This window comes from Lissotriton helveticus, chromosome 11 (assembly GCF_964261635.1).
Source record: "Lissotriton helveticus chromosome 11, aLisHel1.1, whole genome shotgun sequence".
NCBI lineage: Eukaryota > Metazoa > Chordata > Amphibia > Caudata > Salamandridae > Lissotriton > Lissotriton helveticus.
Genome location: NC_136072.1, coordinates 103,911,350 through 103,983,438, shown reverse-complemented (window position 1 = coordinate 103,983,438; position 72,089 = coordinate 103,911,350).

Below are 72,089 nucleotides of genomic sequence, written 5' to 3'. Positions count from 1 at the left end.
AAAGTAGCTCTTCCAGAAATCCATCCAGTTAAGTCCTTTATGCAGCACAGCAAGCCTTCTGACAGAGGTTCATTTCAAGATCCAGAAGTGCCTGGTTTTAGGGGGGTCAGTGACCCAGTATTTACACCTAAAAAAGTGCCTTTGCTGTAAAAGGTGATTTCAACGGAACCCTCTGAAGTGTTCAAGAATCCCTTTCAACCCGAGGGGGCGTGGCCAGCAGCATGGAGGAGTAAGATGTGCTTCGGCTCGGCTCCCGGCGTGTTGCACTGATCCGACGATTATACATCTCCAAAGCTTCCTAAAACAACTCCAATTTGTACCCCGACTGGCACTGAGACCTCTGCCACCAACTAGCCGAGTCCACTGGCGGCCTCTTCGGACGTTGGAGAGAGAGAGCAGGCGACGCCGACGGTGGAGGTCCGGGATCTTGCCGTCACACAGATATACCCCTCGAGTGCCGGCTGGAGCCGGGGAGGAGTCGACGTTGAGACTGGAGTGGAGAGACCCCTGAGGACAGGCGCCTTGGAAAAGGAGCCCGAGCTGGTGGAGAGGACAGGCGGGCGGCCTTGCCGAAGAAGATAAGCGAGTTACTCCCGGTTCCGGAGGGGAGGGAACGCCCGGCCCTGGTCCTCGGGACCCCTGGGGGTCTTTCACCGAGCCGGCCGACACCCCGCCAACGTCACATCTGGTCGGACGGTAACCCTCCGACGGAGGACGAGAGGCCCGCCACGGCTCGAGAGCCCCGAGCACTATCGGACTCACCCTGCTATCCATGGAGCGCATGATGGGGAAAAATGACCGATCAGCCAGATCGGCCAGGCAGGAAACCAGTGCCATGGCAGGAAACACTAGTGCCATGCATCTTCCGGGCGATTAAAGAAGTGCGATTTCCCCTTGTACATAACTTTCAGCTTCGCCGGGAAAAGCAGCATATAGGAGATGTTGAGTGTTCGAAGCTTCGCCTTGACAGAGTCATAAGATCTCCTCTGTTTCTGCACATCCTGACTGTAATCAGGGAAGATCATGATATTCACATTCTCAAACCGGAGCAGTCCTGTCTTTCTCGCTTCTCTGAGAATGACGTCTCTGTCGGCGTAGTTCAGAAAGCGCGCAATGATCGGCCGAGGCCTCACTCCCACGGGCGGTTTCGCCAGCAGTGCCCTGTGGGCCCGCTCAATGATAAAGCAGTCAGAGAATCGGGCCTGTGGGAAGGTGGAACGGAACCAGTCCTGCAGGAAGGCCGCAGTATCCATTTTCTCAATTCCTTCCCTAAAGCCTACAAATCTGAGGTTGTTCCGTCAAGCCCTATTTTCGGTGTCGTCCACCCTCCATAGCAGTTGTCTATGAGACGCCTGTAGCTCCGCCATTTCCCTACGGAGAGTGGTGATCGAATTTTCCGTTCCGCTGATTCTGGCCTCTGCTGTCGTCACCCTTTCGGTGAGATTTCGGAAATCCTGGCGTAGCAGCAGCACCTCGGAGCCCACCTCGCCTATTTTAGTCTCAAGTGCCGCTCTGGAGTCCTTAATATCAGTCCTAGAGGCCTGGATCGCCTCCAGCAACATGGCCGTGTCCATGTGCGTCTCCGGGAGGCTCCGGGGCATCTCCCTTTGCGCCCTCGTCATGGCGTAGGTTTCGATGGTTTCCTGCCTGGCCGATCTGGATGATCGGTCATTTTTCCCCATCATGCGCTCCGTGGATAGCAGGGTGAGTCCGATAGTGCTCGGGGCTCTCGAGCCGTGGCGGGCCTCTCGTCCTCCGTCGGAGGGTTACCGTCCGACCAGATGTGACGTTGGCGGGGTGTCGGCCGGCTCGGTGAAAGACCCCCAGGGGTCCCGAGGACCAGGGCCGGGCGTTCCCTCCCCTCCGGAACCGGGAGTAACTCGCTTATCTTCTTCGGCAAGGCCGCCCGCCTGTCCTCTCCACCAGCTCGGGCTCCTTTTCCAAGGCGCCTGTCCTCAGGGGTCTCTCCACTCCAGTCTCAACGTCGACTCCTCCCCGGCTCCAGCCGGCACTCGAGGGGTATATCTGTGTGACGGCAAGATCCCGGACCTCCACCGTCGGCGTCGCCTGCTCTCTCTCTCCAACGTCCGAAGAGGCCGCCAGTGGACTCGGCTAGTTGGTGGCAGAGGTCTCAGTGCCAGTCGGGGTACAAATTGGAGTTGTTTTAGGAAGCTTTGGAGATGTATAATCGTCGGATCAGTGCAACACGCCGGGAGCCGAGCCGAAGCACATCTTACTCCTCCATGCTGCTGGCCACGCCCCCTCGGGTTGAAAGGGATTCTTGAACACTTCAGAGGGTTCCGTTGAAATCACCTTTTACAGCAAAGGCACTTTTTTAGGTGTAAATACTGGGTCACTGACCCCCCTAAAACCAGGCACTTCTGGATCTTGAAATGAACCTCTGTCAGAAGGCTTGCTGTGCTGCATAAAGGACTTAACTGGATGGATTTCTGGAAGAGCTACTTTTCTGCTTTTTGCCCTGCTGCCTGCTGCTCCCTGACTTTGCTTTCAATCCAAGTGATCTCCAAGGGCTTGCTGGCTTGCCTCCTGTTTTCTGAAGTCTCAGGGACACAAAATACTTTCTACAATTCTGCTGGTACTGCTGGTCTCTTCCTTCGGTGAGTCCTACCCTTGCCTGAGGTGCCCCCTCCAGGCTCCAGGCCCCCTCCAGGCTCTTGGCCTCAGAAATGGATTCTGCAGCTGTTTACATAAAAAACAAAGCATTGTATCAACTGAAAGCATGAGAAATTCTGCCACTTCTCCCTTTTATGCCAACACATCGGTTACACAGCCTTCGCGGCTCGATGATGACGCTCTGCGTGACTCAACAATTACATATTGCATATTGCATTCACTTAGATGGAGCTCATTTGCATGGCTCAACAGCGATGCAGTAGACTCTCGACGTCGACCAAAGCTCCAACCAAGGTATTTCTTCAGATGGACTTGTCTGGGTCTGCCTGTAGCCAGCCTGCTGTCAATCGCGGTCTGCATGAAATCTGGATTTGCACCGGTCCCTCGCGACCTCATGTAACCTTTTGACTGCAGGTGACTTCTACTCACTATTTTTGGTTTGATCTTTAAAAAAAATATCTCAACTTCTACTCGGATTTTTGTCGTTTTGTTCTAATTTTTCTCAGATGTTCTCTTTTTTCTAAACTTGTGTGAAGTCTTTTTGTGGTGCATTCATTGTGTTACTGTGTGAGTGTGTTGCACAAATACTTTACACATTGCCTCTTTAGATAAGCCTGACTGCTCTGTACCAGTCTACCAGAGGGTGAGCAAGGGTTATCTTTAATGTGTAACTAGCTTACCCTGACAAGAGTAGCGGTTCCTGCCTGGCCTGGGTACATACCTCAGCCAACCAGGAATCTAATTTCTAACAAGGGGATTGCTCATTCTCCTGACACACCCCTTCTTTCCTTTCCCTTCGGTCCCTCGCGCCCCCGCTCCCTCCCCACCTGCAAATCCCGCTGCTGCTGCCCCTGCAGACCCGCTCCCCACGCCCATTCGTTTCACCCCTGCCACCCGCCTCCCAGCTGCTCCTCCCTCCCACCTCCCCATATAATGGTGGCCGCTGCACGGTGAGGAGAGCGACCCTTGACCTTGCCTGGTAGGTCGCTCTCCCCCTGCTGCAGCTCCACCAGCTCTTGTGTGCCCCTGTGCTCGGTTCCACTGTGCCCAGTCTGCCTCTGCGCAAGTGTGCCCATTTTCCTATTTGGTGCCCATTTTCATTTTTCCTTTCCCTTCTGTCCCTCGCGCCCCCTCTCCCTCCACGCCCGCAGTTCCCGCCGCTGCTGCCCCTGCAGCCCCGACTTAGAGGCAGAGTGTAAGGTATTTATTCAGTACTCAAACAGTAATACAGTCAAAACACAACACAAGAAAAGTCCCAAAATAATATAAAAAAATGTATTTCATTTTAATAAACAAAATGACAGGAAAGTGGCAGAAATTCATACAGGGGAACTAGAGATATTAATTATGAATGTTTTAAGCAGACAAAGAACTTAAAGCACAAAGTGCTAATGATAACAAATAAACACAGTAGAACGGGACCTAGGTGCATTATGACACTCAATGGAGCGAGATATATATACACCATTGAGGTTTTACCTTCTGACTTTTGTCCTTTACACCCCAATACAGAGCAGGAGTACATTTCCAAAATCACCCAGGTACTCATGGAAGGCACTTACATACTCAAAGGGTGGCCCGCAGAGGCTAAGAGGAGGGTTCAATCCATTAGCATTAGCCAGTCAGCAGCTGGCTCTGTCTTTGCTTCCCCTTAATGAGGTGTGACAACTGCTCCAAGAAATAAAGTTATAACTAAGACCTTTTGACAGGAAAACCTGGGTATGAGGTATATAAGTCATCTCAGCCCATGCAGGGCAAGTGAGGAAGTTCCAGGGACTTCACTAACTTGAAAAGAACCAAAGGGGAGGCCTGGTCTTCACAATTAAAAATAAAGGGATACCTGGGAAAGAGAAACCTTTATTCTCCGGGCTTACTGTAGTCAACTTGGCAACAATAGCCCAATGGAAGCAGGAGCTGGTTCAAGCAAATATTTTGTGGAGTTGAGGAGGAGGGGACTGCTCACTTCCCTAGACACAATCCTGGCTGGCACACAAGCCACCTCAGAGGGCAGAAGGGTGATGCTATGTTGGATTTTACTCTGAATAGTGCCCTGTGGTCCACAGAAGCTCTTTTCTCATTGGTTATGGGTTTTCCAGGAGCCACCACCACCCACTGGCTAGTGAATCCTACAAAAGTGACACCTCACCAATCGCTCATCGGAACACATCTAGAACTGTGGAAGAAAGTCTGTGAGCTGTGGGGAGACCTGTAGGGCTCAACCTGCTCCCAATCGTACCCAGGACTGAGAAGTTGACTCCAAGGTAAGGACAAGCTGTAAGAGGACATTTTTCCCTGGTGTGCCTAGCAAAGCAGCGGCATCAGGATCCTGACTGAACCTTACTGTTGTCCTCTACCAGAGTGAGTCCTGGCCACTAAGTGCTTTCCCTGGGGTCCTGAAAGCCCTACAACTGACCCAGGGTAACTGCTCCACAAAGTTGTAAAAGTAGGGACTTAGAAAATCTTTGGACTTTCAGCACCTCCAGAGCATCAGTAGGACCTTGCAGCAAAGGTAAACAAGTTTGAGTGGTCTTCATCAGATCCAGCTTCCAGGTTTGCCGTCGCTAGAGTGTTTTGAGCTGCAAAAAACAGACCAGCAGAACGCCATTTCTGTATTCGCTTTTTAAGTTTTTATTAAATGAAGGCTAGTTCCCTAAAGGAAACCTGGCTATATTTTAAAGTGGTTAAAAACGTTTTTAGTAGTTTGTTTGGGAGTAGACAGTGGTGGACCACTGCGTACTCCCCGATATTTTTATTTATTCTCACAAAATAGAAAGAGTCCCAAGTTGACCCCTTACCTTTTGTAAAACCTTCAACGCTATATTGGGAGTCAGTAAAATGTAAATGCTCAAATGGATCTCGGTCACAAAATGTCAAAACATACCATAATGAATCGCTATTTGTAAGAGACGCCCTAAATACGCCCCTTCCCAAATAGAGATTGTTATGCCCTTCTAAATCAATTTTGCGAGTCAATAGCCTGTTAGTGAATCGCAAAATGAGATAAGTACTTTCTAAAAAGCCCAGGGCCGTTTCTACCATTAGGCAGGACTAGGCAGCCGCCTAGGGCGGCAAAAGGGCTAGGGCGGCAAAAGGGGGGATTTTTTTTTAAATTTGAAGGCAGTGAGTGCAAGCGCACCTGCTTGTACATCCATGCTGCGCAGTGCACCCTAGCATAGTGGTGTGTGGAGCGGCCGGTGGTACCAGTGTACAGACAGATTCTCACTCTGCTCTCTGCTAGTCGCAACTTTCTCCCAATGTTCACCCATAATCTGCTGCTCGCTCCTCTCACTGCTCCCCACAGTTTCACGCACTCGCAGCCCTCGCCCCCCCTCCACCTCCACCAGAAGCGCCTGCATCCACTATTCCGCTGCGTCCCCCACTTAACATGGCGCCGCCATGGCCTTCCATTCCTGTGACCCACATGACCTGCCCTGCTTTTCTCTGACCCGGCAGTCCACGAGGCGACAGGCCTACCACCCCAGCCCTTCCTGCCACGGAGCTCCTTTCCCCTCGGAGGCCGAGAAGAATTGCAGTGACAGAGGGAGCGGGAAGGGGTACTGAAATGGGCAGTAGAAGCCTAGCTGTTAATTGTGCAGTGGGGGAAGTGGCACCGAGACACAGTAGGGTCCAAATATAGCTCCTTTTTTACTCCACAGGGGATGTTTTCCTTGCTCACAGTAGGGCCCTTGGCACCCTTGCTAAGGCACTCGTAGACAGGAGGGGGGGGTGTGGGGTCTAAATGAGCGGACTAGGGCAGCAGCAAGTGGAGAATGGTTTGCAGGTGCATGTGGGAGAGGAAGAGGGGCTCGAGGTGGTGGCAGACGGGAAAGGGGGTGAGAGAGCTGAGGAGAAAGACGAGAAATCAGGAACTGCTAAAGAGGGATGAGTGGAAGAGAGCAGACCACGCAAGAACCAGGGACACATCTGGTGTATTAGGGAAGCAAGGAAGGGCAATGCAACACAAAAGAAGCAGGGTGTGAGCAGGAACCACTGAAGGGAGGGATGGCACACACAGAAGCAGGGAGAGGAGAAGCTAGAGGGGGGTGGCAGGCAAGAAAGAAAGGGTGAGCAGGACCTGCTGAATGGAGGGCGGGGGTGCTAAAGGAAGGGACACAAGTGAGTATCCAGAAAATTAAAAGACCCCTCACTTGTAACTTACCTCTAATCACACCAAGGTCGCAAAGCCTGCAAATCCAACCCTGCTTAAAAGAGATCCTTTCAGCTTTTCATCTTCCTTCGGAGGGTTAATCCATTCCCCCTCCCTTCTACTCAGCCATCCACCCCTTCACCTTTCCATACGCTAACCTCTTGCCCCATTTAACCATATTGTTTCCATCCATCCATCTGTCATTGCATGTGTGCATCCGTCCTTTCACACATCCGCCCTCTTTCCTGATAGTCCCTAACGCTGGTATTTTTACTTGCAGGAAGAAGAGTCCCCCAAACGACCTATTCACTTTTAAGTAGGGACCAGTTCGCCATTCCATGGGGTCAGTGCTGCCTCTGCTTAAGCTGCTGGAGTGGGGGGTTCCCAATGCCACCTGGGGCACAGCTGAGTGAAGCAGTGAGTTCTGCAGAAAGGAGTATATTAGAGAAGCGGGGGGAGGGGTAAGTGTTGAATTAAGGCAAAAGGTGAGGACCACTGATATCAGGAAGTGATGAAAGGTGACGAGGAGGCATGGGTTAAAAAAGGGGGAATATTGGGTACTCTAAGTTCAGTGGAGATAAAAGACACCAAGAGCAGAGATGAAAGAGGCGATGAGGGAATCATTGAGGGAGAAGGTGGTATGATAGGAAGTATCAGGAGTGCAGGGCCTGTGAACAGATGCGAGCTGGTGAAACAGGAAGGACTGGACTTTTTGAATAGGGCCAGGGCAGGGCGGGGGGCAGGGGTGGTTAGAACAACACGGAATGGTGGAGGGAGTGGGACAATTGAGAACTGCAGAGAGAGTAGGGGGGAGAGGCAGAGGAGAAATGCAAGGGAACGAGAAACACTGGAACAATAGGTGATAGACTCAGGGAGAGTTAATGTACCAGTGGAGGGGTAAGAGGTGCAGAGTAGGAAGCTCTAAAGGGAGGGCTCGATATGAACTTCAGAAGAGAGAGATGCGGAGTGATAGTAGTAAACGGGAGGGGGCGGCATTTTTCAATTCTCGCCTGGGGCGGCAAAACACCTAGAAACGGCCCTGAAAAAGCCACTCAGTTGTTGCAGACCATGAGATTCAATTAATCGAAGGGTTTGCGACTGCTTAATGACTTCGTACATCTGACCCTTTATGGGGAACATCTGTATGATTAGCTATGCAAACATGCATTGTGACGCTTTAATAAAAACACTATTATAGAAAAATGGGGTAACCCAAAGTAGTCAAAAGGACCTGGGTATATGTCGTTATAGAAAACAAATGGTCCTAGACTAGCGTTTATATTATTTCACAAGCAAAACAAAACTCGAGGGGTATATATATTTATATATACCAATCATAACATGATGTGGCACCAACAATATAGATATATAAGGAGAATCGTTTAAATCATAAAGCCACTAAGATAAAATCTAGTGGCTTTATGATTTAAACGATTCTCCTTATATATATATTGTTGGTGCCACATCATGTTATGATTGGTATATATATATACCCCTCGAGTTTTGTTTTGCTTGTGAATTAATATAAACGCTAGTCTAGGACCATTTGTTTTCTTTAATAAAAACACTGGCAGACCCTATAATTGTTTTTATTAAACCTATACGGTGCAGGGTTGCACAGAGGACAATGCCACGCGCACTGTGCGCCTGCATTCCAAACCAGCTAATTAGTAATGACCAGGCACGTGTTCTTTACACATTATCCTTCAAAACTTTAATTATCTCATTGTAGAAAATAGGGGGCAGAGTTACAAGCCCCTTGCACCACCAGTTCATCACTTTTCGTGACGCACTGGCGGCGCATTTCACTGCCCCATATTTACAAGGACAGGAAAAGCCACCCTGCGTGACTATTCCTGTCCTTGTAGATACGGCCCCTTTACACACAATACTTTGCGTGAAAGGGGCGTTTCATGGGTGTTGCTGTGGGTGTTCCCCCTGCAAAACCCATGGAAACTGACACATTTCCAGATTTACGAGGAATCGTAAACCTGGAAATGAGTTAGAATGCTACGCCTCCCTAGGGGTGGCGTAGCGAGGCATAATGAGGAGAAATGTTATCCTTTCTCCTTGTCTTTTTCTCTTTCAATGCATGCTGCATTCTACAGCACGCATTGAAAGAGGAACATGTCTGTAGTGATTGTTTTTGTGCAGGAAGGTATCCCTTCCTGCACAAAAACAATCTCTCCATGACGCAGGCACCCTTGCACCACGGTGCAAGGGTGCCTGCGCTGGGGCATGGCAGCTGTTGCTAGATCATGGGAGAGCACAGGAATGCAACATATTATTGTAAATATGTTGCTTCCTGTGCTTTGAAAGTACTGCAGTGTGGCGCAGCCAAAGTGCTTGCGGTGCCGTGCTGCTGCACTTTGTAGTAGATCTGCCCCTAGGTTTTACTACCCATTGCACTGTTAATGGTAGATTAAGCGATTATTGACGATACCTACATTACGTAAAACTATTGATGGCATGTTTTTCCGGTCGCAGTTTTAACATTACATTGTCTCAGATTTATTATATATGTGATCCATAGCCGTGCAATGCGAAATAGCCGTAAATGCCACGTGGACGTGATTTAACACGCTGGGCATGGTTTTTTTTATTTACCCTACAGAAATTAAAAGAGGCAGGACAACCCATCAGAATTTAGATGTGTAACTTGCACAGATCTCTGCATCACACTCAGGTGAGCCTTCCTGCCCGCCATAACAGTAAAGTTTAAAATTGAGGACAGTGAATTACGCGCAAGGTGCCATGCGTTTTTCAGCACTGACTCAAGATGGCAGCCAGCGGAATTCCAGGCGCGTGCTCTCGGCCGTTCCATCGCCCTCTGCAGTGGGCTCGTGCGCCATAATCACCAGGTTAGGCGCCAAATCATCTTTGCCGCCTCGCCTGTCATCTGCCGCGGGTCCGAGGAGTGCAATTGATTCCACGCGCCGGTGCCGAGGAAGCCCCGTCAAACCATGCTTTATGAACGTTTAACATGATTTACTCGCAATGCATTGTACGCAATGCATTTTGCAGGGGGTGACACTAGGCACTTTGTCATTTTATCCATAAAAAATGGGCTCCCTGCCCTAAAATCCGCAAAAGCGCGTCTTTTTATTTCCAAAATCACATGCCAGTTTAAACAGTTTATCTTAAATCCTGCAGCTGGCATTTAAGTGTGTCCAGTTAACTCACAAAGAGGTGCATTTTAATGCAAAGTTACTTTTGACACCCGCATTCAAACGACAAAGAGTGGGGCACTTTAATGCTCCTGTTTCCAGTCGCAAGTAGTTGCAGCCAGTGCTCCAACTACATACCACAGGAGATGAAAAAAGTGTTATTGTAAAATAACGAGGGCCGGTGCCCAAAGTTCTGCTCTGGAGGTGCTTTTAATAACTGTCGCGCTCACTACCAAGGCTGCTTAGACTTGAATTCATCTAAGGTTTCTCGAAACCACTACCAGACCCTGCTACCCCTTTATCTCAATCTTACAGGATCCTGCTTTCTCCCTTTGAGCTGTTTTTTTCCGTCTTTCTCTTCCTCCCTCTTTTCACTTTGTGTTCCTCTCTTGCTGGTGGTCAGTAACTGATGGGCGGGGGGAAATAAGTGCTGGTTTGCAAAAACGTGGGCCCCAGCGGCAAGCACCGACTCATTTTAAGCAGTGGCTGCAAGAGCATGGACGTCTATTAAGCACATTTCCAGGAATTATGGACGTGACATCACATGCCCTTTGAACCCAACAGCATCATTGGATCTGACATCACTCATCCTTTGAATTGATAACATCAGAGGCGTTACTTCATATGCCCTATATTCTTGAAAGCATTACAGAGCGAACATCAGTGACACCTCCAATAAATGTAAACTCAAATAAATGTTAAATTAAATAAAACAGTCATTAAAACAGACAAAACAGTGTTTTAGTTGCCCCTTAAACATTACACAGAGAGCTGCAAAGACACAGCAGCAATACATTAATAATCTAGCCAGATGTAAAATTCCATAAAGTTATTTGTGCCCTAAGTAGAAACGTTAATGCTCATTAGAAGCCGGCATCCCCAAATGAAACCTCAATGTTCCAGTTAACTATGATATGCCCAGTTGCAGCCTCGGATGTCCATTTACTATCTTCAAATCACCGACAAACACATATGCCCAGGCTCAATCACTTGTGCATTCACAGTATTGAGACATTCATTGAGGTGTTATTATGCACAGCTTGTTTAACCTATCCTTCCATTGAGAGACCAGGAGTGTTTTCATAATGCATCCCAAACCTGACATAAATTATGCATTAGTGCACTAGTGCCAAGACATCTACAGAACTATTGCAATGCACCCATCTGGGTCTGCACTATGCCCTGGTCTCCAAATAATGACACGTCATGATTTCTTACACCTCTACCATGGCTAATAGTATACATTTGTAGCAGGGTAATTAGATTTTATTAGAGCTCTCACAATGCACCTGGAATCAATTTGCAGTGGACTATGGAATAACAGTACCAGAACACGCAGAGCAACTAGACCTTGATTTACATCAAACGGTATAGGAAGATTCACTGAGCACTTATCAGTCCTGAACGTTTATAAAAAGCACTTCAAACTCAACTTGCAGGTTGGCCAATTTGGATGTACTGACCCATTCATAGAACACTCTTAAAGCGCAAAGTGCCTGATGTACAAAACGAAGAATGTTTAGAATTTCCTAAATTGCTACAAATACGAACATCAGATCAGGAATTGCTAAATATGATTCATGTACCTTTCTGATAGCCATAAAGCGATGAGTTATAATTAATTATTTTTAAAAATTGAATTGGAAATTGACAATCAATATGAGTCACAAATTAAAGCTTGCACTGGCAGCGGATGATGAACTCACCCATTTGAAGAAGAACATGTACTTTCAGCTACACAGCAGAAACACAGCTTTTTTTTTTTTTTTTTTTTTTTAACTTAAGGTGCATTTATTCATAATGAAGAAGAGACGCAGCTGGACCAACTGTCCCTGATGCCAACAAGATGACATCACGCAGGAATTCCCACCACATCACTAAGAAGGAGATTCCATGCAGATCTTAAAGGAACATAACAGAAACATTCCTCTGGATGCCTGGTCCAAATCATGAACTGAGAAGGACTTTCAAGAACCTGTTGGCCAGGAAACATTGGTAATACTTCCAATGTTAGTGATGGCATAGCTCGCTGCATTTTGCATCGTTGTGAATTGTGAGTCTAGTTTCTTGCTTTTTTTTTTGTTGTTGTTGTAACTTTTTATTATAATAAAAGAAACATAGAAAAAACAGACAAGGCAATACAACAGTAATACATCAGTCGGGCGAGTGCTCAAGGAGGACCGGAGATACACAGTAGTATGATACAGGAGTTGTTGTACACAGATGAGGGGGCAGGAAGCAGGAAACACAAATCAAGAACAAAATACGCTATATTATACCAGGAATGTCGGGTCAGGGAGATGGGGGGGGACTCGAGATCTCTGTGAGAGGGGGCGTACATATATCTCCCCGGTACGAGTTCCACTGATTCCAAATTTTCCCCCATTTTCTAGGTCTGCCTCTCGCCACATATACAGTCATCTCTCTAAACATGCACCAGTCCATGTTCTCTTTCCAGGCCGCCACAGTGGGAGGCCTTTGGGATCCCCAAAGCTGTGCAATGTCTCTCTTAGCAATCATATTACCAAGGGACGTCCATCGTAACTGCGACACATCATAGTCATTTGGCCCCCATACATTCAGCAAACATCGTCGGGCCTCTGGCAACATCACAACACCTGTTACGTCATTCATCACCTCATGTACACAGTTCCAGAAAAGCACCATCTCAGGACATTCCCATATTATGTGGAGAAAGGTACCAAGCAGAACACAACCACGCCTACACAAGCCATCCGTCGAATAGCCCATATAGATCAGGCGGGGGCCGGTAACATAAATCCGATGAAGGATTTTGAGCTGGACCAGGCGGAGACGGGCCGGGATTGCGACCTCCCTGGGAGAGGATATCGCAGATTGCCAGTCCTCGTCGTCTAATTCAATACCATCCGCAATCCAGGTCACCCTGAGGCGCTCGAGCAAGCCCGAGCGGTCATTGATCATCTTTTTGTAGATCAAAGAAATAGTGCTATCCGGCACATGACCATCCAATATACGATCTTCGAGGGGGGAGGATTCCGGAACGTCGCTGCCCACTGGGAAAACCGATTTCAACGCGTGGCGGACTTGAGCATAGCGGAAGAATTCCCTATCACTTAGCTTGTATTCCGCCTGTAGTTCTGTGAAAGTCTTTATCCTGCCTTTAACCCAGAGATCATGCACTTTACTGATGCCAATCATGTCCCATTTCTCGAACCCTTTAGTTCTCCACAGGCAACCCAGTCTCGCAGAGGCGTAGAGCGGAGTCGCGCGGGTCAATCGATCCCTCCAGCCCATGGCCGCGGTTGCACTATGCCACACTCGTACAGCTATCCCCGTGGGACCCGAAAGCTGTAAGCGAGAGGATCCAGAATAGAGCGCTCTGTTAAAGTCACCCCACGGTAACAGCCATGAATCCATTTCAAACGCTGGATTCAATGCCGGGCCATACATTCCGTGGTTATTTGCAGCAAGCTGGGAAGCCCAATAATACCGCCTGATATCCGGAAGTGCTATACCACCGTCATACCAGAGAAGCGTTAACTTTGGGAGAGCGATACGCGAATGCCCGCCCCATATCAATTGCCTCTGTAAGGATTCTACCTCTCGGAAGTACCTCGACGGAATCACATCAAATGTATTCTGGAGTGCATATAAAAACCTCGGTAAGGACATCATTTTAAAGAGAGCCGCTCGCCCTAGTGGAGACAATGGTAATTTCCGCCAACTCACTACGTCCGATCGTAAACGTTGAAGCGGGGGAAGTAGATTACGCTCGTAGCGGACCTCAGGGTCCAATGTTATAAAAATACCCAGATATTTAAAACCAGATTGCGACACCTGGATAGGACAGCCACGTGGTAGGAGGGGGACGCCACCAGCGAGCACGTATATATGAGACTTGGTCCAGTTAATAACGAGGCCAGAGTTTTTCCGGAATGAGTTAAGCAGCACGTCGAACAATACATTTAACGATTTTTTAGGCGACGTGAGGTACAACAAAATATCGTCCGCATACAACGAAATGCGGTCCTCAAAGTTCGGAGTCCAGCGTATACTTCTCATCGAGGGCTCCCATCGTAGCCAGGCAGCGAGAGGTTCCAGAGCGAGGGCAAAGAGAAGCGGAGACAGAGGGCAACCTTGCTGCGTGCCTCTCCCAAGAACAAAGGGCTCGGAGACCCAGCCATTTACCACAACCTGTGCCAGTGGTGTCTCATACAGAAGTTTTACCCAACTAATAAATCCAGCGCCAAAACCCAACTTTGCAAGTGCGGCCCAAAGATACGGCCATTCGATTGTATCAAAGGCCATCGTGGCATCCGAAACACAGCTTGTTGCCCAATAGAGGACTATCTGAAAGCACCTTGTACGGTCAGGAACCACAGGTAAGGCCCGGTAAGGGTTGAGCCCTATGGGACAGTTGGCTGCTCTGGGGGCAAGTGAAGTGATGTGCATGCTAAAGCACAGGGGTCCAGCGTCCCCACCAACATAAGTTATAGTTAGGAAAACTTTATTTATTCTTTCCATACAAACAATATTGAAACTACACAGACCTTTAAATTCTAAAGTTCTAGTTATAACTTTACAATGTACACACCACCTTCACATTTCTATAAGTCACCCATCTACGGGTTACTTATAACTTACATTTCGACTTAACAATTGATTTTGAAATTACTATAAGTCGCACAGTCTCATACACAGTGTTTTCACCTCACTCGTCATACTACATACACTATAACATTTGCCTTCGCAATGTGCTAGTTTTATCGTTGCATATGACATTACTTATACCTTCTGAAAACATAGCTTTTATAACAACACTTATAACATCTCAATCAAGATGATTTTTTAGAACATAGTGCATGGTAGAGTCATGAGTTATAGTTCATGTAGTATGTTACCAAACAACTGTTTCCTTGAAAGTACTACACAAGATATATAACAGAGGGATGAGGGAAAGCTTACTAAAAAAAATAAAGCTATTGTCAAGAGAAAGTGAGCTGCAGAAACAGGAACTGTAGAAAACCCAAGATAATGCAGGGATAACAAACATTAGATGGGATGTTGAATCAAAAAGGTAGATGGTATAAAATTCACAAGGCCATCATTTTACCAGAGTTATATATATTTAAATTCACTTAAAAAATTCACTGAAAAAAAACAAACGTTACAGAGACGGTATAGTTAGGCTCCGATTTTACTAGAACAAAACCAGTGAATTTCAGTAGTTATAGTTACCTGAACTAACTATAACTTAAACCCCAGTAATGCACTGCTTCTGACCTCACATCTTTCATCACTCATGACATCTCAAATTACATCACTAATGACATCACTGATGCCATCCTCCACAAAACCACTAACACACAGATCGTGGGGCTACGATACTTAATATGGGATCATTCCTGCTCAGGTGACAATATTTCTGCATAATGTTTCTAATTGCTCCTCTTGTGCACTGTAGGTGGCAATAACTTAAAGTGTGGATCAAAGCTTTTATCTTCTTTTTTCTCATCATACTTGTTCTTACAAATAATTTGTTCTCTTGGTTTGGATATTGCTTTCGAGATAGAGGTCAGAATGCAATCTTCTGTGTACTCACTTGCTTTAAATCTTGTTTTCATCTCAGTGATTGCTTTTCTTCTTCTACTTGGTCAGTACAGTTATGTCTAACTCTTAAAGGAACCCCATAGGGGGTGCTCTCAACTAGATTGCGTGGGTGGAAATGTGTCAAATGCAGCAGCGTGTTGTCCGCTGTAGGTTTCATAAAACAATAAATCTGCAGACAATCTTCATGTACATATAGTGGCACATCTAAGAAGTTCACCTCTATCCTACTCATTGCACCCGTAAAGTGCCAATTAAGATCATATACGACAATTCTCTATAAGAAGAGGTTAGCACTTTCCTCAGTAAATTTACATATGATGAAAGGGTGGTCCATGAAACGACTCCAGTGCACAACATGATTCTCCAACTCTTCCAAATATTTGCCAGCAATCACCCGCTCCTCCCACCAGCCCGTATGCAGATTTGCATAACTGGGATAGAAGCAGGTGCCCATTATAGTCCCTCGTATCTGTTGGAACAGTTCCCTCTTAAATAAAAAGAAGTTACTGTTGAGACAGGTATCTACCATTGCTAATGACATGTTGGTGTACTGTAGAAGATGTAGTAATCTAGTGCCTTCATTCAGTCACAATGTTGAACACTTGTATACAATGAGGTGACATCAACTGTTCTTAAAATGCATTCTGCGTCCCAAGAGATATCGTAAATTCTCTGCAAAAATTCTCCAGTATCTTGAATGTGTGATGGAAAAAAATCACCTAAAAAATGATCAACATATTTAGATATATTTTCTAAACAGCTGCCTATTGGAGCTATTATGGGACGTCATGGGAGGTTGTCTTTACTTTTATGAGTTTTTAGTATTAAATAAAATACTGGTGTGACTGTATCATCGTTTTTCAAGAATAGATATTCATCTTGACTTGAAAGGCCCTGGTCCCTCCATGATTTTACATCTGCATGTATTTTAACAATAGAGCTTTCCATATTTTTTTGGGTAACACCATAGTAACACACCTCATCTTTAAGCTGTTTATAAGCTTCAGCCAAATACGTTTTCTTTTCCCACAACACGATATTGCCACCTTTGCTAGATTTAATAACCACCAATTCTGTTTTGATATGCTGTTTATTCATTAAGGGGCAGATGTATCAAGATAGCATTTTGCAATTCCCTAATTGCGAATCACAAGGATTCGCAATTAGGGAATCGCAAAATGCAATGTATGAAGGTCTATGGTACCCCTTTTGCGATTCCTAGGGGGTTGCAAACGACCTACCTCATGCATTTTAATTTTCATTTTCAGGTAGGTCGCAATTTGCGACCCCCTAGGAATTGCAAAAATCACAGGATTGGTGGCCTGCTGACATCAGCAGACCACCATGTCCGTAATTGCTTTTCAATAAAGCAATCATTTTTTTTGTACAGCTGCCCGTTTTCCTTAAAGGAAAGCGAGATGCTTTACAAAACGAAAAGTTTTCGCTTCATTTTTTAAGAGTAGGCAGTGGTCTGTGGGGCCACTGTCTGCTCTTAAGGGTCATTTTACAAACATTCACAAAGGCCCTTTTCATTTGCGAATGGGTTACCACCTATTTGAAGTAGGTGGTAAAATGCTAATGTTTTGCAATCACAATTGTGGTCACAAAACATTCATACATACCAATGCGATTCGGTATTAGGAAGGGATGCCCTCAACACGCCCCCTTCTAATACCAAATCGCAAACCCATTTTGAGATTTGTTAACAGGTTACCGAATCGCAAAATTAGGTTTGTTGGATCGTAAAAGCAATTTTTGCATTCGCAAAGGGGCAGATTCTGCGAATCTGCCAGTTTGCGAATGCAAAAATGCTTGATACATCTGCCCCTAAATCATGATATTATTTCTCCTGTTGTCTATACATGTTTCTTTTGTTGCTCTCTCTGTAAAGATTATTTAATTCATTTGTGTCCAAGTCACTAAAGATGTTAATTGAGTCATGGGCCTTCAGAGGTACAAATGTTGACTCTGGTTTAAAGTTCGTCTGAACCCCACTGTATGTTGCTACTTTAATCCCCCATCAAGGTTTCTTCATTCAGTTGTACTTGAATGCTCGCATTTTCCAATTTCAGTTATCTAAGTTGAAATAACAGGTTCATATCTTCAACCTGTAATGCATTCGGGTGATTCACCAGATTTATTTAGTTCTCCCTTTATTTCTCTTCAACTGGGTCATGGATAACTTCTTTAATTTAATTGATCTCATCACTTTAAATATGTCTTTTCTGGTGTGTGCATAGTCCATGTTCTGTTTGGTGCAGAAGGAGAGACCAAGCTTTAAGATGTTAATTTCTTTAGATTTCAATCTGATATTTGTGTGGTTTGTGATGGAGTTTTCTGCATTGGGCTTTGACTCCTCTATTTCTTGGCCCATTTGCCCGTCTTCACCTTTGCTTGATTGTGGACTGTTTTTCCTTCATGCATTCTGCATCCTCTTACGCCTCTGCCTCCTCCTCCTGGTGGCTTGCTGTTTTGTTGAAGCTGTCATGGATGGATGTTGAACTGCCTGTCTTGCCTTAAAAAAATCCAGCTCATAAATAACTGGATGGATTGCACCTTTTTGTTGCTGATTTGTACCTTCTGCTTCTTCCAGGTCTTTATTTATCTCAGAACTTCCGATACTGCTTAATTCTGATCGATTGTCCTGCCCCATAGCAGTGGTTCCGTAAAGATGTTGCCTACGAATACTATCATATTTTCTTGAAATGTGTAAATTCGTCCTTTGTCGTAATCAATTTTATCCTGAATGAACTTTTTAGTTTTTCTAGCCTTAATTGTGTCTCTATTTCATGATGGTAAAGATATGTATATATTACCGACTGGTGGTTGCCAGTAAATAGTTATAGTTAGAACCTAGTTTCCATAGGAAAAGCATTTTTTTATTTGCTAATAACTTTGGCATAGCTTGATGGATCTTCGCAAAATTCTCCCCCAAAAAACTCTATCCAGGTCAGCTCCTATCCTAAAAAGTCTGGGGGTGATTCGTGAAGCGGGGGCTGAGAAAAAAAGGGATTCCCAAAACGCGTTTTCCCATGTTAATTTCCATAGGAAATTTTGAGAAGGGCAGCAGCCCGAACTGCTGAACGGAAGTACCTCAAATTTGACAAAAAGGTAGAGCTTGGTTCATAAAGTGAAGTTTTTTTAAATGGTGTAAATCCGTTTGGTAGTTTTTGAGAAATTCAATAAATAAGTCAAAAAATCAATTTCCCATAGGAAACTTTGGGCAAGGCTACAGCCGAAATTGCTGAACGGAATGACACCAAATTTGCCAAAAAGGTAGTGCTTGGTTCAAAAAGGGCGATTTGGAATGAAGCACTACCTTTTTGCCAAATTTGGGGTAAATCCGTTCAGCAGTTCGGTCTGTAGCCTTGCCTAAAGTTTCCTATGGGAAATAGATATTTTTACTCAAATTTTTTTAATTTCTCAGCAACTACTGAACAGATTTATACCATTTAAAAAAAGGGTCGCTTTCTGAACCAAGTACTACCTTTTTGCCAAATTTGGGGTAATGCGGTTCAGCAGTTCGGGCTGTAGCCTGTCTCAAAAGTTCCTATGGAAATGAACACATAAAAATGTGTTTTGGGACCCCCTTTTTTCTCAGACCCCGCTTGACGAATCACCCCCAAACTTTCAGAATAGGAGCTGACCTGGATAGACTTTTTTTGGGGAGAATTTCGCAAAGATTCGTCAAACGACGCTAACGTTATTAGCAAATCAAAAAACGCTTTTCCTATGGAAACTAGATTCTAACTATAACTACCTACTTTTGACCGCCAGTAGGTTATATATTTATATGATAACAAGAGCACAAGCAATTTGGGAGCAAGTGGTCAAAACAAGATACTGGATTTACTGGAAAACTTGATTTTTTTGCGTTCGATTGGCGCCAGACCTTGAGACCACAAAATCAAAAGAAGAAAACAGAGCCAGAAAGACCACGCGAAGAAGGGAACGGCACAAGAAATGAAAAAGTACATCCGGAAGAAACGTGTTGGTGCAGAAAGTTATGGCAGAGGATGATTATTAATTGATCTACCATTTTCTTATCGGAAGCAGAGAAACAGCTTCCAAGTTTGGGACTATCATTTTGTCCGGTAAGCGATTTTATTTATTCACAAACAAGGATTGACTTTTTTGCTTTATTAGAAAATTGAAACTTCGTAAGTTTTTTGCCGTCAAGGAAGGGCTGAAAGAAGCGCAGGCAAGTGACCAAGTAAGTGAAGGCAATGTGAGCGAGTCCTTTATGGAGTTGCAGGCATCGGATGTGCCTACGTTGCTATCTCTTCAGGATCTCAACAAGGAGGGCAATTCAGGGACACAAGTGGAAATGGAGATACGTTCCACACAGGAGGGGCTACAACAGGAGAATATAAGACGACTAGGAGCAGGTATCAGTCCTTTCAAACCAAAATCTAAGTTTATTCCAACTATGCCTAAAGATGCGATTGATATCTTTCACGAGGTAGTGACTGAAGATATAAAAAAAGTTACATCATCATACGAAACATAGGAAGAGGTACAAAAGTAAGAATGAGGTGGAATATACAAAGCTAATAAAAGAAACTGAGTAGCAACCCTGAAATGATTGTGGCCAAATCAGATAAAGGCAGCAATATGGTCATTTGGCCCCAAAGAGACTACATCTTTGAAGCACGCAGACATTTGCAAAATGTGGATTGTTATGAGAAGACCACCCACATTAAATATATTTTGGCCTGAAAAAATCTAAATAAAGAACTACTGGGTTTGAAAACCCCAGGGTTATTCCATCGGAGGAGTTTACATTCCTAAATATAGAACACCCGGTGTTACCAAAACTTGATTTCATCCCCAAAGTCCATAAAAAAACGACACTGATTCCAGGCAGGCCCATAATATCGGCCATCAACACTGTGGGGGAGAAAATAACACAATATGTGGATTTTTTCCTTCAAGAGTTTGTGAAGCAGTTGCCAAGTTATGTGAAGGACACTGGTGAATTCTTAAAAAAGGTGCAAGCAATCACATGGTCAGAAGATTGTTTTGTTCATTACGTAGTACATTAAATCTTTGTACAGGAGCATTGAACATACCACAGGATTAAATGCAATCAAGTATTTTTTAGATTCTATATCTATTGAGTTTTATCAACATAATAAGATGCTTTTAAGTCTGATCTCATGGTACTTGTATAATAACTTCTTTTTATATGGCAATGACATCCTTTCACAAAACGAGAGGAGTGGCTATGGGGGCTTGCTTCTCCCCCAGCTATGCATGCTTGCATGTAGGTTGGTGGGAGGAGCAGGTCCTCAAAAAGATGTATGCCACTGTTTTTAACAATCAAGTTTTGCTCTGGTTAAGATATATCAATGATGTTTTTATTGTATGACAAGGTAATGAATTGAGTGCTTCTGACATTATCAGGCAGATTAACAATAACACTGCCAATCTAAAAATTACTTCTCACATAGATAAGAACTGCATTGAATTCCTGGACGTAAAAGTTTTCCAGAACCAAGGGCAATTAGCATTTACGCTATTTAGGAAAGACACTGCTGGCAATTTAACACTTCACGCCAGCAGTGCTCACCCGAAACATTTGATTCATAACATCCCCTATGGAGAACTTTTGCCGCTTAAAAAGATATGCAGCACTAGAGATGATTTAGAAAAATGCACTGAGGAGGCTCTCCATAGATTCAGACAGAGGGCTACAGTGAGGGGATCTTGAGAGAGGCCATTAAGAAAACCAAATACCGAACCAGAGATTTCTTGCTTAATGACAACTCCAATGGGGAAACGTCCATGGACGACAGCAATGCCCCTAGATTAATAACTACCTTCAGTAAGCAAGAAAGAAGATACGGGCCATCATCAAGCGCAACTGGCCTATTGTCCTGACAAATGGGGTGCTGTCTCCTGGGTTACCAACACAACCAGTTGTCACTTACAGGAAAGGTGCATCTATGCGCACACAAATTGGCAAGTCCAATCCTGAGTTGGCATTGGCGAAAATGTAGTTGCAACCCAAACATGGCTTTACGAAATGGTCTACATGCAGAGCATGCAAGTTTGGGAAGACTACTACACACTACTCTTCACCATTTATCCCAGACAAAATAGCAATTCGGGGCAACTTTACATGCAGGGCTGAGTTTGCGGTGTATATTCTGACATGCATCTGTGGATTAAGATATGTGGGCAGCACCAAGTTGCAGGTGCATGTCAGAATACTAGAGCACCTGTGGGCCATTGTGAATAATGATTCATTCTAAACAGTGGCTCACCATTTTAAATAGGTGCATAATAATGATCTCAACTGCTTGAGTTATTTTGTTGTGCAGCTATTCCCAAATTACGCATAGGGGGATACCGAGAGAAAGCTCTAAGACAGATGGAGTCCAGAATGATCTTCGAGCTAGACTGCAAATTCCCATACAGTTTGAATAACACGGAGGACCTGCACCATTTCTTATAGTTGTTAGTTGGGATGAATCAAATCCAAGCCCTTCAAGCACTGCTGGATATTTGTCTTTTTTGATTCTATATGACTCCTGGACCCGTTGTTCTCTAGGTTTTGTAAATATGTTCCAGTTCCGGTGGCGGCTGTCCTTTTTTAATTGAGCTCAATTTAAAATTGATTTTATTCGGTTTTAATTGGATTGAATTATTTAGGGCCCACAAGCTTTACTCATTTTTTTAATATAAAAAACTTTTTATGATGGTACACGTTTTGCACTTGCACTTTAAAACTGTAGGTTATTTGCACATTGAGCAGCACCTTAGTACTTAGCACTTTAAGAATCCATGTTGAAGGGATTTATCCCAACACATAAGAGGAGCAAAGAGGGCTCTTATGGATTCACCCAAGAATTTCAGCATGTATGCAGATATAAATGACAGAAAATACAAAAGTATTTAATGTTCTTTTGTTCACAGAGAGTTAATGTTTTCAAAGATAAGCTATGATGATTTGTACATATATACTTTGGTTCCAAACAGTTTTGGTGACAATGTGCATATGTTTTTTCATCCTCCATAGGTATTCATGTATGTATACAAACACATGATTAGTGGATTACATTTGTACATAGCAGCAATGAATGTGTATTTATAATAAATGAACTTTTACATTGCATTTTATTCTCCTGTTTTTTAGATGTACCATAACTGTGCATGTATACTTCTTTAGACTGTGAGTAAGCCTCCACCATAAAGAGAAAAAATACTTTGTACCTGACAAAACAAGGTGCTAGTATGTTCACTATGTCTATGATGTGTGTTTCACCACGTGGTTTATGCATTTTAAAAAGATGGCGTTTCACCCTCACGAATATGTGATCAAGGGCAAGTGGTGCCCGAAACACGTAATCTGAGGAAAAAGAAAATAAATATGAATTGCCTACATTTCCGGTGGTTCGTGGTTCTTTGTTGGCGCAAAGCAACTGTTTCGGTCGACGGAGAACCTTCCTGGTATATATATGTATATCTATATATATATAAAAGCAGAAAAGAGTTGTCCTCTTGGTAGAAGCCACAAAACAAAGGGTACGTTTTTAGTGGTTTATTTGGGAGAGCTGTCACTCCAGAGTGAAAACCAGCATCAAGGATCAATGTCAATCTTGCCGATGCGTTTTGTGCGCTGCACGCATTTTTTCATGGGCTTGACGAAGTGAAAAAGGCAAGTAGGTTCAGGACACCTGTATAAAGTACAATACACGCCCATGTGGGCGGAGACAGTCCCGCTGCCTGCTGGTTACTGTAGTGCCTGCTAATCTTCTTGCAGTGGAGTCTTGCCTGTAATCACAAATAACATACAATGAGTGCCTCAGTGGGTCGATGAAGGTTACAACAAAACAGCGACACCATACGACTCTCCCCCCGCGCCCTCTGCTTCCTGTACTGACGTCGGTTGGCGCAAGCACACGGGCCGTGTAGCATGGCAGGGATTCCACCACGGCTGGACTAGCCGCAAAATCTAAGCAGAAAAGAGTTGTCCTCTTGGTAGAAGCCACAAAACAAAGGGTAAGTTTTTAGTGGTTTATTTGGGAGAGCTGTCGCTGCAGAGTGAAAACCAGCATCAAGGATCAATGTCAGTCTTGCCGACGCGTTTCGTGCGCACTTTTTCATGGGCTTGACGAAGTGAAAAAGGCAAGCAAATAGACTATTTCCAATAATTGCTTATATATATATATAAAATTCAACAGTAAAAAGTCCATCCCTCCTGACAGTAGGAGACGCCCCCTCTTTCCAGGAAATTTGGTCTCTACAACAGGAAGGGGCAGATGTCAGCCTCATGGAAGCCACACAGATAGGGGTAGGGACTGGAACAGGTACCACCCCATTCAAGGCGAAGTCAACCTTCCTACCGATCATGCCTCACGATAATCTTGATGTGTATCACGATTTCATCACGGAAGACCTAAAAAAGCTGTACATTTCCACAAACAAGAAACATTCTGCCATCAATAGACAAAATCAAAACTATGACAATCTAATCAAGAAATTAAGTAAGAATAAAGATGTCATAGTTAAACAGGCCGACAAGGGCGGGAATATTGTTTTGTGGGATCGGGGACTATATATTAAGGAAGCTGAGAGTCAATTGGGAGATCAATCCTGGTACAGGAAAAGCAACTTTGGGGCCATCAGAATGGCCTGGAACGAACAAAATTTGAAACTGATGGCCTGGAAAAGTGCAGGATTGATCTCAAAAGACGAGTTCCAATTCCTAAAGAAGGATTTTCCAGTAATTCCCACTTTTTACCTTTTGCCAAAGGTTCACAAGGATATCTCTGCCCCACCTGGCAGGCCGATTATATCTGCAATCAACAGCTCCACTGAGAATATTTCAAGATATGTCGATTATTTTTTGCAAGAATGGGTAACAAAACTACATTCATACGTGAGAGATACCACTAACTTTTTAATGAAGTTGGAACAAGTCATTTGGAGTGAGGAATATCTGTTAATGACTTTGGATGTCAAGTCATTATACACCTCTATCAGACATTGTGACGGTATCAAGGCAGTAGAACACTATTTTGACAAACGCCCCATGAACTATATACATCACAACAAAATGATTATTGGCATGTTGAAGTTATGTCTTGAACAGAACTTTTTTATTTTTTGTGGCCAGGTATACCAACAACTACGAGGGGTGGCCATGGGGGCCTGCTTCTCTCCAAGTTTCGCGTGCTTGCACATGGGACTTTGGGAGGAGCAGGTCCTCATGGGGGACCACAAGGCCACAATGACCATTAACGTTGTCCTATATCTGAGGTATATAGACGATCTCTTTATGATTTGGAAGGGGTCCATGGAGGATGCTACTGATTTTGTTACGAGGTTAAATGTAAACAATTTCAATTTACAGTTCACATCTGGGATCCATAGAGAAAGGATTTTCTTTTTGGATGTAGAGGTTTACATTAATGAAATGAATTTGGAGACCAAGTTGCATAGAAAAGAAACCTCTGGCAATACGCTGTTGCATGCCAGCAGCCAGCATCCTGGGCATCTCATACGCAGCATCCCTTATGGGGAGATGCTGCGTATGAGACGCATTTGTAGCACAGATGAGGAGTGTGACAAAGCTCAGATGGCCAGCAAGATTCGCTTTCTAGAGAGAGGTTACAGTGCAGTTCTACTGGATACAGCCATTGAATGTACACGTAACATCCCTAGATCAGAAACGCTGAGAGGTACAAACAGGGTTGAATCTGTACAGGCAGACTCAATAAAATCGAGGGCCATTGTAACTTACAGTACCCAACATGCTGAAATCAGAAAAATATTCAGCAGAAACTGGAACCTGGTTAAAAGGGATCCAGTGATAGGCAGGTTGGTCTCCAACAAACCAGAACTTACATTTCGTAAATCAATCACAATGGCAAATGCACTAGTCAGCAACAATTTGGACAAACAATTGTCGGGGACCTGGATGGACCTGAACAAGGGTTTCAAGAAGTGTCCCTTTTGTAAAGCTTGCCGACAGGGGGTCAACAAAACCCATTATTTCACCCCTTTCCACGAAAAACCCATCGCCATTAGACATAGACTCACGTGTAAAACGGAGTATGTGGTATACGTGTTACAATGTCCATGTGGGCTTCGCTATGTGGGCAGCACCCGGTTGCCTGCCCATAAGCGAATCCTACAACATTTACGAGCCATTTCTGGAAAGGACCAAACATATCCTGTAGCACGCCATTTCGAGTCAACACACAACAGTAACCCAGATGGATTACAATACTATCTGGTCGACACAATCCCGCCACTGAAGAGGGGAGGCAACAGGGATGCGAAGCTACGACTTTTGGAAACACGATATATCCTGGAATTTAATAGTAAGAATCCAGGGGGCCTAAACGCCAGTGAGGACATGTACACGTGTTTATAAAAATATCTCTTGAAATATGACAAACACAATATTCCATCTGCACCCCGTTCTTTCTCCCACTGTTGGAATATGAATCGAATCACCTGGGATCAGGTGATACAAAATGAGAATAGGAAACAGGGTGGTTGTTTCACGCACGATTTTAAAATCACATATACACCATATTCACACCTGGTTGTTCTCTCCAGTATGTATAGAAGAGGCATATGAAAAGAATGTATGGTATATGAGTTTCCACTTGAACAAAGAAAGCCATTACAATTTTTAGTCTATGACTTTTTTGACTAAATACATAGGAAACAATGAACGTGGTCAGGATATTGGGATTGCGAGGTGGGAAGTGACACAGAATAGGTTTTTTCCACTCCTCCTAATATCCTTAGTTTGCATCTGCATGATTTTAGACAAATCAATATATACAGTCATGTGAAATATAGGATTTAGCCTTGTAAATATGACCTGTAAATTTGTTTTTATTGTGTACAAAATATTGGAATATTGGGATTGCGAGGTGGAAAATAACATAACTTTTGGTTTTCCACTCCTCCCAATATCCTTGTTTATGCATTTGCGCATCCTTAGATAAATCAATGTAAATATATAGTTATATGAAATATGGGTTTTTAGCCTTGTAAATATAACTTATGAAATTGGTTTTAGTGTGTAAAAAATGATTCTTTTACAATTTTTAAGCATTTTTTGTAATATACATTTGAACATATTTTGTATATGAAAGATGTTTACATTGTTACGGGCACCATGCCCCGGATTAATTTGCTGCTCTATGCCATGATGTTACAGGCAGTATTTTTTCCATGTTCACTGTTTTCTAATAGTTTACAGCTGAATTCGCAGTGGCTTTTAGTATTTATACCTTCTTCTATGTCAATGACAAACTATGTGACCAAGCCTCTTTGGGAGGCGAAACGCGTCATGACAGATTGCTGGCTAAAGATATAGCACAAAATAAAGCACCAAGAAATTAGCACTCAGCTGTGGCTTCGCTCTGGCGTTATTTTTTCCTTTGGCTTCATTGGGAACTTGTTGGATGGCGTCTTTTCCTACATATATATATATATATATATATATATATATATATATATTACCTACTGGCGGTCGCCAGTAGGTAGTTATAGTTAGGATTGGCTACCATAGGAAATCCGCAACATTCTATTGGGAATAACTCTGGCGCCGTTGAGGAATTTGCGTGTAATTTTCCAAAATTTTGGCCCTTCCCTGGAAGTTTCAGGGGGATTCGTGGAGTGGGGGCTGAGAAAAAAGGGGGGTCCCAAAACGTGTTTTCCCCATGTTAATTTCCATAGGACGGTCTGACAAGTCTACAGCCTGAACCGCTGAACGGAATTACGCCAAACTTGCCAAAATTGTAGGGATTGGTACGCAGATGTGCCTTTGCTATATTTGGTGAAAATTGCTCCAGTGTTTTTTTTTTAAAATTAACTTCAAAAACACATATATATCTATAGGCGCTCTCCGAGCGCTCACAGGTGCGCGTACCGGGGAGCGCACCCGGCGCGCTACGGGACTGCGCGAGCGGAAAGCTGATTGGCTGTCGGGTGTCTGTCAACATTCTAAACAGTCCGGAGAGTCCGCCATCTTGTGTCTCGGTAGAATCGAGACACAAGAGGTGAAAAAGAAAGGGGGAAATAATTAAAAGGGGGCAGAGTAGACACCCCTTAACCCCCTAGGTTTTCTGAGGGGGGTCTAGAAGGACCCTGAAGGGCAAAAAAACATTTTTGTTTTTTTTTAATTTCGCGGGGTAAGCGCTGGGTGCGTTCCCAGGTGCGCGCTCCGGTACGCGCACCCTGAGCGCACCAGAGGAAAAAACAGCCACACTCCCTCACTTATGGTTTCTTTCCTCTCTCAGTCAGGGCCTCATTTATGAGAAATGACGCATCGCTGCGTGAAAGCAGCGATGCATCACTTCTCAGTGTGCTCTCCTTGCGACATTCCTGATGCGTCATATTTAATGTATGACGCATTATGTCGCAAGGAGTTACAGATACGTCACTATTTCTGACGTATCTGTAAGCGCAAAAGTGATGCATTGCTGGAGTGTGTCACAAAAGTGACGCAACCCCAGCAATGCATCCTTTCACATGGGGCCAGTCCCATGTGAAAGGGCCTGCGTCAGTCTTATGCCTGCTGTGAGGCAGGCGCAAGATTTTGACGCAACAGCGTCCTAACAGTGACGCAGTGAAATCTCATAGATTTCACTGCGTCACCTCTACGATCCTTTCTTGCGTCAATACGCCCCTTTTGCATACATTACACCTGACGTAGGTATAATGTGGCGCAGGGGTTTACAAAGTGACGCATCTACCTAGATGCGTCACTTTGTAAATATGACTCAACAAGGTGTATTTTTTTACAGCACTGGTGCGTCACAAAAAGTGACGCACCGGTGGCGTAAAAGTGACGCATGGCCACATAAATGAGGCCTTCAGTCTTCTACTCATATTTAATTTATGACGCATTATGTCGCAAGTACTTACAGGTACGTCAGTATTTCTGACGTATCTGTAAGCGCAAAAGTGATGCATTGCTGGAGTGTGTGACAAAAGTGACACAAGTCCAGCAATGCATCCTTTCACATGGGGCCAGGCCCATGTTAAAGGACCTGCATCAGTGTTATGCCTGCTGTGAGGCAGTCGCAAAAATGAGGCCTTCAGTCTTCTACTGTTATTTTTTCTTTCACTTTCTCTGTTTCTTCACTGCCTTACTTACCTGGTCTCACACTTACTTGTCTTTATCCAGTCTGTATCTCCACTCTTTCCAAAACATCACTGCTCTTTTCTTACCCTTCCACACCCCCATTCCTTTACTACATTTTCTTCGCATATCCACATTCCCCATGTTCACTCTCCTTCTCCTCACTCTCCTTCCCCACACTCACCTTCTTTCAGTCCCCCTACTTCACTTCCCTTCTCCTCTCGTACCTTTTTTTGCTTTCTCACTCATTTTCCTCTCCTCTCTCACTGCACTCCACTTCACTTACTCTTTTTCATTTTTTTAAGAACACAGCTCTTTGATGAGAATTGGAGGTAGTTCTGAAAAGAACTTTTTTTTTTCTTCTTTTTTTCTTTTTTTAGAACAAAAACAGGGAATGGGAAACTGCTCAACAGGAGCAAAAAAACAAAACAAAATTAGGGCTGGGAACGGCAGCGATGGTTCTCCAATGCTCGAGCCATGAGCAGAACACTTTGTTCCCCATAGCAAAGTAGCTGATCGCAATATCTGCATTTATTAACGCCTTTATTAAAAGCAGGCTGAATGTTAGGAATCAGCTCTTGTGATTGCTCCCTTCCTGATGTAGTTGGTCCTCCGGTTGAAGTAGAGGCACCATCCCTGGGATCCTCTCGTGCAAGAGCCCTGACACTCTCCCGGGCATAGTTCTGGGGATGCCTTCTCTCGACGTGGCGAATCATGGTAGAATTACCAAAACTGTACTTCCTTGTGGGGTCTCCTCTGGAAAGCACAGTATGGCAGATCTTGCACTCCACCTTTGCAGCATTTACTTTCTTCTGTCCCTCAGGAATGTCAAAAAAATTCCAGATAAAATGTTCCTTAACTCTAGGCTGAGGAACCTCTTCATCAATGAATCCATCAGAGTCATCATTGCTGCTTGATGCTCTGGCAGCCATAATAATCCAACAAGGATTCAAGAGCAAAAAGACAGGTCTTGCAGTCACAAAAGTGAAAGAAGAAGTGAAGGAAATGGGTGGGGATTTCATTCTTTGTAAAAAAAACTGTTAGCAACCAATGAAAAGAGTTATTTAAGGTCACATGACTTGATGCGCTTACGCTGCGCGTACCGGAGCGCTTCCGGGGGCGCTTATGCGGCGCTAACATAGGCGCTTCCGGGGGCGCTTACACGGCGCGCCTGAGTGACGTTTTGATAGCTTTACAGAAATGCAAAATCATTTTCATTTCGTAAATCAAAAATACTGCTTTTATAAGTATGGTACTAAATGTCTTGCATTATTATTTACTTTTTATACATATTTTTTTTTACAAAAGCAGAAATAGCGCTCTCGGTGCGCTCTCGGGAGAGCTTACCGGTGCGAGAAAAAAATGTACAAAAAAAATATATTCATTGTACAAATAATTAAAAAAGATATATATATAATTAATTGTTGTAAAAAACAGCTAATAAAAAAACATCGTAGGTTACAAAGTCGATATACAAAGGAATTAGCTTTTAAAAAAACTATGAAATTCAATGAAAAAACCATAGGTTTCAGAAACGTTATAGTTAGTAATTAGTTTTTAAAAAACCTTTGAAATTCACTAAAAAAAACATAGGTTTCACAATCGTTATAGTTAGGAATTAACATTTAAAAAACCTTTGAAATTCACTGAAAAAACTATAGGTTTCACACTTGTTATAGTTAGGAATTAGCATTTAAAAAACCTTTCAAATTCACTGAAAAAACCATAGGTTTCACACCAGTTATAGTTAGCTGAACATTTTACTCATACAAAACCATTGAAATTCCCACGTTATAGTTAGTTGGACTCACTATAACTCGCGCGCCCGCAATCCACTGCTGATGATGTCACATATTACATCATTCATGACATGGTCAGTGACATCACTGATGACATCACTGATGACATCTCAAATGGCATCACTGATGACATCACTGATGACATCTCAAATGACATAGAAATCCTGCCTAACAGGTCTGTTTGATCCACATGTGACACTGTTGGTACACTTGAAAGGAAGTAAGTTATATGTCAGGGCATTTCATGTGTATCTCCGATCTATTTGCTGAAGGACCCTGATTTTGTCCTACCAGACCTCTGTCTCTTGGTGTGTTGTGGGTGCAGTGCCTGCTTTAAACTGAATTTCAGTGTTAGATGTGGAAGGACACTTAGATTAACATAGCACACTTCCGACTTACACTCTCAGCCTCAGAACCCTTATTTAGCGTGGCCAAAGATCTTCGCATCTTAGATTTGCCCTGACATATTGGCTTTGGGCTTATTTACAGTAAAGCAAACAGTAACTACTGCAAAAATAGCTAGGTCAGGGCGTGGGAGCCTTTACTCCACTTGTAAAGGAGGTGAGAAGAACCTAGGGAGATTGGAGACCGTTCCTCCTAAAATCCAAGCACAGGACAATCTCCAAAAATCATAAGGCTGATCCCCTGGATGGCTCCAGTAATATACAAAAGATGAAGATTAAAATGAACCCCAGCCGACCACTGCAAACAGGACAAGGACTCTAATTTGCTGTTGCCCTCTGCCTGACACTCTGACATTCTCAATGTGCTTCTTGAGGTCATGGAGTACTTGGGCGTAAACTACTTTAGTTGTTATGGGCACCAAAAGAAGTTTGTGAACTTTTCCAAAACCTTATGCTATACAGCTCCAGCAATAACTGACTGGCAATTCTATGGCATCAAATTGAATTTCAGGTGTGTCCCGTGTGCCGAAAAATATTTTCTCAGAAAAATGACAAAGTCCCTTTTCAGATTGGGACTTAGAATCCTTTTCGAACTGCCCTACATACCTAATCTAAAGGGGTCAATCTACTTTGTTTATCCCACCTGCTTTCATCCCTTTCTACATCATATTGCTCCTACGTCCAGTTCTACCGTGACCAATAACTACCATTGGTGGTTTGTGCTTTTTGCACTATTTTCATTTAAATCATTAAAAACTTCCCTTATTGGTTTTTGTCTTTTTGCTGTAATTTGGATTATTATATTTTTCTCTATTTTGTATATAAATTGGAGCATAATTTTTATTGTGTTGTGTATTCAACTTATAACTATTTTGGTACTCCTAAATGCTTTACATATTTTCTCTCTGTTGAGCTTGTTTTCTCTGTGCCATACCAACCAGTGTCAGAGCTCAGGTTTAAATTCCTGAAACCTTTGCCTGGATCTAATAAGGTTGTGAATATATATTACTTGTTTTGGACACTAATCCACATCAACTAATGAACCACTTTCTCACAGAGTGCATTGCCGGGTAAGAGTCCAGCCTAATTTCTATTTAATACTGTCCACAGCCTGAGAATGAATATAAATCCGTTTATTGACGGTGCAATAAAAATCTAGGCATATGCTTGTGCATTTCCTATGAATGGCATTTATCTTTTGTACTGTAATGTTTAGTGGTACAGTTCAGTCTACAGAGAAATATATCTATTTTATTTTTTAAACTACCATTCCATGCTGGTTTGTCACCAATCAGTTGTTGCAGTGCCTATTGATTTCTGCCACTACCTGCTTCTCACACTTGATTGGAAGAAGTTTGCTATTGTGAGCTATGAATCCCATGTCTTCCTATGCCATTTGCAAGACTGGATTTGCTTAGGCATTGCATTTCTCTGGATGCTCTAACTGTATGCAGAATGGCTACATCCTGGTGTCATGCCTATTGGGGTCATATCAATAGTGGCCCAATAGGTGTAGGTCAGTCTCAGAGTTCCAGTCATGCTCTGCGGCTGGCAGATTCGACATGGAGCTGTTGCAGCTGAGGCAGGTCCGCGTTTGACAGAGAACTAAAGGCAGTGGAAGAGCGTTTTCACCTCGGCAGGTGGCTCGACCTTTGTGGTCATCGTGGACATGACAGCAAAATGTGGCAGGCCCCGCGGTAACTGCGGCTCCCAAAAAATCAGTAACGCCGCACACTAGTGCTCTTTTATGCATGGTAGGCTATACATGCTTACGGTGGAGATGAGCAGATGCAGTGCAGCATAAGCTAAGACCAGCTAAGCGCACCTGGGGGCAGATTTACAAGCTCCTTGAGCCACTTCTGCGTCACTTTTAATATGGAAAAGTGCCAAAAAAGTGCCGTAAGGGGCTTGCAAATCTGCCCCCTGGTGCTTTGAAGATCGGAGACTGTGCCTCTCCTCTAATTGCTCTCAACAGGGCAAATGTCTGGGGGGCAGAACCCAATCTGGTAAATGGGCTTCGCTGCAGGAAAAGATTTACCTGGAAGGACCTCTGACTGGACTAAGCAGCTGAGGTCAGAAAAAAATAAAATGTAGCAGAAGTGATGACGTACAAGGACATGACTGGAAAAAGTGTTTACAGTACCTATCTTATTTGAGAGATGTCTTTTAGGGCCCTAAAGGTAATATCGTGCAATCTCAATAGTTTCAATATTAGAGTAAAGCAACACTTTATGTTGGCTTGGTTTAAAGCACTGTAAGCTAACATAATCTTTCTACAAGAGACACGCTACAAGGAAGGATCACCAATGGATAAAGCTCCAGGCTTTATTCAGTATGAGTTCTATGCTTTCTCTAATGCAGCCATTAGGGGGGTGGCCATACTAGTAATTAAGAACTTACAGTGCAACATTATGATGGTACATAGAGATCATAGTGGCAGGTGGCTTTAGGTAGAGATGAGAATTTCTGAATAGCTTTTCAATTTTGTCAGCTAATATGGATCCATTTTGGACTCTCCCACTACACTGCAGTCCCTCTATGATTTTGCAACAGCACAATCTGTTTTTTTTGTGTTAGGCGGCAATTTTAATTCACTGCCAGACCCAACTATTGACTCTTCTCTGGTTCATAAAATGCAGACAAAACCCAAGTAGAAAAGGCTGCTGCAGGACATAATACGTGATTTTGCTTTGGTCAATGTCAGGCGAGAGGAAATATACATGTCACTCAGGGAGACTCCACTCTTCCTCTCGCATTGACTTGTTTCTTATTTCTCACCCTCTCCAAAAATTGAGTCTGAGATCATTGAAAATCCCTTTTTCAGACCATGCAGCAATTTCAGTTAAGTTTAAAATTAAAACTCTATTTAAAGCTGTGTATGGGTGGGTATGTAATAAATCCCTTCTAACTTATGAGCAGTGGGTCACTCATATGAGCCCGGCATTAGAGAAGTTCTTAAAGCTAAATGTAAGTACAGCATCAGATTTCTCAGTGTGTGGTGCTTTAAAGGCCTTTTTTAAAGGGGGCGTAATTGCCTATAGGACTTATAGGAAGAAGAAAGAGAATGAAGAAATAGTGCAGCTAAAAAAAGAACTAAATAAGGCAATGACAAACTACTTAGCCTCACCTACTCAAGAAGGCAAAAATAAGCTCTTTAGAACGAAATATAATCTACAAGACTTCTTTACATCAAAGGAAATCCTGAACTATGACTCAGTTCTGCAAAAAAGATACAAAGCAGTGTAGGTCTAATGCTAATTGCATAAAAACAAGCATTTGCAACGCAATAGGTCTCGCATTATAAAAGTTTGAGCTGTTGGCATTGCTAATAATAATGCAACACTAGCAGCTCAAAGATTCAGTAATGTGAGACCTATTACATTGCAATTGTTTTTTTATATAGCACGAACTACACACACAACCACACACACAACCAAATCAAGCATTGGCATAGCCAATAGTTCTCGCTTTTGGGACCTTCTAAGTATTTATTTATGCAGCATAATATCCTTTGTGCAACCACATCAACAGTTGCATGGCTAAACACTTATAAGGTCCCAAAGGCGAGACCTATTGGCTATGCCAATGCTTTTGTTTTTATTTTTAAGATGTTTATCAAAGCAATAAAATATGAATGGATAGAAATGTATTTTGTGTTTGGATTATACAATGAAGATCAACTAAGGCGCCATGATTGAAGTTGTACATACTTCACCCACTGAGGCGATATTTAGACAGTTTTTGCCGCCTCGCAGTCACAGGTTCAAATCCCAGTCTCTATTATACAGCACCAAGATTCCCTTGGGTGATTGTGCGCTTTACATATACACATGTTTTGTTAAGTTTTCTGTGCTGCCCTAAGCATAACGGATGAAGGGCTTGCATTTTGGGAAGAAGTTAGGCCACCAATATATTATTCACCCCAGGGACAAAACGCATATGAAATGCAAACTGACAAAAATATTTTTAAATATTCAAATCTGTCGTATGCATTGCGACATTGCGATAAAATGACATAAAGGTTAGGGAGACACCCTTATTGGCGAAAAGGGAATAGGTATGAAGTGAATACAAAAAGAAGGTTTCCCTTTTCCTGGTTGTAAGTGATAGATCAGACTATTTTGGGCAGTCCTACTATCAAATAATAATTAAAAAATCTGCTCGAAGTATAATTAGGTATGAGGCACCCCACATGGTAACAAATTTACAAATGAAAACTAGTGAATGTAAGTAATACAGTTTTACAGCATTACAAATGAAATTTAGAATTGCATAGATAATAAAACAAGAGGTCAAATAATCAAATACTAGAGTTTCTAATTGATTAAAATGATCACATTTATTGTAATTATTAAAACAAAAGGTGATGTTATACATTCATTAACATCTCATAAAAACAAATTATCACATTAAATTTATTAAAAGCATGAGAGAACAATGAATTATTTTAATTTAAAAAAAGAAGAAAAAGCACAATAACTGTCGACGCGGCGTTTCGGTGAACTGGCTTGAACACCTTCTTCAGGACAATGCTTTTTTATGGTTAAAAACAATTTTTTGTCATGAATGACTCTGCTCTGTTCTATAGGGCTTTGCACTGAACGTCCTCAAGGTTACTCTTCCTTTGGGCGCTTCTTGTTTGATTAGTGTTTATGTTTTGTCAGGCTTGGTTTTTATAACTTTGTATTCTTTGATTTCTTACTGGTGTTGCTGGTTATAGATTGCCCTGGGTTAACTTCATTAAAACAACTCGTTTGGAGTTACTTAGTTAATTGTTGTTAGATAGCTTAAGTTTCCAGTGTTGATTTTCAATTTCTTCACTGGTGGTTTTCTTAGAACTCTAATTCTTTGCCCTAGGGATCTTTTACAGGATGGCTGTGATCTGAGCGTCAGATAACTTGTATTACTGTGGAGTTTTATGCAGCAGTACACAATCTTCTCTTTTCTGATTTATCTGCTTCTTAACAGTCCTGAACTTATATTTTCAGGCGGTTCTGCTGTTTTACAGCACTGCATCCACTCCGTCCTGTGTCGAAACTGCAACTGAGCTTGGGATAAAACCATCAATATGAGACACTAGCAAGACCTGTATCTAGCAGGAAGGGGGATGGAGGGGATAAACAGGCATTGCTGCAGTAAGTGAGACTAAAGAGAGGCATAGGAACACGCACCAGGGATAGCATGACAGTGTACCAAACAGCAAACGTGTTACAATAGACACATTGATAAGCCTGGCGAAGTCAGGCTTGGATTTACAATGTACATAGAAAAAACAACATAACTGAACACAGGCGTCTACCCTGCCTGTAGATTCCCAAATAAAAAGGCAGGTCGTACCAGGGAGCAAAAGAGCAAAACCCGAGGCGCGCAGGCTCCGCACAGACGGAATGCTGAGGTCAGGCCGCATTGCCGCACTCTGGTTGCAGGCACTGTTTCTTCAGAGCGCGGCCCGCTGAGCTGCGCAGATGAACTCCACAGGGCCGTGCCGGTTGCCCTTTCCTATTGGCGAAGCCAATGCTTGTTCTTTTTGTTCAGACCAACATTAACCCTATCCCAAAAGCTGGAACTAACCAGACCAGTGGCAAAGACTTGGGAAGGGAGAGTAGAAGTAAATTCTCTCAGAGCCTAGTCGTGCAGGGTGGTAGTGATGGAAAAGATGGGTTGTGCATGGCAGATGGGAGCCCGTCTGGCACTTCAGAAAGCCCCACAATTAGTCACCACTCCGGGCACCCCGTTCACTGAAGCCAAACAAGCCGGGATTTAAGGTTCAAGAAGAAAAAGTAAAAACAGAGGGACCCTGCCACTGTTTACCTCATGTATAAGTACCCTTCAGCCATAATCACAAAGAGAAAGTCATCGCGATCACGATCGCTGTGAAAGCGAAAGTCATCGCGATGACGCGAAACACGCAAGGGATGCGAGCGCAGCAGAGCGCGTGCTTGTGCGCGTTCTAGCAAGCTGGTGGCCGCTTTGGGAGCCCTTCCCAAAGCCGCTACTAGATGTATCTCCGAGCAGCACATGTGCGCTGACTCAGCGAGACCTAATAACTGATCCGGCCACTATGAGATCTACATCACATCCCCAAGAAATCGCTGAGATCTTCCATAACCATTACAAGGAGCTTTACTCTGAGTCTCATAACACCACCTCGGAGGAAGCTATAGGCTGGCTAGGAGAGTTATACATTCCAACATTATCTATTGGACAGAGAGAGATTTTGCTTTCGGATATCTCGCTTTAAGAAGTCACGCAGGCGGTGAATACATTTCCATCGGCAAAAGCCTGCAGGTTAAATGGAATACCTGTCAAGGTATACATGATCTGTTCTCCTCAATTGAATGCTTTTTGGTGACATTATTTGATGGGATTCTCCAAGGGGGCATAGTTTCTGATACATTTACCCAAGCAGTGGTGATTAGTTTTGTTAAAAAAGGGAAATCTGAGGAAGAGGTCAACTCCTGTCGACCTATAAGTCTGTTGAATATTGGTTACAAGATTTTGTCAAAAAGTCTTGTAAATCAGCTTTCACATGTCGCCTCCTCTCTTGTTCTCTCAAATCAAAATGGGTTTATTCAAAGCAAGCCTCTGGTTTCAAACAATCATTATCTAACCCAAGCAAATGACTATTTTTGTACTAATAAAACTAAAGCAGCAATAACAATGCTGGACGCAGAAAAAGCATTTGATCGAGTTCAGTGGAATATCCTCTTCGCAGTCTTGAAAACATTTGCGGTACCATCTAAGTTTTGCCAGGTAGTGCAAAAATTATATTGCAATGCTAAGGCCTCTATAATTTTTAATGGGAACATGGCAGGTTTAATTCCAATGAGCTGGGGACGCGTCAAGGTTGCCCCTTTTCCCCTGTGCTATTTTCCTTATTCACTGAGCCTTTGCATGCGCCATAAGGCAAGATTGTACCATTCTCGCCTCTTTTCCAGGATCTGCCAAATTTAAGTTATTCGTGGGTGACGTGACCTTATATCTAGCTGCAGATAAAGATAATATATTAGGAGCCTTCTCTAAAATTAGTGAATTTTACGGCAATACGGGGGTACAAAATAAACCACTCAAAATCAGAGGCATTACTTTTTAATTATTCACCGGATATATTACCTTCTACTATGCTGGCACATAACTCAACAACTAACTCCATAAGGTATCTGGGGATATTTGTGACTACTCGACTGGAGGATTTATTTGCGCTAAATTTCATCCCCATGTTAAACAAAATGCGCTATCTTTTCAAACAATGGCAAAACTTCCAATAACGATCATGGGGTGTGTGGCTCTTATTAAGATGAGTATTTTGCCATTGTTCTTATTTTTATTCTCCAATATAATAAAACAAGATCCCTCAGTCCTTTTTTGATGCTATCTATGTGGAAATAAGACAATTTATATGGCAGGCAAAAAAACAAGATGGAAACTACAAGCGTTGCAGTTAGAAATGGAAGAACTTGCCATTGCCCTCCCTGATTTTCATTTGTACTACCAATCCTCGCTCATTAATTGGCTGAACTATAATAATTCGGTGGATATGCCAGCGGCGAATACTTTTTTAAATTTAATGCTTAAGGAATCTGGGATTGACCTCGATCCATTTCTATGCATCCCCAAATTACCCAAAAAGTTACAATATAGGATTCCCCAGGTCAGAACAACCCATTTCCAAAGAATCTGGGAAGCACACAGAATACCTTGGCTCCATCCTCAGCTAAATCTGGCAGAATGTGTTCCTCTAGGGCTACAATGGTCTCCCCAGAGCTGCGGTGAGTGGTCCAAGTTAGGGTTTCATAAAATACAAGACTTTTTAAAAAACTGAGTGCTTTCTTTCGTGGCAGGAAATTGTTGACCGTGATATTAACATAAATATGCTTCTTGTTTTTAGCTATGCACAATTTAAGCAGTTCTGTTTAGGACTAAAAGATATAGAAGATAGTGAGGGAATGTATCTGGGGAGAGCACATCTGGTACTAAGAACTAAAGGGTTAGGGAACTGGTATAGAATATTTAAGTCTGCAGACAAAAAGCAGGTAATTCTAGATCCTCTAGAGAGAATTTGCACATCCACGGGCTGCCACTTTGATCTTCAACAGTGTCATAGTTATAATAAAATAAACTGCAAGGCAGTAAGAGCAGCTAATCTCAGAAGGATGGCATTTTTCAGCAAATGGATAATCTACTATACCCTTGCCAGACTTCATAAAATCAACCCTGCTGTCGATCCAAGGTGCTTCAGATGCAGACAAGCAATTGGGGATTGGCTACATGTGGGGTTTACATGTAGCCACTTAATGAGTTTCTGGCAAAAAAGGGCTCTTAGAAATTGGAAAAAGAGACTTTCAATCAGCCTTCCCCCAGATGTTTCTGCTGCTCTCTTTGTTAGAGCAGATGCAGTGGAAGACATAACCATTGGCCAGCGCCAATTCATCTTTATTGCTTCTTTAGTTGCAAGACCGCTAATCCTAGCCAATTGGAAATCAGAAACGGTACAGTCAATCTCTCAATGGCTTATTAAAATGCAAAGAGTTTTGATGGAGGAAATTCTATATGCAAAAAAAGTTGGCTCTTTAGTTTAACTTAATAGAATATGGAAGAACTGGTACTGGAAAAAAATATATATATTTTTGGTAAATGCTAACTTATGACTTGTTTATGATCAACTCAAAGCACTTAACTGCCAAAAATGAAACACATATGCACTTTATAGGTCTAAATGTAATTTCTTTTATGCATTTTGGAATCCTATTGAAGATGCATTAATTCCTTTTTTAATGGGCCTGTGTGTGGGGGGGGGGATAGTATGATAAAAACTATGCTTTCACTGTAATAAAATGAATTTCGAGATTGTAATGGGCAGGGAATTTTAGAAACAGGATTTGTATTAGGGGTCAAGTAATATGCATGTATTGTAATTCCTTTCTGTGTTTGATGCTACATTGAAAATAAAAAATAAATAAAAAAATAGTGGTCCTAATACATCCTTAAATAGGCCTTTTATCTACATTCTCACATCTCTTCCTCTAACTTTGAGGAAGTAGTGGTCATAAGGAGAAACAAACAGGGATGTTAAAAATGAGGGAACATTTCTGATCTATTAATATAAATGAGGCATCTGAAATTTTAGAAGAGCAATTATGTACTTTAAAGAAAACATAACCTTACTGTCAATTAAGCGCTACACATTGGGCCTAGAGATTATCTGCTGTGAGCTTTTAAGGTGCTATAAGTACATGAACATTTGTACAGAATAACTGGTACACAGATGGTGTGCAAATTAAATACCCAGGCAATGCAGATTTAGGCAGAAGTTTTTTTAATGTCATTTTCCTTCAGTAAAAACTATGGTTCGGATTCACAAAAGTAATCTGAGACAAAATCCTAATTTATCGACTTTCAGTATACACAAAGGGCATTTAGGAATAGTAAAGTTAGGATTTTGTCTCAGTTAAACTTAAGTTTTGGTCTTAAACTTAATACCAAAATCCTAACTGTACTACTCCTAAATGCCCTTTCTGTATACCGAAAGTCGCAAAGTTAGGTTTTTGTATCAGATTACTTTTGTGAATCGGGCCCTATATGTTTTTCTTTATAATCTATACCCATGAAACCATTTTAACATCACATGCTCATTTAGAGTCCCATTAGTAAAATCTACATATCTTTATAATTAGTCCTCGGAGTAACTTGAATTACACTGGAGTAATCGGAGTAATTTTGGTAATTTGGCATTACTCTTTGATGCAGAATTACTGATAACGCAATTACGTACATACACTTGCATAAGTAGGAGTAATTATAATGGAAAATCCAATCACGAGTGCACCTTTAGTGGGCATGGGCAGCTGTTCATGCTCTGCTGCATTTAGTGCTATTTTTCTAGTTCAAAAAGCATCCTCGTGTACATTTTGGATGCAAGGGTGAATTTTGCATTAAGAAACTAGCACTAAATGCCAGGGGTACATTGGGGGAAAATCATACCCTTAGTATTCTTTTAGCAAGCAGCTGCTCTTACTGCTATTCATCTTCAGTTGCATTTAGCACTTCTTTTTAGCACAAAATTAATCTGTGTGTCTATTTTTGACGCAATGGGCATTTTTGCACTGTGAAAATAGTGCTAAATGCAAAATTACTCTTCCCGCATATTTCCGCCTAATCTTACAAAATGTTTAGGTAATTCTGCGTGATTATGCTCACGGAATTATGTGAGTTATGCCCACCACTATTGATAATATTAACATATGGTGATAGCCTTGGATTACAAATTAGTAGGCAAACTATGAGGAATAGCGACCAGTGACAATGTTTCTGAATCTGACCGTGCCATTTCTTAGCCTGAAGCTCAACAACAGAAGCAGTCCCTAGACAACACTACACCTATTTAAACTGTAGTCACCTCATTAAACTTATTAACAGTTATTTTTCAGACATTTCATATCGCACAGACTTCTTCTTGCGAATTCCAGGATAGCACAATTCTGTGCTTGGAAGCAACCCATCTACAGGTTTGGTTTCTGTCCTTCCAAAAAAGAAAGAAGAGTCGTATGGTTCATGAAAGTAGAAGGTAGACCTTCTTGTTGGGTTAGGCCCAGCAGTTCTTGCTTATAAATTAGATTAGGGTGTTGTTGCAAATGGGAGATGGTGATTTTGGTTCACCCAGTCGTCCACCTCATACTCCTAATTCTCAGCTTTAGTTGCATTTATCTGGAATTATGAAGCCAATGGAAAGATGGACTCTACAAAATAAAAACATTACATGCCGCTCATATCTTCAGAGCTCAACTGGTTGTATACCTAAAGTATGAGAATAGAGAGCAACAGATAAAGGCTTTTGGTCAAAGAAAATCTGGATAATAGCAAAGCTTTGTAGCAATTGAGGATATGGAAGGTTCTTTGTCTACTTTCAATTCTGTCTCCTTGGATGACTCTAAAGCTGCTATCTGCGGCCTTATTTCTGGTTTTCCTTCTGATCCATGGCCCATTGATCTGCTTATCATGGGGACAGTTGAGCTCAATCCAATGGTGAACACATTACTTAATGATTCACTTTCCACTGCTGTTGTAATTTTAGCTTAGAAGCAGACAAAAATACACCCTCTTCTGAAAAAAGCCTCAGCTGATATTATCACGCAGGATAACTATAGACCTATTTCATTACTACATGCATTTTAGCGGATTCTCAAGAAATTTGTGAATTGCCAGCTTCCTTTCATCTGGAGACAAATAAACTCCTTCACCCCAGTCAGTCCAGGTTTCGGTCAAATCTGAGTACTGAGACCGCTCTTCTAGAGGTGAAAGTATACATCAAAGCCACTCTAGGTAAAAGTGGTATTGCTGTGCTGATATTGTTAGATCTTTCTGAAGCCTTTAATACAATGCCACACTCCCTACTCCTTCTCCAATTACAGGCCATGGGTTTAAATGGCTTAACATATACATGGATGGATCCTTTTTGAAGAATAGAGGCCATTCTCAGAAGATAAATATGGCCTCAGAAACCAGATTTTAGTATGAGGTTTGCAACAACCAATTTGTTTTTCTCTGATTTAGTATTACCCTGAAGTTACATTTATTGTCATAACACAATACATTAATTGCGCTACTGCAACGCCGTATGCTTGGTATCACCATTTAGTTACCTTTAAACGATAAACAATGTTTAAGTATTTTTTTAGATATATTGTGGTACACTACATTTTTTTGCTGCTACTACACAGTATGGATTCCCTGTGCTATGCTTCCTTACAAAGCCAATGCAGAAATACCTCATCACATTTAATCGAAAAAATATTAATGAATATGGAGTGGGTAATGGCATGGAAAACTGTCCACCCTCTATCAGAACAGGGCATGGATTTGGGGGAGGGGATCTGGGACAGGCCAGGGCTGTCAGGAAGGTGTGCACACTGAATATCATCCCCAACATATCAATGGGACGCAATATCAAGGACAATAAATTGAAAATATATTGACAGGTAAGTAAGTCTAGATTGTCTATAAATAACCCCCCATTGTTTGTGCCTATGTGGTACATATTTCTCAAGTTTTTAAGGTGCAGAGTTAAGAATAGAGAGCCTCATTTATGAAAAGTGACACATCGCTGCGAGAAAACAGCGATGCGTCACTTTTCATTGCTCCCTATTTGCGACACCAATGATGCGTCATATTTACAGTATGATGCATCATGTCGCAAGGAGTTACAGAAACATCAGTATTTCTGACGTATCTGTAGGCGCAAAAATGACGCATTGCTCAAGTGTAACAAAAGTGACACAACTCCAGCAATGGGTCATTACACATGTGCAAGTCCCATGTGACATGTGCCTGCATCAGTCTTACGTCCGCCATGAGGCAGTCATAAGATATTGACGCATTTGCGTCCTAGAAGTGGTGCAGTGAATTCTTATAGATTTCACTGTGTCACTTCTACGACCCTTTGCATCGGAACGTCCCCCCCCTGCATACATTATACCTGGTGCAGGTAAAATGTGGAGCAGAGGTTTACAAAGTGGCGCATCCACCTAGATGCGTCACTTTGCAAATATGGCGCAACAAGGCTCATCTTTTATGTCGCTGGTGCATCACAAAAAGTGACACACTGGTGGCGCAAAAGTGACGCAAGGGCTCATTAATAAGCCCCAGTGAATCTAAACTTCCCTACATGCACTTTCCTTGCAAGATTTTTCCCCTCAATATTCTTTTCTTTAGGGGGCGTGGCTTAGCGCCCGCAGGAGATGGCGGTGTCGGCGTGAGTGCTCCGCTACGGCTGGATTACACGAGCGGACCGCGCTGGTCATTACCTTGACGAGTGGAGGTTTCTGCCGTCGGAAGACGCCCAGAGAAGGATGCGACCCTTTGCGTGAGCTTTCCGGGTCATTTTAGACCTTTTTCGAGCGGCGGTGTGTGGGACGCAGTTCTATGACGGCCGCGACCGCCATTTTGTGCAGCTCATCTCTACGCAGCGCTCCTCATGAATGAATTATCGGCGCATTTACCGTATCCTCTCCAAGGCTTGCAGTCATCTTCCTCCCTCATGGTGGGTTTTACTTTTCTGCTAAATGACTGTCTTTGATCCAACAACACTCCACCGCTGTTTTCAAGAGGCATTCGTCTTTTTTCTATTATCTTCCTTCTACACACCAGCGGCCATTTTGTCATCTCAATGTCTTCTTGCTCACTCAACACAATTCTGCCTGCGCAGTAGCACCTAACTTGCCTCATTTATGTACTACAGCCGATCTCCGACTCTGCTGAATGATTTTTTTGCTTCGCTATTCTATTCATTGGAAACTAGTCTTTCCGCCTATCCTCAGCACAGTTTGTAATATGCATTTACCAGATTATACTGATTAGGAGATTGTATCCTATTGCAGGCGGCTCCTTTTCTTTTTTTTCTTTTTTTCATAGTCTCAGCAGCCCTTGCTTCTGGTTCATGTTCATGCTATTTTTGTTCTCCACATGAGTCGTGAGTTCATCATTTCCACCTTTTAACTTACCAATGTTGTTGCTATCCATTTTTTTTTCCCATGATGATCATTGCTTCTTCTGGAAGATAAGAGTTCTCCTCTATTGGTCGCCTCCTCTTCGTGCTTCCGGCGAAGTTTGTAAACCTGATGGGCAAACTTACAACGACTTGCGTCAACAAAACTTCAAAGCGCACTTTTGTCAAAAATTCAAAGGTCTTCTCAGCATTGGCCCAGTTAGAAGCTTCTCAGGAACCTCCTGTTCTCATGTCGAAGTCGGCCATGGAACCCCTTCCTCAGCCTAACGGTAAGAATACAGTTAAGCGACTGAAAAAAGATCCCCCCTCACCGTCTGCCTCTGCTTCTGCTCCTTCTGCGTCTATTGACTTGTTGTTGGAAGAGATAAGGGCGCTCCGCCCTTTTATGGAGGAGACTAACGCTAAACTACAGGTCCTGACAGACAACTGGACTCAAATGGAGGCACGAGTCGCATCTGTGGAGCACAGTGTATCCTCTCTTCAGGAATCCTCTGCTAAGACTGCACATATGCACTCCCAGATCTCCTCTCTTCAAAAGCAGGTTGAAGACCTTGAAAACAGAAATAGACGTAATAATCTGCGAATCTACGGCCTTGCGGAGGGTTGCGAGGGGACCGACCCTATTGCTTTCTTCAAGTCCTTCCTTCCTACACTTCTACATCTTCCAGAGGATACCGTGCTCAATATACAAAGGGCTCACAGGCTCGGTCGAGCCCCTTCATCTACTTCTCCTTCGGTGAAGCCCAGAGGTGTCATCATGTATTTCCTACAATACACTGATCTTCGGAAGGTCCTTTCAGCAGCTAGAGCCTCTCCTCGCCTCACGTGGTCTGGATCCTCCTTGTTTTTTGCGCAGGATTATGCTAGAGCTACGGCCAATCGACGCAAAGCCTTTCTGGACATGAGACCTGCACTTCGATCCATTGGTGCTCGTTATGGACTCTTCCATCCATGTCTCTTTAGGGTCACATACAACAACAAGACGACGACCTATGAGGATCCTATACGACTGCAGTGCTTCCTGAATTCGTGTCAAGCAGCTAACATGGATACTTCTGGTCCTTCTTCTGCATTCCCTCCTTGACTTTTGTGACTAATGCTGTTTTTTCTCACTTATAGTCTAGTGCTCTTTGCATATATTTATGCACAGGTTTATTACTTCCATTACAGTTACTTATATATTGTGTTTTTGCTCCCTTTTTCTCCTGTTGCTCCTGTTTTTTTTTGTTGTAATGTTTGCCGTTTATTCTCCTCCATTTATATATATTGCCTTTATTGATATGACCTTCGCGTAGTTTATCTGATTGTTTTTCTATTTGTTCTTTCCCCTTAACGTTTTCCCCTTATTTTTACAGAGAATACGCAGTGTCTCGTGTTTTCCCAGCCGGGCGGTTTCGCCAGCCCAGACCGTCCTGTCTCCTCCGGTTGGTTCTACCCCCCCGTTTCATACGTCTGGTTTCCCCTTCCTGCTTGTGTTCCCTTACCTTCCCTACCTGTAAGTACATTTCCTTCCCTTATTGACATGTTCACTTCAGCTCCTATCCTTAATTCTTCTTCCCTTTTACCCTTTCTTCTTGTTCTCCTTTTCGAGGTGTCACTTTCTCTCTTTCATTTTCAATTTCTCTATGTTCATCTATTTTCTACTTTATTATCTTTTTTGCCTTTTCTTCTTTCTTCCTCATGTATTTTTCATACTTATGATGTTCGCTCTTATTGTAGTGGTTTCTTCTCTTTTCTGTTTTTTTAATGTCAGTGCGTATTGTTTCATGGAACGTTAAAGGTCTAAATTCTCCCATTAAGAGACAACGAGTCCTTTCTCACCTTGCTAAATTGAACGTAGATTTTGCCTTTCTACAAGAGGCTCATTTAACTGAAGCAGAATCTGTTAAGCTTAGAAGAGGTTGGGTGGGAGAGGTATTTTTTGCTCCGGGAGATGGTTAGCGAAATGGGGTCGCTGTTCTTATTCGTAAATCTCTTACTTATTCCATCTTAGATACTGATTCGGACTCTGATGGTAGATGGTCATTTGTTAAGCTTTCCTTGAGGGGTGTTCCACTCTCCCTTCTTAATATTTATGCCCCCACGGGGGGTCATCCAAACTTTTGGCATGAGATGGCTACTCGCATCACCAGTCTCGTAGATGATCACTTTATTTTAGCGGGGGACTGTAATCAACCCCTTGACCCTTTCCTAGATCAGAATTCCAAGACCTCCTTTATCCCAAATAAACCCCATAAACTCTTCACTCACGCTATTTCACAGCATAAACTTATAGATGCCTGGCGTTTATGCAACCCGACGACCAGAGAGTTTACCTTCTACTCTTCCTCCCATCACTCCCAATCACGTATTGATTATGTTTTTTATCCCATCATCTTGCACAATCTCTTACTCATGCAGAAATTGGTCCTATTCTATTATCTGACCATGCTCCTGTTCATATTATTATTGATATCTTACCCAAAGTCACCGGACCAAAGAGATGGCGTTTCAAAAACTCCCTACTTTTAGACCCCAAATTTACCACCTCTTTTACCGACTTTTTTAATGAGTACCTTATTTTCAATGACACTCCCTCCATTCCTCTTCAAATGATGATTGGACAATACTCACTGCTCTGAAAAAGGAATGGCTCAGAATAACTATACACGGAGTAATTATGACTGAGTACTTGAGAGTTAACATTGCCCCTCAGGGCCTCATAGTTAACATCTTCCCCAGACTTTTTCTTGAGGACACCCAGTTCAAGGGGGACTGGTGCCAGGTCTCCTGGAAATGTACAAAAGATCTCTTATTCTTAATTGTCAAGACAGCCAAAAGATTGGCCGATGCCCTTCTGGATAAAATCGCAGCAATAGAGACAACAATGAAGGCAGCTGTCAGTAAAAATTCCAAGGCAGGATTCACCTCCAAACTTGCAGAAATCAACCAGGAGATTGCTGATAACCAAGAGTATCTCCTCAAACAGAAACTGGCTAAATTACAAAAAGATCTGGATAAGTTTGAGAAAGAAAAAGTGTATCCTTACCTTAAAGAAGGGTATTCTAATAAGAAATCCGGATACTCCTCAGACGAGAACTCTGGCACTGACAGTCGCAGAGGGTCGGCAAGTAGTGACTCTAGTGGAAGCACTACTCCCAATAACAACCACCACCAACGTCGCTCAAATTGGAAAAGAGGCTACCACCAAGGACCCATGTTCCAAGGACCACCCCAAATGCTGCCCCCGTGGCAATACCCTTTTTACCCTCAAGGGCCCCCACAATTCTACCCCTTAAACCCCCCCCCTTTTCACGACAGAGGTTGGGGCAGAGGAAAAGGGCGCAAGCGGGGCGGTGTAAGAGGGGTACAGTGGCAAGATCAGCCATCGACATCTGCCCCGATGGAAACCAGGAGTCTAACCAGGGGAAGGAGAGCCTAATAGTTAACCTCTCTAAGAGGATACTCAATTCCACTGAAATGGGTATCCTTGAGAAGGGATTGGGTTTCTTTCCCACCCCTACCCCAGACAACTTCACGGAAATGTGTGAGATTAAACAACTTTTCCGCAAAGTACGCCTTAGGGCCTTTTTCCAAGACCAACCAGCAATTGACAAGACTGACACAGGGCTACGTAACCCCTCCACTTTCACTCCAACGGATGGGATGGTCCCACCCGAGGTGCTTACATTTGAGAGGGCAGTAATGAGGTCCCTGGAGAATAAACCACAGACCAGTAGTTTTAACAACCTGAGTAGAGCAGAAAGACAGGCGTCCTAGCTTTGGGTAGTGACACCTCCATCGTCATTAAACAAGCCGATAAAGGGGGAGCCACGGTTATACAAGATGCCATAGACTATGACACAGAGTGCAAACGTCATCTTGCCAACACCCCCCACTACAGACCCCTGCCGGCAGATCCAACCAGTAGGCTGACCACGGACATCTCTAGCCTGATTATTGAAGGCGAGACCAATGGTTGGATCTCTAAACACGAAGCGGATTTCCTCTTGACGACGGACCCAGTGGTCCCCTACTTCTACACCCTGCCCAAGATTCACAAGGGTGCCAGTCCAGTCCCAGGGAGACCCATTGTCTCCGGCATTGGCTCACTATTGGAGCCATTGTCGAAGTTCTGTGACGTATTCCTTCAACCCATTGTGAGGAAAATACCTTCCTATCTGCAGGACACAAGGGATGTCCTCCGCCTGATTGACTCAATTGATGGTAGGGAAGACGTGGACCTCCTCCTCACGCTTGATGTGGAAGCCTTGTACACAAATATCCCCCAAGCAGCCACACTAGAAGCAGTGGAATCTGCCTTAATGCAGGATGACTGGTCCTCCCCTACACCGATACCGTTCATCATGGCCTGCGCGAGCATCGCCCTGACAGAAAACTTTTTCCAATACGGTTCCCAACTGTACCACCAAATCAGGGGCACGTCAATGGGTTCTACCTTTGCTCCAAGCATTGCCTGTATCTACATGGCAGCCTTCGAGAACCAAGTGATCTACCCAGAATCAAACCCCTTCAGAGAACATCTGACATTATGGCGTCGCTACATCGACGACATCCTGATACTATGGAAAGGTGATCGAAATAGCTGCACCCAATTCTGTACATGGATTAACCAACAGAATCCATACCTCAAATTCACAGGCACCATGTCTGAGACGGATCTCCCCTTCCTTGACCTCACGATACGGTTGGGCTCAGCTGGACTGAGCACTACCCTCTTCCAGAAGAATACTGACAGAAATAGTCTTCTCTTGTTCAATAGCCATCATCCTAGAGCACTACGCGAGAATCTACCCTTTGGCCAATTCCTGAGGGTACGTAGAAATTGCTCCTCTAGGGATGACTATAGGCAAGAAGCTAATACCCTCCAACACAAACTGATGGATAGAGGGTACCCCAGTAAACTGATAGGCGACTCCAGCAAGAGAGCACTCAACAACCATAGGGAGGCCCTCCTTGAAGTACATCAGAAAGAGCGTGATGACTTAATTACCTGTGTCACCAGCTTTACCAGGAATTCCAACTTTATTAAAAAAACTGTGAACAAACACTGGGGCATCCTCAACTCAGGGGGCACCGAGTTACCCAAACCCAGGTTCGCTTTTAAACGAACAGCCAACCTCAAAGACTCCCTGATACATACACGCCCTAAGAAACAACGCAGCAGCAGTCAACAGACATTATGGCACCTCCCTCCCGTGGTTGGACACTACCCTTGTGGCGGCTGTTCAGTATGTCCCCAGTCCAGACAATGCAAAGAAATCAAACTCACGGACTCCTACATATGGAAACTCAACAGACACACCAACTGTCTTAGTACTAAATGTATCTACCTCTTGATCTGTCCCTGTGACAAATTTTATTTAGGTATGACCATGAGACAAGTGAAGCTTAGAATAACGGAGCACAAAAGTAACATACGGTGCTCCAGGACCCACACGAGACTGTATGAACACTACCAACGTCACAACCATTCCGCGGACAGCCTTCAGTGGTTAGTGCTCGAATCCCAACCATCCCTGTCCAGACAGGCACTGTTTAGACTGGAACAGAGATGGGTGCACCGCCTACAGCTCGACACAGTAGGGCTCAACGATGCAGTCCCCTGGGCCACCGTCTCTAGATGACCTCCGAGCTACCTCCGGTACGTACTCTACCCATGCATGACTAACAACGGTCAGCGTAAGGGATTCTTATCTCACCCACAACCACAGGCCACCCCTTCCCCTTCCCCTTTCCCCTAAACCTCCCCCCTCCCTCCCCCCACACAAAACACCCCCCCCCCCCTTCCCCCAGGTCCCCACCTCCATTCCACTCCACTTAGCAGCCAAGCAGCTTCGCTGCTAGAGAGGTCACCTCTATGGACCCAATACCCGTTAAATATTCAGCTTGAGCGCTTACACAGCACCACACATGCCCCCAGCAGAATGCATATTCGATTTCTGCCTGCACTAGCGACCTTCCCAACATGGCCGCTACGATTGCCATCATTTCTTTAAAACTGCTCTAGTTCCTGAGTTCCCGATGCGCATGCGCATGACGCGCGTCCAGCGCCACTGCATCCGCGGCGCTTAGGGAGACGATCGACCAGCTTCCTTATAGATGGCAAGCACTGGGACTCCCCACCAGTTGCTCCGCACCCTGACCAGGTGCCGCGAGCGTGAGGGGTAGGTGTCTCCGCCATCCCAGCGCCCGATCTGAGGTAAGCTCCCTCTCTCTCTCCCCTTTTCCCTCCCCCCTCCTTCCCTCTGCCCTCTTGATCCGAAGACCGCCCTCCACGCTGGCAGCTTTGCATCACGGGTGAGTGCGGGGGTGGCCCTCAGCCCTGCCCGGGCTCCCCGCCCTCTTGCCACACCGCGGCCATTGACTCAGTGAAGGTAGGGAGCGCCCTCCGGTCCCCGGTCCTTATCACGCCCCGGAGGCTGCACCCTGGGGGCTTGTTTCTGGCGTGGTGCGCCGCTGCACCTCGGCGCTGTCTATACTTGCGCCCACGGGTTGTGGGCGCGATGTGTTGCATGACGCCGGGCGTGCGGGCTGTGCCCCGCGCTGGGGGCTGCTCTTACATGCAGACTCCCCTACTTGGAAGGAGGCACCGCTTCCCTGCCTACCAGTTGTTCGCTCCCGCTTTGTTTGGCATATTTACCCGGGAGGTCCACTGAGTGTGCACCCCTGTGCCCTCCACGTGGTTTTTCTCTGACTCGAGCCTGAACTTCCCCCCTCGGGGGAGCCCCTCATACCAGGCACTAGCGTATTACCCTATGCCCTGCGTCACACAATACATACCTGCCCCTCCATACTCTACAGGTATAACCAACAGACAGCGCTGGCCTCACGGGAGCACACTGCGAGGCCTTTGTTACTCTCCCTTAGGGTAAGACATTTTTCCTTTTTTGTCTCCCAGGATTGGGTGCTGCATGGACAGATTCGGCTTTATACTTGAAATGAATGGTTTCACTGCATTCCCACCTCTCCACTGAGAGATTATAATCGTGCCATACCCAGACCGATTATGAATGTTCGGTATGAATGTTCTCCCTGCACGTTCCCCCCCCTCACAAACCCCACAGTGTGGAGAGCTAATACCTTAAGTCACCCTACACTATCTCAATGTATAAATCAATAATTCGAGATGTGACTTAACTTGCTCTCTCTTTATTTCTTCCTTTTTCCTTCAACTCTTAGGTCGCCTAACTAGAGCAGGACCTCCCGGCCCTCTTTTTACCCGACCCAGTGAGGTTGTATTTGCTTCTTACTTTTTGAATGAGCTGTATATCACCCTTTTTTCACGTGTAGTACCTTGTTTTGGTCCTGACGAATCGCCGGATGGCGAGAAACATGTTGACCACACTAGGGGGTTGAGTTAGGGTTCTGTACCCCACCACAGTCTCTAGCTCCCCTCCCACCCCCTTTTAACCAGGGAAGCAGCCATGCCAATAAAACACATTGTGGACTGGTTACCCTATTTTAATATTCACTCACCCTGCACTGACTACACTACTTTCCTTCATACTCACACACACCTGTTGGCAAGGAACAAAAGAACTCCGCCAAAAGGGTGTCCTCCGGCGCCCCGTCAGACATTGCAGCGCCGGTCTGACGAGGAGCAGTGAGTCGATGATGACACTAGACACCCTACAGTCAGGGTGTGTTCCACACCTAACGCTCTGGGTGTGTGAGGCTCTCTAGTTCCGACAAAGGAACCTCCCAGTTCCTTGAATCTGCACACCCTATTCCCTCTCCACACATGTAACACCCTCTTCCCCGGGGAACTTTGTATCCTACTGTGTACTCCCTCCATTCCTACCCATACGATTTGGGATGCTTTCAAAGCCACGGCTAGGGATTTCATCATCCGTTTTGTGTCTGCAAAACGGAGGGATGCACGTAAATATACCAGTGACCTACTTCGCAAGATCAAGAGTTTGGAGCACTCCTATTACACTTCCCATTCCAAGGAAAGTTTAACAGCGCTTATTGATGCTAAGTTGAAATTTAACAAGAAATCTACAGAGGATGCTTCTCTTTACTTATTGAAATCTAGTTCCAAATTTTATGGTGGGAAAAATAAAGCAGGGAAAATTCTAGGTAATTATTTAAAAATTAAGCATAATAGGCTCAATATTGAATCTGTGTTTGATACAAATGATGTCCCTCGACATAAAGACATTGATATTCTTGATGAATTCTCTCATTTCTATTCAACCCTCTATTCCTCTGAAACTCATCCTACTTCTCAATCTCTCTCTGACTTTTTTTCTACCATCCGTCAACCAGACCATTTTCCCATTGACTTAACCTCTTTGGAATTGGATGTTTCCCTGCAGGAGTTGCTCTCTGCTCTTAACTCCCTCAAAAAAGATAAAGCTCCAGGACCTGAAGGTTTTACTGTCAAATTTTACCTTCATTTTTCCAAATTGCTAATTCCCAAGTTACACTCTCTTATTGACTCCTTTATTACCCTGGGTGCATTTTCAGGTACCTTTGCTGATGCTCACATCTGTATTATTCCTAAGGAGGGCAAAGATTCTCGATATTGTAAAAATTATAGACCAATTTCCCTTGTCAACATACTGCTTGGTCCCGAGCAATCTGGTTTTGTTAAATGTCGTTTTATTACTGATAACACCAGGCTTTTATTTAATGTTTTGTCCAAGTCTTCACGCTTTCCAGATTCCCTTGCAGCTATTGCCCTAGATGAAGAGAAAGCGTTTGATAGGGTAGAATGGACTTATCTTTTTTCCGCCCTTAAATGGTTTGGTTTTGGTCCCAAATTTGTGTCCTTAATTTCTTTTCTTTATTCCAATCCTAGAGAAGCGGTTTGTGCAAATGGTCTGGTTTCCTCCTTTTTTGACTTGGGCAGGGGCGTCCGGCAAGGCTGCCCTTTATCCCCTTTTCTCTTTAATTTGGCTTTGGAACCTTTCCTTTCCAAACTTAGACAAAAGCCTGACATTCACGGCTTTCAAACATCACAATCTCACATTAAACTGGCTACTTACGCCGATGACATTTTGCTTTTTATCTCCAATCCCACTGTTTCTATCCCCTCCTTTCTTTCTGAAGTTCGTGAATACTCGTTGATTTCTGGGTATAAGCTGAACAATGATAAATGCGAAATTTTACCCCTCACTAAATATACCTTCAAGCCTGATTTTGCTGATTCTAACTTCACCTGGAGCTCTTCTCATATCAAATATTTAGGTATGCACGTTACTCCCTCTATCACGGATACGGTCTCACTTTGCCTCAACAAATGTACACAGAAGTTGACTGATCTCACTACCAAATGGCACCCACTCTATCTTTCCTGGTGGGGACGCCTTGATACTATTAAAATGATGCTTTCCCCCATTGTTTTGTACACCATTTCCAATATTCCTGTCTCCATTCCCTTGAAGTTCTTTAGGAAGATTCACTCCATTCTTACTTCTTTTCTCTGGTCAGGCAAGAAACCCCGGATTGACACGTCCTAAATCTGAAGGAGGTGTCAATTTTCCGATCTACCACAAGGCTTTTCTTTTACGACAGGCTTCCTTATGGTTGCGAGACTCTGATGAACCCTGTCCTCTTTGGGTCACTGTAGAACGTCTTTCTCTTTCGCCTTTTACTTTTGCTGAATTTCTTTCTTTTTCTCGCAAACCGCAGATTCCATCCCCATACACAAATTCACAGTCAAGCTACTCTTAGCCTCCTCCCCTACCATCCCTTCCTCTGTTGCTGATTTTTTATCCTCTACTATCTGGCATAATAACAATATCCTTATCAACGGCAAACCTTTCTTTTGGAAATCCTGGCGACAAAAGGGTTTAATTTGGGTTTCTCAACTTTTCTCTCAATCCACCTTTTTATCTTTTCCCTTGCTGCGCCTCTCTTTTGATTTACCTCTTTCCTTTGCTCGTCACTATCTTATATTAAAGGAAGCAATCATGCCCACTTATACTCAGCTTTTGCATTCTCACAGTCTCTCTTCATCTCCTACTCCTACTTCACAACTTCACTGGCTGTTCATTCCAAGGCTTCCCTTATTTACGCATTCCTTCGCTCCAAGCCTTTGCCTCGCCCAAAGTCTAAAGTGGAGGAGCAGTGGGAATGTGATTTTGATACTTCTTGGTCTACTTCATTCTGGGATAAGTTATGGGTTAAGATTCGCAAATCCTCCAGATCTGCCACTTTAACTCAAACTCTATTTTTCATTTATAATAGACTCCTTTTTACACCACATTTGCTTCACAATAGATTTTCCTCTGTTCCTGACCTCTGTTGGTCCTGCTCTACTCCCACTGCTACTTTGTTCCACATGCTCTTCTCATGCACACTCATTCAGGACTTCTGGAAGCGAATTTGGGCCCAAATTAACGACATTTTCCACACCCAAATCCCTTTTACTTTTATCCACATTTTTCTTGGTAGTCTCTCCCCGTGCTGGGATCACGTTACTTTTGATGTACGAATTATTGATTTATTGATAGCGGTTGCATTCCAACAAATCACTGCTAATTGGAAAGATTTTACGAAGATAAGGATTAAAGCATGGTGGTATACTGTTTGTCATAATCATAGGTTGGATACTGCCTTTGTTTTTCCTCCTCAGATGGCACTGAAACGCACTACTTTATGGCTCCCTATAACAGTATACCTTGATGCCTCTGCTAAAAATTCATTCCACTTGTCCCCTACTCAGCAAGAAGTTCTCAAACCTCCTTGATTGACCTTATAGTTCCTCATTATTTTCATGTATAACAGATTGCAATATTGTTTTTATTTTCTCTTTTCCAATTTATGCTTTTATTTGATCTTCATACTCAATGCACTTTTTGTATGGCTATTTATGCAATGTTTCTCTAGCTTATTTTGCTTCTTTTCTGTATCACTTGTTCCATTGTATTGACACCTCTTTTTGTTTAATAAACTTTATTTTGAACTTAAAAAAATAGTCTTTTCTTTATATTCTTGTACCATGATCTTCTGGGGGTCTATATTCAGTCATACTATGTTCAGGAAAGGTGCCAGCCGGTGTTGTTTTTGAGAGAGGTCTGGCAGAACTAGGAATTATTGGGCACGATTAAGGCTTGTAGCTTAAAAATGTGTGCTGGTTGGTGGCAAAACCCAGGGTGGATGGCTATACAGCACCATCAGTCCTTTTATTTCCCTTTGTGGCTCCTCGTTGTTTTAAACAATCCACGAGGCTTCACATTCCTCTAATCATATGTTGCTTTTGTGGTAGACGTTTCCATGCAATTAATATCTCATCTCCACAACTAGATGTGCCTCCTCCAAACAGTACTTAGAATATACGTAATGTTAGTTTGTCACTGAACAAATCCTTACTCTTTGCATTCTCAACTCTGCACCGATACAAAGTTCTATATAGAGCTTTTTTGCAAACTAGTAGCATTTGATCTCCTTAGAAGTTATCTCCTTCATTGTTTTGCTGATGGTCTGTATTTCTTGAACTGCATGCTAGCTTTGCCATTTTTTTTGTTAAGCCTTTTTTTATTGCTTTGTCAAAAAATAACGGCAATAGTTACTCAAAATATACCCAACCAAAAACAATCCGTAGAGTGGAGCACTGGATCTGCTCCACTCTATGGATTATTTTTGGCCGAGGTGGTTGGTTGCATCTCGAACAAGCGTACATTGAAGACACGTCCTTCATTTTTCTGGAATCTATCCAGGAACTGCTGTCTGGATAGTGAGGTCTTATTGGTTGAGATCAGTTCCTAGTCAAGAAAAGATTTTGAGACAATTCTCCCTTCACAACTCCGTAGATCTGATCACCCAAATAACCCTGGGACACCCTTTTTTGCAATAAAACATTTTTCCTGATTATGGTCCCAGAGACTACAGCTACAAAGACCGAAAGGTCGACCTGCACACCATCTCCTAAGAAATTTATGTCTGGAAGAGCTATAATGATCTATGCTTTTTAGTTGCTCTCATCTGATTAACAGGAGTGGTTGTTTTGTTATGAATTGTTTTGTTGAATTGATTTATACATTCTTTCATGACATTTTGCATTAGATTTAAGACTTTATGTATCCCCTCGAATGAATTTGCAATCCAGCAATTAAATACAGAATATATATTTTCTATATAAATAGGCTCTTCCGTATGTTACTTTTGCTTCAAGAGATTCATAAGTGTTGTTCTGTGGACACCTGCGAGATAGTTCATGTTTGACAATCTCACTGATTAAGGTTTCAACAAGTAATGTGAATGATAGTGGTCAAACAAATCCCTTGTAGACAACTTTACCGTGTACTGAATCTGGAAGGTGGCCAAGTAATATAGCTCCAGACTTGGGACCGCTAGCAACCCCCTCCTCCAATGGCTGGAACAGGATACCCCTTGCCACTCTGTTCCTATCTCAGATACACCGAAGGGGGAAGAGTATCTAACGAATGTTGAATAGAAAGCTGACAACGCTGGAAAAACACCATCATAGAAACTGCCACCCGGCTCTGAGGGACAGTGGAAGGGAGTTCCAGAATTGGACGGAGGAGCGCAGGCCCTCCTTGACCATCCTGATATTATACTGCATGAGAGTCTGTAGGGCATGTGCCAATATAACTCCCAGGTAATGGAACTGGTCCATATCCCAGCATAAGGGCATTTCCTGCAATTCATTCAGCTTGCATCCAACTACAAAGGAAAGACCAAAGATTTCTTGTGATTAATCCTAAAACCCCATGTCTCCCCAAAGGCATCCAGGTAATGTAATGGTTACTGGAAGGGACCTATGAGGGCTCGAAGAATAGAAAAGGGTGTCATCCGCAGACAGGGACACTAGGTGAAAAATTGTCCCCACTCTGATCCCCATCCAGAAATGACCTTTTGGATTTGGATGGCCAGAGGTTCCAACACCTTAGCAAACAAGAAGGGTGATAAGGGACACCCCTAACGAGTGCCCCTACTCACTCTCCAATGATTTGAGCATAACCTACCGAGTTCTCCCCTGGCTGTGGGACCGGTAAATAACAGCAAACATACACCGAACCCCATCAAGCACCCTCATTAGATAATGCAAGTTGACAGTGACGAAAGCTTTGGCAACATCAATGGAGACTACTACCAATTCCTCATCACTATCCCTCACCTCGAGGAGCATATACATTAGCGCCGCAAGTTCATCACTGTCCTATGCCTCAGGACTGGCTTTAGGGCAATATGACTGGTACGACTGCACTGGGTGCTGACCTGGGGAGGGGGGTGCTGTGTTTAGCAATAAGTTATGATTTAAAAATAGCTGTTGCAGACATACTTGTGCATCAAGTTTTCAGGCACCTGACAATGTCTCTCCACCCACTGGGTCCTGCAACACCTCAGGAGTAAATCTCCACATTAATTGCGATCAAACATCACAACCGCACTCAACTTTGCAGCAAACAGGGGCTTGATCAGATAAGTAGTGCGATAAATGCATCACTCTGAGGACTTTGGGTCCCAAGGGCTCAGAGAGTAGTATGCAATTGAGCCTACTGTAAGTACAGTGAGATGGGGAATAACAAGTAAACTCCCTCAAGGCAGGGTGAAAAGCCCTCCAAATGTCACAAAGGCCTACTTGAGCCGCAACCTCCCATAGTGACATGGTCATCTTTGGCTTAGTATAAAGAAGCGGGTGTGACGATTGAGGGCCCCATCCAGCAGGCAGTCAAAGTCCCCACCACAGCACCTGTGAGTCCAATGCAGGTAAGAGGACATCCCTCACCTTCAGATAAAAGGATTTGTCATCAATGTTAGGCCCATAGGTGTTGACATATTCTACCTCAGCTCCATCAAGTTTGCCCTCCGACAACAGATAACTCCGCTCTACATCCACCTCCATGTAAGTCAGCGAAAAGGGAACCTCCTTAGAACACCATTTAAGGATCCCACATGAATAAGTGGAATAATTGGCAGAATAAACCTGCCCCCCCCCCATTTCCTGGCCAGTATTGTAGACTCAGCATCTGAGAGATGGGTCACCTGCAAGCATGCAACATCCACACTGTGCCATTTGAGGAGGATAGCACCCTGTAGTGTTTTCTATAGGTCCTGAAACCCCTCACATGCCACAAGAGGAGTTTAAAAGAACTTGGCTTGCTCATTATAACTTCAGTGTATGCAGGTAAACCAGCGTGCCTCCCTTTGTGACATGATGGCAACAAGCCCACTAGGCAAGCAAACAGAAATAAAACAGCTAACAACCCCCCACCCTGACAAGTAAGACCAAACCACAGCATCAGACAAGCCCAAAGAGATCGATGTGTCAAGGCATACACCATCGTCATCTTCCCCCTCCCGGGCCAAATCAACATGAAGGAGGAATCATCCCCTGCTTTTCACAACAGGAGCTAGACCGCACACTGACAACAAATAAATAACATCCAAATTGAAAAATTGGTGCCACCAGCAATCGGCTACACCCATAGAGCACTCTCCCTTCGGATGATGTGCAGATCATATGCATGCAAACAATCCACATTAGGACCCTCCAAGCAGTTACCAGTCCCTGTCAGGTGACCTGAAGGGATATTCTCCCCTACAAGGGGTTCCCCCATCAAGGATAGTTAGCCGAACTACCACTCCCCCCGAACCTGGACAACAGACAACATGGATTCCCCCTGTAACAGTAAAACAACTCTATATCTGTCAAGGTGGCACAGTATCTGTAACAATATCACTGTTCTGAGAAAGATCATCCGAGGCCTCGCCCTCCTGCGAGATCCCGCTCAGCATTGCCACTGGTACGCGGAGAAGTTCCACCACTGTGGTGTCCATAGTGCCATCGACCCGGATTACAATACAGTCAGTGCTTCTGCAACAATTGTGTATATTAGGTAGATTGGGAAATGGTATTCTCTTGCTGTTTTCTCTGCAGCATGTCCCTCCCCATACTGTTGTTGTGTGTGCACAAGCAGTAAATATCAAGCAGCCAACCCAGTCCAGGTCGCAAGGTCTCTTATTGTCCACCCTGCGTGACAGAAACAGGTTCCAGATATAGGGGGACAGCACAATACCAGGGGGCTGATTCACATAACTAATCTGAGATAAAATCCTAAACTTACTACTTTTGGTATTCACAGAAGGCATTTAGTAGTAGTAAAGTTAGGACACCTACTACAGAAAATATTGACTAAGGCACATGACATGGACTGGAATATTGAGAAAACTAAAGCATATTTAACAACACCATTCCCCAGAAGACCAAGGGCCAGATGTAGGTTGCCAAATACCGATCGATAACGGCCGAAAATACTGAATTTCAGCCGTTACCGACCGGTATTTGGATTTCGAGATGTAGGTGCCAAAAAAAGTACCTATTTGGTAAATTTACCGAATCGGTAAATTTACCGATTCGGGAAATAAGAAATGGTAAAATTGACTTTTGTGATGTAGGTAACCTCTAAAATACCAAATTTGCATGAAATTCGGTATTTAAGAGTCGGTATTTACCATGGATTGAAAGCAGGTGGTAACCAGGTGCAGGCTATAAAAAAGGCCCCAAAATGCAACAGTTTGACCAGAATGGCGGCATTCTACGTGATAGCGAGGCGGCTACGGCTACAGTCAGAAGGAGAGAGGGTCTGGAGAAGGGAGGAACAGGTCTACAGGCAGGTCTACAGGCAGAGGATCACCCTTTTCCAATTGACTGATGCAGAGATCCTACAAAGGTACAGGCTACACCCCCAAACCATCCTGGACTTGATCCTGGACTTGATCAGGGACCTGCACCCACTGTTGGAGCACCCAACTCCAAGGGCGCACGCCATCCCACCCCATGTGCAGGTGCTGTGTAGCCTACACCTGCTTGCCTCTGGCAGTTACCAGAGTGTTATTGCTGCGGTAGGTGGGGTGTCCCAGAGCTGCCTGTCCCGTTTCTTTAGGAAGTTCCTAGAGGCCATGATGCAGAGAATGCATCACTACATCAGCTTCCCTGAAACGCACACCGAACTGCTCAGGACCAAGACAGACTTCTATCAAATAGCGCATTTCCCCAACGTCATCGGCTGTATTGATAGCACCCACATCCCAAGTACATTTACAGAAATAGGAAATCAACCCATACAATAAATGTACAAGTAATTTGTGATGCTAACTACATAATCACGGACATAGTGGCCAAGTTCCCAGGAAGTACCCGCGACTCCTACATCTTTCAGAATAGTGGGATTTACACACGCCTGAAAGCGGGGGAATTTGGCGAAGGATACCTGCTAGGTAAAACACTGTGTGACACTCCCTTGATACATATTGCAGATTTATGTGGATGTGTGCATGTGAGTAATGTCTTTCTCATTTTCAAATAGGGGATAGTGCATATGCTGTCCGCTCCTTCATCCTGACACCCTATCTCAATCCTTCAACCCCCAGCCAGAGGCGATACAACAGGGCACACAAATCAACCAGGAACATTGTGGAGCGCATCTTTGGCCTGTTGAAAAGCAGGTTCCGCTGCCTCCACAAAAGTGGAGGGGCACGCCAGTATACACCAATCACCTGCTGCAAGATGATTGCAACTTTTGCAATGTTAAACAACCTTGCAACTAAGAAGGGCACCGAGGTGGAATTGTGTGTCTATGAGGACCACGATGATGAACATGCACTGCCTGAACCAAGCAACTACTTTTAAGTAAGTAAAGAGACACAGACAGGTGGAGTATGCACCCAACGTAGTTTAATATTTGGCACTTCGCAGGTATTCAAAAGCACAAATGTGCAACACAAATGCCATCCATTTACTAATGGTATTCCTGGGTCACTTCCCTGTTAACTGAAAAAGTCATTTCTGCCCACCCTTATCACTGCCAGATGTATGTGGCTGGCTTTCTTCACTGTGCCTTTGGTCTGTTGGCTCACCATGGCACCTGCTGCTCCTCATGTCTCGACAGCAAGGGGGCTTGTCATGCTGCTCCTACTGGTACTTTCCTCATTTTCTGGGACGTCCAGAGCAGCAGTTTGTGCTGTCTGGGCATTTACCAGAAGCTCTAACTAACAGTAAGCATTGCCAAGCTAAACACTAAGAATCCCAAAATACAATTTACTCACGCCATCAGTAGAACAGGCCTACCATTCTTGGACATATGGATTGAACTTACAGATCTTGGTACTCAAATTTCTGTGTACAGGAAGCCTACAGATAGGAATAATACCCTTCTTTTTCACAGTTTTCATCCACCAAGCTTACTGCAGAATTTACCTTGATCTCAATTCCTACGAACCAGACAGATCACTTTGGATGACATCACGTGTAAACTAACACTGTCTGAACAAAAAGAGAGATACATTATCTTGTAAACGCACGGGCCCCTGAAAAATGGATGTGCCTTATCAGGGAGTACAGCTCTTGGATAAAAAGGGGGGGGGGGGTTACACCAGGCTCAGTGTTGATATCTAAATGATATGTTCATGAAAAAACTATAGATCCAAGATTATATCACACATATAAGAGAACAGTAATTTAGATAAATATTGTTATTTTATTATTCTCTTTATCATTTTTTTGGTAGAAAAAGATTTTTTAAATATATTAATAAAAAAACATCATGTCACATCTATTTACATAATCAAGTTTCTCCAGTTCGGATACACATCTGTTATTTATCATGGACATGCATTATTCAAAACCACCACTATATTTAATTTGGATATTATCCTGACTGATGCCAACATATCTGGTATATATTCTATACACTAGTTACAGAGGCTGTTACACAACTCATAAATTCATAGCTGTCATCATTGGTAATGATGTTTGTTGACTATCACCAACGCGTTTCGGGAAGTTGCCTACCTCAGGATTTTCTTTACCAATGGTTTTATTCCTTTGTTACTTTATCTTAGTATATTTATTTCTTTATGAGAGCATGTACGGAATATGTGCTGCCTTATAGGTAAGATGATTATATACTGACTGGTACTCTATATCTGAGGATGACCAGTTGACCCGGTGGCTCTGTTTCTCTTGTTCTTCAATGAACTAACTGATCTGCTTGTGGAGACCGGTTAATAATTTCCTCGAATGATTAAATACTCTGTTAGATAAGAAGTCTATATTTCCTCCTTCTACGCTGCTGACCCGCAGTCTCTCCAATCACTCTACGCTGCTGACCCGCAGTCTCTCCAATCACTCTGGCTCATCCGGTGAGCCGGAGTGATTGGAGGGACTGCGGGTCAGCAGCGTAGAAGGAGGAAATATAGACACAGTGTATGGCTTGGCAGTTCGGGCTGGACTGTTCCCATGAGGCACAGGGTCAGACTGATTTGCATATAGCCATGTCTGAACTGGGGTGGCAGAGTGTGCTAAAGAACGATGATGGATTAAACCCAGATCTTTTGACTGGGTGTGAGTGTTTGAGTGGTTCAGATGCTCCGTCCATTACCACCCCCTTTTGTACCGCTTTTGGCCACCATAAGTGTGGCAGGGTATGTCAGACGTGAGTCCCTTGCTCACTTTGCCACTGGATTCAAGCAAGCCGGGCTGAAGACGGCTGTAATGCCAGAAACCGGTCCTCGGAAGCTTGTTTACGGTCCAGGGAAGGCATGGCTTGGGAGTTCGGGCTGGACTGTTCCCATGAGGCACAGGGTCAGACTGATTTGCATATAGCCATGTCTGAACTGGGGTGGCAGAGTGTGCTAAAGAATGGTGATGGATTAAACCCAGATCTTTTGACTGGGTGTGAGTGTTTGATTGGTTCAGATGCTCCGTCCATTACCACCCCCTTTTGCACCGCTTTTGGCCACCATAAGTGTGGCAGGGTATGCTCAGACGTGAGTCCCTTGCTCACTTTGCCACTGGATTCAAGCAAGCCGGGCTGAAGACGGCTGTAATGCCAGAAACCGGTCCTCGGAAGCTTGTTTCCGGTCCAGGGAAGGCATGGCTTGGCAGTTCGGGCTGGACTGTTCCCATGAGGCACAGGGTCAGACTGATTTGCATATAGCCATGTCTGAACTGGGGTGGCAGAGTGTGCTAAAGAACGGTGATGGATTAAACCCAGATCTTTTGACTGGGTGTGAGTGTTTGATTGCTTCAGATGCTCCGTCCATTACCACCCCCTTTTGTACCGCTTTTGGCCACCATAAGTGTGGCAGGGTATGCTCAGACGTGAGTCCCTTGCTCACTTTGCCACTGGATTCAAGCAAGCCGGGCTGAAGACGGCTGTAATGCCAGAAACCGGTCCTCGGAAGCTTGTTTCCGGTCCTGGGAAGGCATGGCTTGGCAGTTCGGGCTGGACTGTTCCCATGAGGCACAGGGTCAGACTGATTTGCATATAGCCATGTCTAAACTGGGGTGGCAGAGTGTGCTAAAGAACGGTGATGGATGAAACCCAGATCTTTTGACTGGGTGTGAGTGTTTGATTGGTTCAGATGCTCCGTCCATTACCACCCCCTTTTGTACCGCTTTTGGCCACCATAAGTGTGGCAGGGTATGCTCAGACGTGAGTCCCCTGCTCACTTCGCCACTGGATTCAAGCAAGCCGGGCTGAAGACGGCTGTAATGCCAGAAACCGGTCCTCGGAAGCTTGTTTCCGGTCCAGGGAAGGCATGGCTTGGCAGTTCGGGCTGGACTGTTCCCATGAGGCACAGGGTCAGACTGATTTGCATATAGCCATGTCTGAACTGGGGTGGCAGAGTGTGCTAAAGAACGGTGATGGATGAAACCCAGATCTTTTGACTGGGTGTGAGTGTTTGATTGGTTCAAATGCTCCGTCCATTACCACCCCCTTTTGTACCGCTTTTGGCCACCATAAGTGTGGCAGGGTATGCTCAGACGTGAGTCCCTTGCTCACTTTGCCACTGGATTCAAGCAAGCCGGGCTGAAGACGGCTGTAATGCCAGAAACCGGTCCTCGGAAGCTTGTTTCCGGTCCAGGGAAGGCATGGCGTGGCAGTTCGGGCTGGACTGTTCCCATGAGGCACAGGGTTAGACTGATTTGCATATAGCCATGTCTGAACTGGGGTGGCAGAGTGTGCTAAAGAACGGAGATGGATTAAACCCAGATCTTTTGACTGGGTGTGAGTGTTTGATTGGTTCAGATGCTCCGTCCATTACCACCCCCTTTTGTACCGCTTTTGGCCACCATTAATGTGGCAGGTTATGCTCTGACGTGAGTCCCTTGCTCACTTTGCCACTGGATTCAAGCAAGCCGGGCTGAAGACGGCTGTAATGCCAGAAACCGGTCCTCGGAAGCTTGTTTCCGGTCCAGGGAAGGCATGGCTTGGCAGTTCGGGCTGGACTGTTCCCATGAGGCACAGGGTCAGACTGATTTGCATATAGCCATGTCTGAACTGGGGTGGCAGAGTGTGCTAAAGAACGGTGATGGATTAAACCCAGATCTTTTGACTGGGTGTGAGTGTTTGATTGGTTCAGATGCTCCGTCCATTACCACTCCCTTTTGCACCGCTTTTGGCCACCATAAGTGTGGCAGGGTATGTCAGACGTGAGTCCCTTGCTCACTTTGCCACTGGATTCAAGCAAGCCGGGCTGAAGACGGCTGTAATGCCAGAAACCGGTCCTCGGAAGCTTGTTTCCGGTCCAGGGAAGGCATGGCTTGGCAGTTCGGGCTGGACTGTTCCCATGAGGCACAGGGTCAGACTGATTTGCATATAGCCATGTCTGAACTGGGGTGGCAAAGTGTGCTAAAGAACGGTGATGGATTAAACCCAGATCTTTTGACTGGGTGTGAGTGTTTGATTGGTTCAGATGCTCCGTCCATTACCACCCCCTTTTGTACCGCTTTTGGCCACCATTAATGTGGCAGGGTATGCTCAGACGTGAGTCCCTTGCTCACTTTGCCACTGGATTCAAGCAAGCCGGGCTGAAGACGGCTGTAATGCCAGAAACCGGTCCTCGGAAGCTTGTTTCCGGTTCAGGGAAGACATGGCTTGGCAGTTCGGGCTGGACTATTCCCATGAGGCACAGGGTCAGACTGATTTGCATATAGCCATGTCTGAACTGGGGTGGCAGAGTGTGCTAAAGAACGGTGATGGATTAAACCCAGATCTTTTGACTGGGTGTGAGTGTTTGATTGGTTCAGATGCTCCGTCCATTACCACTCCCTTTTGCACCGCTTTTGGCCACCATAAGTGTGGCAGGGTATGTCAGACGTGAGTCCCTTGCTTTCTTTGCCACTGGATTCAAGCAAGCCGGGCTGAAGACGGCTGTCATGCCAGAAACCGGTCCTCGGAAGCTTGTTTCCGGTCCAGGGAAGGCATGGCTTGGCAGTTCGGGCTGGACTGTTCCCATGAGGCACAGGGTCAGACTGATTTGCATATAGCCATGTCTGAACTGGGGTGGCAGAGTGTGCTAAAGAACGGAGATGGATTAAACCCAGATCTTTTGACTGGGTGTGAGTGTTTGATTGGTTCAGATGCTCCGTCCATTACCACTCCCTTTTGTACCGCTTTTGGCCACCATTAGTGTGGCAGGGTACGCTCAGACGTGAGTCCCTTGCTCACTTTGCCACTGGATTTAAGCAAGCCGGGCTGAAGACGGCTGTAATGCCAGAAACCGGTCCTCGGAAGCTTGTTTCCGGTCCAGGGAAGGCATGGCTTGGCAGTTCGGGCTGGACTGTTCCCATGAGGCACAGGATCAGACTGATTTGCATATAGCCATGTCTGAACTGGGGTGGCAGAGTGTGCTAAAGAACGGTGATGGATTAAACCCAGATCTTTTGACTGGGTGTGAGTGTTTGATTGGTTCAGATGCTCCGTCCATTACCACCCCCTTTTGTACCGCTTTTGGCCACCATAAGTGTGGCAGGGTGTGCTCAGACGTGAGTCCCTTGCTCACTTTGCCACTGGATTCAAGCAAGCCGGGCTGAAGACGGCTGTAATGCCAGAAACCGGTCCTTGGAAGCTTGTTTACGGTCCAGGGAAGGCATGGCTTGGCAGTTAGGGCTGGAATGTTCCCATGAGGCACAGGGTCAGACTGATTTGCATATAATCATGTCTGAACTGGGGTGGCCGAGTGTGCTAAAGAACGGTGATGTATTAAACCCAGATCTTTTGACTGGGTGTGAGTGTTTGATTGGTTCAGATGCTCCGTCCATTACCACCCCCTTTTGTACCGCTTTTGGCCACCATAAGTGTGGCAGGGTATGCTCAGATGTGAGTCCCTTGCTCACTTTGCCACTGGATTCAAGCAAGCCGGGCTGAAGACGGCTGTAATGCCAGAAACCGCTCCTCTGAAGCTTGTTTCCGGTCCAGGGAAGGCATGGCTTGGCAGTTCGGGCTGGACTGTTCCCATGAGGCACAGGGTCAGACTTATTTGCATATAGCCATGTCTGAACTGGGGTGGCCGAGTGTGCTAAAGAACGGTGATGGATTAAACCCAGATCTTTTGACTGGGTGTGAGTGTTTGATTGGTTCAGATGCTCCGTCCATTACCACCCCCTTTTGTACCGCTTTTGGCCACCATAAGTGTGGCAGGGTATGCTCAGACGTGAGTCCCTTGCTCACTTTACCACTGGATTCAAGCAAGCCGGGCTGAAGACGGCTGTAATGCCAGAAACCTGTTCCTCTGAAGCTTGTTTCCGGTCCAGGGAAGGCATGGCTTGGCAGTTCGGGCTGGACTGTTCCCATGAGGCACAGGGTCAGACTGATTTGCATATAGCCATGTCTGAACTGGGGTGGCAGAGTGTGCTAAAGAACGGTGATGGATTAAACCCAGATCTTTTGACTGGGTGTGAGTGTTTGATTGGTTCAGATGCTCCGTCCATTACCACCCCCTTTTGTACCGCCAGTTAAGGACAAGCACATCCAAAAAGAGAAGAGGATCATCTTACCTATATGACAGCAAAAATGTCTTATATGCATTTAAAAAGGATTGAGAAATACTAGTATAAAGCTACAAAGGACCTCTTTTCCAACAGAGTCTTTAATCAGTTGAGGAAATTACGAACAGGTCTCCGTGAGCAGATCAGTTAATTTTTTGAAGATTAAGAGAAACAGAGCCATCGGGTTAACTGGTTATCCTCAGATACCGAGTACCAGACAATATATATTCCAGTTAAGAACAAGTACATCCAAAAAGAGAAGAGGCTCATCTTACCTATAAGGCAGCAAATATTCTGTATATGCTCTCATAAAGAAATTAATATACTAAGATAAAGCCACAAAGGACTAAAACCACTGGTAAAGAAAATCCTGAGGAAGGCAACTTGCCAAAACGCGTTGGTGGTAGTCAACAAACATCAATACCAGTGATGACAGCTATGAATTTATGAGTTGTGTAACAGCCGCTGTAACTAGTGTATACAATCTATACCAGATATGTTGGCATCAGTCAGGATAATCTCCAAATGAAATATAGTGGTGGTTTTGAATAATGCATGTCGATGATAAATAACAGATGTGTATCCGAACAGGAGAAAATTGATTATGTATATAGATGTGACATGATTTTTTTTATTAATATATTTAAAAAATCTTTTTCTACCAAAAAAATTATGAAGAGAATAATAAAATATCAATATTTTTCTAAATTACTGTTCTCTTATGTGTGTGATATAATCTTGGATATATAGTTTTTTCATGAACATATCGTTTAGATATCAACACCGAGCCTGGTGTAACCCAACCCCCCTTTTTTTTCCAAGAGCAAAAAGAGAGATACATACATGGAGGATATCCTGCGTCGCCCCTAAATGTCCATGAACATAGAGCATTATCTACTACATGTGAGCAGTTACTGACAAAAAAAATGAAGTGAGCATCAATAGGGTGGTTTTCGTCTCTACATATTCTTCGCAGTCACCAAAGATCAAACGCATCATTCACAATCGTTGGGAAATCCTACAACAAGAACCTGGCTTCCATGGTCTTGTAGACCTTAACCCTTTATTTGCATATAAAAGTTCTCATAATCTCTATGAGTTTCTTACTAAGAAACCTCAAGGTGTTAATCAGAAACCGTGAAGGAACAAAAAAAATTCTGAATTGCGTTCATTGCAATAACGTGATTCTCGGCAATATTCTTCTACACCCGCATACTGGAGAATCAATCAAGCTATTACATTCAGCGGACTACAACTCCAGTAATGTGATTTATGACATCGAATGCCCATGCAGCTTGTTGTATATAGGAAAAACAGAGAGGAAAATGAAAATAAGACTCACAGAACATAAGAGCCAAATCTGAAACATGCATGTTAATTCGAACATTGGATCGAACACAGTCACACAATTGCTCAATTAAAATGCCAAATTTTGGAAATTGTGCAAAAAACAACAGGTATAGATAACACAAAAAGATTGCTTCAACATGAAGTATATTAGATCAGATGATTGGATACCTTAAATCCGATAGGTTTGAATGATAAGATAGAGATGGGTTGCTTTTTATAGATCAAGCACTTGAGTATTTGTTACTTCATCATGACGTCTACCAACCAGTGTGACTCATATGTTTTCCTTTTTTTTCCAGATGTGTACCCACATTAGTACACAAAGATTATGTCACTTTCATTCTTTACACTGCTTCTAGACTTGTTATGATTCATAGTCCTGAAAATAGTTGTTGTTGTCTAGTTCACATGCAGCTAATGGTTCAAAGCCACACACACTGACTATCTAACACCTTCTTCTCCTCTTGCTCTGCACCTGGGGATTTTTACATATGATGCAGTCACTTTTGTTCACTGTATTATTTCATTCATCAAGGGGTTTATCTCACACAAGTTTTACTCATTAGCACTGGTGTTTCTGTTGGTTTACTTAGTTTCCTCAGTTTCATCTCAGCATGTTTGTGGTGTTTTCAATAGTCTGTTTCACGTAAATATGTCCTTTTCTATATGGTGCGCATAGTTATTTGTACCAAGAGCATGTCCAACTACGTAAAATCTTTTACAACATGTATACAGCTATTTTAGTTCATTCACATTTAAGTTCACTTATTCGCAGGTTTCCTGAGGTAATTGCCACAGGGATCTGGATTCTGTTTGGATACCGGTAAGCAGGCATTTGGATTTTTTCATGACTGATAGAGATTTGGTTATTGCAGCACTGAGTTTGTTTGATGGATTATCATTATTTTTCACAGAATCGTTTTTTGCACCAAAGGAAACATTTAAAACAGGATATCTTGGTTTGCTATAAGGTATGCATATTTTTTCATTGGAATTTGTCCATAATATTACCTCATGTGGTTGCTATTTTTTTGTATGAAATTGTATAGATATTTTTTGTGGCAGGTTTACTTTTGTATCCAGGATGTTCAAGCCATGTAAATAAACGTAATACGTGTTTACATTGGTTTGAGTCTGTTTGTCGTCCTTTTGGAAGGTCACTTATTTCAATTTACTAATAAGGAATGTCATACTTACCTGTCTTGGGCATTTTCCTCAGTTTTTATTGTCTTTTCTCTTTGGATTGTTAGAACTTAGGGTAGCAATTACTAATGGCACAACTTTGCAATTCAACATAATGCATTGGGAATTATAAGGGCAACAATGTTCAGCCCATTTTACTTGATGTTTTTCATATGCTATCACATCTACTACGTCACGATGGATGCCAACCTTATTTTGGTCAAATTATGGTTTCTAAACACCCCTCTGATGCTGTCAGTTTATTTGTATCATCATTTTTCATCTGTTGATGTTTTTACTTTAGAATCCCCCCTGAAGAAGGGACTTTTGTCCCGAAATGCATTGGGCACTATCATCGAAATTCGACATGAAGATTCATGGAATGTCACATGTTGTACTCTTTCAAGACTGATGGAACAGTGTTTTCTGTTGTAAGGACTTGTTATTGAATTGTATTATGCATGTAAAATTGCTCTTTTAAAAAAAAGAGAAAAATTTAAAAAGATGAATGATTATTGGAACATTGTATAAATCACTGGTTGTCTGTTTATCAATCATTGATATATATTGTTATATTGTTTATATGATTTTCTTGTAGTTGTGCATCTTGGTTGGCCATACCTCTCTAGCTTTGCCATTCTTAATCACAAGTAAGGCTCCCTGTTTTCCATTTTTACTGATTTTTACAGATAAATACAGACAGAAAAACATTTATTTTCTTGACTGTATTTATTTTTCAATGTGGATAAAAACGGAAATTGGGTGCGTTTTGAGTGATTCTAAATACACTTTGTACATGAGTGCCAGGCCAATACCTGTGTGGATTGATAGGTAAGAAGGTTAAAAAAGAAAACAGTGTTAGTAAAGAGATTAAACAGCAGTAGATATGTACAAGGCTGGTACTGAAATGTACATATTTTCATATAATTCCATTGATTTATCTTCTGTGGGTGTTCATATCACCGAAACCTGGCAGGCATTCAAGCATGACTGCATATTTTTTGGTTAAATAAATGTGGATATATACCAGTTTCAGCTTTATTTTTTTCACAAAACCCATAATAAATATGGATAAATACAGATAAAGTTGATAAAAAATAAATATGGATAATCAAAAAATGCACAGGGGATAAAACATTTTTTAGCCAGCATTTGCATGGATTGACCAGTTCACCAGGGCAATCATCAACGAAAAAAATCATAGAATCGACAAACACGAGATTTCGTACAGGACAGTCACAACAAATGCTAGTGCAAAAGTTGTTCAGTCATTGGTGCAATATATGTAATTGCAATTGATCCGGAGGTAGGTTTTCAGAGTAGGCTGAGGAATCAAAATGTACCTAGCAATAAATGAAGAAAAACAGTGCAGTACATTTAATAATCGGTTATTTGAATAACCTTTAAGAATCAGGATGAAATGACAATAAGTATATCAATCAGCGAAAACAAGGTAAAACTTTTGAGAACCTCTAGTTCTCGTTTCTTAGTTTTCTTTCATTAGATTTGTCCTAAAAGGTTGTGCAGTAGGGCAATGTGCGATTGATCTCTGCACAGCATATTTGTAAAAAGGCAATTTACCTATTTAGCTGTCTGAAAAATATAGAATGTTGACGCAAGTAATTAATTGCTTTCTAGCTTTGTACAATGTCAGCACACTGGGACCAGCCTTTCTGGGGCAAGCTCGAAACACAAAAAGGTTTAATGAAATGAAAGCAAAAGTGACCGGAAAGGTCATTGGGTATGTACAATAGGTGTTCTGAATAGCTGAACTGCCCAACATCTCAATTTTCTGCTTCATTTATTCATTCTGTGACTAATTCCTTTGCTTTATTCTGCTATTTTGTTAAAAAGAGCTACAGTTAAGAAATACATCAAACATGTTGGAATGGTGAGGAATATTCTGAGTATAAAAAATCTTTATGAAGCTATTCCGGATCATACTCACTACTTTGAAGAACCCTGTCAGCTAAAAAAAAAATGCTATGATGTATCCAAATATTTATTGACCTATTCATAAAATATTAGCTTTTGGAAGTTGATGTAGGTGTAAGCCTACCATCTGTGCATTAAAATCACACACTTTTAAGATTCCCAAATGTGAAAGCTATATACCAGTTGAACAAGTTTGTTCTTTCCATGGCGCATGACTGCCATCTCTAAACTTTTGGGACCTCATTTTCGAGGCCCTGGCAGCTCTGATGGCGCAATATTCCACAGCATATATACAAGGCCACGCAAAGCCACTTTACATGCTTTTCTTTGCCTTGTAAATATGTGTCCCTTTCATGCAGAACACTGCGTGAAAGGGGCGTTCCATGGGTGTTGCTGTGGGTGTTCACACGCAACACCCATGGAATCTGAAGCATTCCCAGATTTGCGAGGAATCGTAAACCTGGGAATGCTTTAGATTTTAGCACCACCCAAAGGGTGGCTTTAGGGA